General features: G+C 30.6%; 1 pseudogene; it reads right to left on the bottom strand.

The window, feature by feature from the left end:
• Positions 1–43,209: 43,209 nt before the first annotated feature.
• LOC117906688 lies at positions 43,210–45,561 on the bottom strand (annotated as a pseudogene).
• Positions 45,562–72,089: the final 26,528 nt, after the last annotated feature.

Raw genomic sequence — 72,089 nt, 5'->3', positions numbered from 1 at the left:
CCAATGAGAATCTACTTATAATTAGAAGATGACACAAAGTGGAAGGTGATTCTACTTATAAAAGGAATGAGACTCCACTAGCACAATCCCAATAGGACTCTTCCAAAAAATATAACACTAATAGAATAAAATAAAATAAAAAATAATTCTCAATAGGACACTTCCCAAAAATATAAGACTTATAGAATAAAATAAATTAAATTAAAAATAATTCCCAAAAATAAAAATAGAAATTATTTATACTCTTCCTACAATCCCCCATAGAGAATAAACATTTTTTTTTTTGAGGAAAAAAGAATCCAATGCATCAGTACTAATGCCCAAAGGCTATGAACCAGTCTTAGGACAAATAAGTATTGAATCACAAAACATGGTGAAAATAAATTTCTATGAACCAGTGTTTCTTTATGTAACTCAAGGGACTTTTATCCACATTGGTTGTCTCAACTACACTACAAGCTGTACAAAACAGGTTGGCACAAATAGGCCATGCGCCTTGCTTGGATATTCATGAAATCTCTAGAGAACCTACTTAAGTACTCATAGAAAGCGACCCCACTTCCACTCTCATATAGGTGAATCCATCAAGTATGTTCTGCATTTAAACATACCATCCATAAGGAATATAGTATTCATTAAGAGTAAACACTCAACCTTAGTCAATGCAGAATACGTTATATCTACACCATAAGGATGGACTCTCATACAATTAGAGTTGATAGAGCACCTCAAGTCAACAAGTGATTTGTTATTACCCATATGAACCTACTTCATGGAATTTTCATTCTAATAGGTTGGGTTATCACCACTCTTGACTTCTGTAATAGGCATAAACCCAATCTCCCTCGATGTTTCTTCCACTAGTTTCTTATTTAGTGGTTTGGTCAAAGGATCGGCCAAATTCAACTCTGACCTCACAAATTCTAGGGATATAACCCTTGTTTCAAGCAACTGTCACACAATATTATACCTTAGGTGTATATTCCTGTTCTTCCCATTAAATATTTTACTCTTAGCCTTAGCAATTGCAGCTTGGCTATCACAACGCATAGACACAGACGAGGCTAGTCTCATCCATAAAGGGATATCTGCTAAGAGGTTTCTAAGCCACTCAACCTTAGAACTTGCCTTTTCTAAGGCAATAAACTCAGCCTCCATAGTCAATCGAGTAATGCAAGTTTGCTTGGCAGACTTCCAAGAAACTGCACTCCCACCAAGAATGAAAACATATCCACTAGTGGATTTCATCTCATCTGAATTTGAAATTCAATTGGCATCACTAAATCCTTCAAGGAAACTTGGAATACACTAAAGCACAAACCATAGTTAATAGTGCCTCTCAAATACTTAAGGACTCTACGAACAGCAGTCCAATGGTCCTGATTAAGACTTTGGGTGTACCGACTCAATCTACCTACTGCATAAGCAATGTTAGGTCTGGTACAATTCATTAAGTACATTAGGCTCCTTATGATCTAAGCATACTCTATTTGGGAAACACTATGTTCTCTATTTTTCTTCCACTGTGAGTTGGGATCATAAGGAGTTAACACTGGTTTACAATCAAAGTGTTCAAACTTCCTTAGGATCTTTTCAACATAGTGCTCTTGAGAAAGTTTAAGCCCATTAGGTGTTCTAGTTATTTTAATTCCTAGAATCACCTCTACATCTACCTCTCCTAGGTCTTTCATATCAAACTTAGAACCTAGGAATTTCTCTGTCTCACACACAACCTCTAGGTTAGTTCCAAAGATCAACATGTCATCAACATAAAGGCAGATGACTACACATGTGTTATCCTCATACTTGTTGTAGATACACTTATCAACATCATTGATGGAATATCCATTAGTTACTAACACATTATCAAACTTGTTGTGCCACTGTTTGGGAGCTTGTTTTAACCCATATAGTGATTTAACCAACTTACACACCTTTTTCTCCTTTCCTGGAACTATACAACCTTTAGGTTGATCCATATAAATTTCCTCTTCCAAATCCCCATTCAAGAATGAGGTCTTGACATCCATTTGGTGTATCACCAAATTATGAATGGAAGCTAGAGCAACCAATACTCTAATCGATGTTATTCTAGTCACAGGGGCAAAGGTGTCAAAGTAATCTACATTTTTCCTTTGTTTAAAGCCTTTGGCAACTAAACGAGCTTTATACTTCTCTATGGACCCATCTTGTTTTAACTTTCTTTTAAAGATCCACTTAAAATCAATAGTCTTTGCACCAGGAGGTAAATCTACTAACTCCCATGTATAGTTATACATTATTGATTTGATTTCACTGTTAATGGCCTTCTTCTAGAATGGTGCATCAGGAGAAGTTATAGCTTCTTTGTAGGATCTAGGCTCCTCATCTATTAAGAAGGTGTAGAAACCATCTCCAAGGTTTGTTTGTTTCCTATCTCTTTTACTCCTTCTAGGATCAAATTCAGAAGGTTCAATAGACTTACCTCTCCTTGTTTCCTGAACTTGTTGTTCACCATTTAGTTTCATAGGAAAGATGTTTTCAAAGAAATCTACATTCTTTGTTTCTATTATAGTATTGACATCTACAAGATTGTTTTCTGACTTTGTAACAAGAAACCTATATGTCACACTATTCTCAGCATAGCCAATGAACATTGCATCAAAGGTTTTAGGACCTAGTTTTCATTTTTTAGGTTCAGGGAGAAAAACTTTAGCTAAACATTCCCACACTTTCAAGTATGCTATATTAGGTGCATAACCCTTCCACAACTCATAAGGAGTTTTACCAGTTTTCTTGTAAGGTATTCTATTTTGAATATGACATGCAAATAGGATAACTTCCCCCCACGAGTTCAAGGGTGCTCCTAAACTTACTAACATTGCATTCATTATTTCTTTTAAGGTCCTATTTTTCCTTTATGCTATTCCATTAGACTAGGGGGAATAAGGAGGAGGAGTATCATGAATGATCCCATGATCTTCACAAAAAGAATTAAAGGGGTTGGACTCATACTCTCTTCCCCTATTAGTTCTAAGCCTTTTAATTTTCTTACTTAGTTGAGTTTCCACTTCATTTTTGTACTTGATGAAAGCATCTCTTTCTTTATCTTTGTTTCTCAAAAGATATACCCTTGTATACCTTGAGTAGTCATCTATGAAAGTTATGCAAAATCGTTTACCACCTCTAGTCATTGTATTTTTTAGGTCTCCTAAGTCATTGTGTATTAAACTTAGTAGATCTGATTCTCTTTCAACTTATTTGCAAGATTTCTTTGTGGTTTTAAATTCTACACATGATTCACATTTTCTATGGTTTTCTAAGGACTGTTTAGGGATTAAACTCAATTCAACCATTTTCTTCATATATGAAAAGTTCACATGTCCTAGTCTATCATGCCAAATATCACAAGAATCAACTATGTAAGCAAAAGAAGAAGATGTATTATTATTGCTAATATCATAAACATTCAACATAAATAAACCCTGATTACAAAAGCTCTTTCCCACAAATGCATCATTCTTGGTTAAAACTATTTTATCAGAGTCAAACAAGATCCTCACTCTTGTTTTTCCAAGCAGAGATACTGACACCGAGTTCCAACGGATATCTGGCACATGAAGAACATCACAGAGAGCAAGCACTTTTCTAGAGGTTAGCTTGAGGAGAACTTTTCCTTTTCCAATCACTAGAGTAGATCTAGAATCACCCATGAACACTTATTCCTCTCCTTCCTTTACAGTGGTATAGGAAGTAAATGCACTTCTATTCCCACATATGTGCCTGGTAGCCCTAGAGTCTACCACCCAGTCCTTCATATTGGTGACCATGCTCACCTCAGAGAAGATTACTATTGTGATCACCTTTGTCTCTACCAGATTTGTCTTTGAATTAGACTTCTCAATTCTTTTCCTGTGGCAACATTGAGCTACATGGTGTCCAGACTTGCCACAAACAAAGCAATTACCCCGTTCTTTAATAGTTGAGTTATGGAACTTGTTTGATGCATTGGGCTTGGTCCTAGAGTTTTGTTTCCTGGACCTATTGTTTTTGGGTTTAGATTTTTCTTCTACTACATTAGCTTTAGAAGACAATTCCTTAGCTTTCTCAATATTGTCCCTATTTTGGTTTTGTTCCTCAATCCTAATATGGATTATGACATCCTCTAGGGACATCTGTTTCTTTTTATGTTTCATGTTATTTTTGTAGTCTTTCCAAGACTCTGGAAGAGTCTCTACTAAATAACCAGCCATAAAAGGTTCGGGTAATTTAATGTCTTCAATAGCTAAGTCATTAATCAACAAGTGGTAGTCATGGATTTGAGATGATACATCTCTATCCTCAGTCATTTGGAAATTTCTAAAATTCCCTATGGCATATTTCTGAGTTCCTGCATTTTCCAAAATATATTTTTTATTCATTGCATCCTAAATTTCTTTTGCAACTTTAAATTGATAATAAATATAAAAAATTTCATTGGAAATGGTACTCATAATAGCATGCCTAACTTGTTTATTTTCAGTTTCCCAAGTTGGTAACAGATGAAAACCATCTTCTAGTTTTGGGTCAGTCAAAATGTGTCCCAAGCTCACTACATCAATTGTAGAGAAAACCCTTTCCTGACATCTCTTAAAGAATGTCCCATTGAAGGGATCAATTTTAGAGGTGTCAGGACGGGTGTGAACTAGGGATGCTTCCATTTGGATATATTTCAAGATTGTTGGAATTAAGGGTATGGAAACAAAAGACTAGCCCAAAAGACACAAACAAAGAACATAATGAATAAAAAGAAAAACTCATCGGCTGAGGCGTGACAAACACTATCCTTGAAATAGATCCACCCTTCTCGAAGGCGAACTCGGTGCACTAGGGTACCAATGGTCTACTTCCAGGATTCAACAACCAGATCTCGCCTTGGGTGCACTCTGTAAGCGAGATGTGTACAACTCGGGTTTTTTGAATAAACTCCTCCAAATAGATGTATGAAAATACTCCCTGAAAAACTCTTTAAAAATTTGGTATTCCTCTATAGAGAGAGGGGTGACCTGCTTTTATAGGTCACTAATACAGTCCCAATGGGAATCTACTTATAATTAGAAGATAACACAAAGTGGAAGGTGATTCTACTTATAAAAGGAATGAGACTCCACTAGCACAATCCCAATAAGACTCTTCCCAAAAATATAACACTAATATAATAAAATAAAACAAAATAAAATAAAAAATAATTCTCAATAGGACACTTCCCAAAAATATAAGACTCATAGAATAAAATAAATTAAATTAAAAATAATTCCCAAAAATAAAAATAGAAATTATTTATACTCTTCCTACAAGAAGCAAGAAGGACTAGGTCAAGAAAAGCTCGTAGTATCCTAAAAGTACCCTACTTAATTATATAAAGTGAGTTCATAGGATATTGTAAAGTTTTTACACATGATTTTATGGTCCTATTACAATATTAAAGCATACTTTCTTCTTTTTTTTACTTAATACAAATGGTAGGGACTATCAACTACATAGTGCCATGTATGCACATACGTTCTATGGCTTAAGTCTCATTATTCATACCACATATAAGGTTTCATTGTATATTTATCTTATTTGTTTATATCATCATTTCTTTTTATTTACACCTATATTCAATACTTACGATAGATTTTTTCAACAGCCTAAATTCAAAGTGTAAATACTAATTCAATTTCTTAGTTTTTTCCTAAGTTCATAGCTCCTTTTAGATTTTTTTTTTTTTAAAATAATAAAAAGAATTAATTGATTAAAAGAGATTAAATGATTCCAAATTTATAAATTTAATCTCTTCTATGTTAGAACTTAAAAACTAACCTATTTTTAACATAAATGTCTTTCAATTTTTTAATTATTTGCAAGTGATTTAAAAAAAAAATTACTTTTACAAGAAAAAAAATATACAAGGTATTTTTATCAAAACTTGGTCATTTTTTTAATTGAAAAAAAAATAGATTTACAAATTTAGGATCGCTACATCCCTTTTTATCAAATAATTCAAATAAAAAATGGCGATGTAACCAAAAATTCAAAAAATATATTGACTTAATTCCACCCTAATTTAAGTCTCAGCCATTTTATCAAAATTTCATTTTTTTTTTTTAATGTTTTTTCTATGCAAGTTTCATTTTTCAAAACATTTATTCAATCCTACAAAATTAAGTGTGCATTGTTGGAAAGTATTCCAAATTCTTAATTAGTAAAGATTTTTTTTGTAAAGAATATTATATAGAATATTTTGATATATTATTGTAATATTATATTTCCTTATAAAATAAAGAAAGTTATTAGAAATATCTTTATAAATATTTGAAGTGATGAGAGGAAAAAATTATGAGATGAAAATGTGTTTGTAAAAACTAGTTTAGGATATGCATATAAGAAGGGGCTCGTAGTTTAGGAAATGGATATAAGAAGTGGAAAAACATGAGATATTTCGAGACCTAATAATTATATCTAATTTCTATCTTCTGTAATATTCTCTATGGCATGGTGGAATGATTCTTTCTCATTAATGAATATAAGCATAGTTGGTCAAAGTATAGTTTGTCAAATCATGTTAAAACTAAAACTCAATGTACCTTATGTGAATTATTTTATCTTTATGTTCTTAAACCAACATTATTTGTATTAAAACTTTCTTTATGCACCTCGATATTTTACCAACTCTACATGTCAATATTTGAAATTAAAAATTTAATTTGATATAAATATAAGATGGGGCAGCATTCACACACATTCTTTTTTATTTTCATTATTACTAGTCTTTCCTTCATTGGTTTTGTCAAGTGATCAAGGTACATACAAAATAAAAATTAATAGTTTTTCTTTCCTCTTTGAAGGTTTTATTTTGGCATCAAAAGTTGATGATAAACAATAAAATAAATAAATAAAAACTTCTTATTTTTTGTCTCTTGATTCAAGTAACATTTTTTAAATTTAATCATCATTTATTTATACTTTGATTTTTGATTTGTTATTTTTACTTTAATCTTATCTCATTTTTATACATAATTCAATCATTCAAATTTTGCAACACATAACAACAATTAATATTAAAATTTCAATATTATCCTAAATCAATACTGAAGAAGACCTTTTGTTGGATACAAAAAGGGATTTCTTGCAAGAGTAGAACCTCTTCAAAAAAAATTATATAAATTTTGATTGATTACAAAACTATGGGATGCCTCCTTTAGTTGCAGGGCTAAGGTTTTTTATAGCCAATGGGTCTGTTATTGAATCAGACTTTCCTGCAACTTTTCTGTATTTCATTAACTTTTCTTTACAGACACTAAGGTCAGTTGGTCTCTTTTTTCAGGAATTCAGGTCCATCAATTGGTTAGTCCTCGAGGTATGCCTTCTCTAAAGGTCCTCATTTGTGGATGAGATAAATTTTTGTGGCTTCTGATACACATGTTTGATCACATAAAACTAAGAGTGGGAAACACTCAAATGCATTCTTTTATTTTTATAATTACTGGTTTTTCCTTAATTGACTTTGTCCATGGAACTTACCATATTGTTCAAGCAATTTTGATCCATAATTTTAGGGCTTGATTATAATAATAATAATAAAGTGACAGATACATTTGCAGATATTCTACTAAATGATTCGTGTATTAGTGCTTTTAATTTATATTTTTTTAAATAACCATTAAAGGCAATTTCAAGTGTTTTTTTTTCTTTTTTAATAACTTCTTGATTTTGGATGGCATTATTTCATCAACTTACCATATTTGAAATTCCTATACGGATTTATATATTATACATTTATTTCTCATTCTCCTTTGTTTCAATTATTTGTCTACCTCACTAAATTCAGCTATAGGTAATTTCAAAACATGTGATAAACTTTGGAAAATAAAAAAAATAGATATTTTTACTATTATCCGTTTTGAATCTAAAAGGGTCTCATGATTTTAAAACATGTTTATAAGGTTAAAAGGAGTTCATACTTATATAGCATCAGGAAATCTATCTCTTATCTGATATGGGATATCACATTGTAGGTGATGTAATCTCATATCTAAACATGCTATATAAAAAAACATTAAATAGCAATTAGATCATAAACAGAATTATAAACTGATCGGAAAACATACCTCCCGCCATTGTCATTCTACAAGTTAAAATGGGTTTTGCTATTTTCGGGTTTCAGGTGCTTCTAAACCTTCACAATCTCCACTTAGATGGTGTTTTGAAAACTAAAAAGAGATTGCAGGCTTAGGGTCCCCTCCCGTTAGCGTTCTGCCTCGTTTTAAAAGACTCTCTCCATCACTGAGTCTACTTGGAACGTGCACAGAACATGGGGTAGTGATGCGAACATGGTTTGGAGCATGAATCCTCGTTCCTAAATTGATGGAATGATGTGGACCACATTCCGAATCACGTCTTCGATTTATTACCGAAGATACAGGAGAAATAAAATCCCAACATTCTCCCACTTGGTCCGTATATTCCATCATTCATCATAGCAAGAAACAAAACACATGAATCATAGTGATAGGTCCTCTAATATCGAGTATTATCTTCCATGTATCACAATGCATCATGTTTCTTAAACACTAGCACATATGGCTTAATGAATAAACCCTATGTTTATTCTAGGTCCAAACATTAATGATATTTCTCAATAAATGAATAAAAGTGTACACAAAGAAAATCAAATATGAGAAAACATCACAAATAGAGTTTCATTGAAAATAACATTCGTTCTTACAATGAAAATCATACAAATGAACTAAATCCCAATCTATCTACATGATCCTTAAATTTCAATGGTGGCATGCCTTTAGTCAAAGGATCAGCAATCATCAATTCAGTGCTAACGTGTTCAATAACCACTTTTTTCTCTTTAACACATTCTCTTAGGGCTAAATACTTGATGTTGATGTGCTTGTTTCGACTGCTACTTTTATTGTTCTTAGCCATAAAAATTGCAACTGAATTGTCACAATATATCTTCAATGGCCTAGAAATTGAATCCACAACTCTAAGCCCATAAATGAAACTCTTTAACCATACACCATGTGAGGTAGCCTCAAAACAAGACACGAACTCAGCCTCCATAGTGGAAGTTGCAATCAAAGTTTGCTTTGCACTTCTCCAAGAAACAGCTCCACCGGCTAGCATAAAGACATATCCTGAAGTTGATTTTCGCGAATCAATGCAGCCAGCGTAGTTCGAATCAGAGTAGCCAATCACTTCCAAATTATCAGTCCATCTATACATAAGCATGTAGTCTTTAGTCCCCTGAAGGTACCTCATCACCTTCTTAGCTTTCTAGTGGTCTATACCTGGATTACTCTGATATCTCCCTAACATCCCAACAACAAATGCAATGTCAGGTCTTGTGCAGACCTGAACATACATCAAGCTTCCAATAGCAGAAGCATAAGGAATGTTCTTCATTTGTTCCCGCTCAAGATCATTCTTCGGGCACTGGTCCAAATTGAACCTATCGCTCTTCACAATGGGAGCTATACTTGGTGAACAATCTTTCATCCGAAATCTTTCTAAAACCTTGTTGATATAGGTCTCTTGAGACAAACCTAAAAGGCCTCGAAATCTGTCTCTCTATATCTTAATGCCAATGACATAAGTCACATCACCCATATCCTTCATATCAAAGTTTTTAGATAGAAACTGTTTCACCTCATGTAGCAAACCCTTATCATTGGTTGCAAGTAAAATGTCATCCATATACAGAACAAGGAAACATATCTTACTCTCACTGACTTTCTGATATATACATTGATCCATAATGTTCTCCATGAAACCAAATGAAGAGATAACATCATGAAACTTTAAATACCACTGACGGGATGCTTGTTTCAATCCATATATGGATTTATTAAGCTTGCATACCAAATTCTCACCACCACTAAAGGAAATCCTTCTAGTTGTTTCATGTAAACCTCTTCCTCTAGATTTCCATTGAGAAATGTCATTTTCACATCCATTTGTTGCAACTCTAAGTCAAAATGTGCAACTAATGTCATAATGACACAAAGAGAATCTTTCTTAGATATAGGAGAAAAAGTCTCCTTGTAGTCAATTCCTTCATTTTGAGTGAATCCTTTAGCAACGAGTCTCGCTTTATATCTTTCAATGTTGCCCAATGAATCTTTCTTTGTCTTGAAGGCCCATTTACATCCAATGGTTTTTGCACCATTAGGAAACTCAAAAAGATTCCAGACTCCATTAGATGCCATAGAATTCATCTCATCTTTCATAGCATCATACCATAAATTAGACTCTTTGCAAGTTATGGCTTGTGAAAACATTTCAGGATCATTTTCGGCTCCAATGTCATAGTCCAATTCTTGCAGATACACAACATAATCACTAGGTATTGCTGGTTTTCTCACTCTTGTAGATCTTCTTAATATTGAATCAACATTTTCCTGAGGATCACGTTGCTCAACGGGTTGTTCAACAATTTCTAGCGAATCTTGAACAACTTGATCTACTAGATTGTCATTAGCAATTTGTGGAGCTTCAATGATTGGTTGTCTATCACCGTTTGAACTTGAGGGGCGTTTTGAATGACAATCAATCTATCACTTGAAGTGGATGGTTGAGCATTTATATGATCTTTTTCAGAAACAATGTCTTGAAATCGATCACTCCCACTAATCAAGTCATTCTCAAGAAACTTAGCATTTCTTGACTCCACAATTCTAGTACAGTGAGATGGACAATAAAATCTATACCCTTTAGACCTTTTGGCATATCCAATGAAATACTCACTAATGTTCCTTGGGTCTAGTTTCTTCTCTTGTGGGTTGTAAACTCTTACTTCAGACGGGCATCCCCAAACGCGTATATGTCGCAAACTCAGTTTCCAACCTTTCCATAATTCAAATGGCGTCTTGGGGACAACCTTTGTTGGAACTCGGTTCAATATATACACTGCCGTTTTAAGAGCTTCAGTCCACAAGGATTCAGGAAGCTTGGAGTTGCTACGCATACTCCTAACCATGTCCATTAATCTTCGGTTTCTTCTTTCAGCCACACTGTTCTGGTCTGGAGAACCAAGCATGGTGTATTGAGCAACTATCCCATGCTCTTGAAGAAACTTCGCAAAGGGACCAGGTGGTTGTTCATCCTCGGTGTATCTACCATAATATTCTCCACCTCTATCCGTTATCACAATCTTTATTTGCTTTTCGCATTATTTTTCTACTTTAGCCTTAAAAACTTTAAAGGCACCCAATGCTTCATTCTTGTTATGAAGCAAGTAGATATACATGTATCGTGAGTAATCATCTATGAAGGAGATGAAGTATTTCGGACCATACGCGTCCATGTTTGGACAACAAATATCTGAATGTATGATCTCTAATATGTCTGTGCTCCTCTTGGCACCCTTCTTAGACTTGTTGGTCTGCTTTCCCTTAATGTAGTCCACACAAGTGTGAAAATCAGTAAAATCTAAAGTACTAAGTACTCCATCATTTACTAATCTCTTAATTCTTTGTATGGAGATATGTCCCAATCTCCGATGCCACAACATAGAGGAATCTTTATTCATAACACATCGTTTTGTACCAATGTGAACATGCATAGTATTATTAGTGGTATCATTTTGCAAATTGATAGAGAAAAGACCATTAGACAATGTACCACTTTCCAATAAGATTATATTTATAAAACAAACTGAAAGATGTCTCATAAAAACTAAAGGAATAACCCAAAGGTACAATTCTTGAAACTGAAATCAAATTCCTAGAGAAACTTGGAACATAAAATGTCTTTTCTAAATTTAAAATAAAACCACTACTTAAAACTAAACTGCATGTTCCAACAGCCTCCACATGTGAACGCATCTTGTTTCCTGAATAAATGCATTGCTCACTTGGCATTGGCTTCTTTAGGTTTCGCATACCCTACAAGGTATTTGAAACATGGATTGTAGAACCAGAATCAATCCACCATGTGTTATAAATAACATCAACCATATTAGATTCATAACAAACAAATGAGATTGGTTTACCTTTCTTCTCAAGCCATTTCTGGAATTTGGTGCAATCCTTTTTCATGTGCCCCTTCTTCTTGCAGAAGAAGCACTTATTGACCTTCTTGATTCCACCTTGGGGCGGTATTTTACTTTTCCCTTTCTTTTTGGCCTGATTCTGATCCTTTCCTTCCATTGTCATTAATGCGTTCTCACCCAATTCCATTTTCAACCTTCCCTCCTCTTGAACACACATGGTCAGAAGCTCATTAATTGACCACTTATCTTTGTGTGTGTTGTAGGAGATTTTGAAGGGTCCATATTGCTGTGGAAGAGTGTTTAAAATGAAGTGCACAAGGAAGGAGTCAGACATTTCAACCTCAAGTGTTTTCAATTGTGCCGCAATATCCCTCATTTGCATTATGTGCTCTCGCACACCACTCACATTGGTGAGCCTTAAATATGAAAACTTCATTATCAGGGTGCTGGCAAGTGCCTTATCTGAAGTCACAAATTGTTCATCAATAGCCTTCAGTAATGCCTTGACATTGTCATGCTGATCCATAGAACCAAGAATACCATCAGAGATTTTGGTCTTTATGAACATCAGACTAAGGCAATTTGATTGCTCCCATTGTTCATAAAGAGCCTTTTCAGCTGTAGTGCTGGTGTCAATAATGGTTGGTTTGTCTTTCTTTATAGCATAATTAATGTCCATGCACCCCAAATGAAGGATAATTTTCTCCTTCCAAACCTTATAGTTATCACCTTTCAATTCGGGAATGTCACATTTTATATTAGAGAAATTCGCAGGTTGCATGACTGCACAAAAATTAAACATACATGCTTATAATTCAAATTTGAGACTAATAAACAAATATCATGTTTTACTGATGTAACTCATGTTAAAAAATTATGAATCTAGTGACATAAAATTTGTCTGTAAGCTAAAGTTCTAATTTAATTAGATCCATGTAAAACCTTATGATAAAACTATCAAATTGTGTTTTATTTCCTAATTCTTGTGGGTAATTAAGAAATATAATTTGATATTCCACCCTAATTAATTATACAAATATAATAAAAAATTCTTGTGGGATAAAATTTTATTATATCAAATATAATTAATTACCCATAATGTCATTTTCCAATATGTGATCCCAAAACAATTAATATATAATTTTGCATAATTAAATATGTTGTGGCTACTCCTTAATTAATTAAAATTATATGGATCACTTGATATTTAATTAATTCACAAGAAAATTTATATAAATTGCATGAAACCATAAGCAATTTTTTTTACACAAAACTCAATATCAATGTGCAAAATTTCTGAAATTGTATAAATTATAAGCACATTAATATCTAAAATTAAAACCATAAAAGCCTTTAAGAATAAATTTAATGTGCAAATTATTTAATTTAATGTTGTATGCACAATAAACCATTAAAATAAAAATATGCATTCAACTAGCAAAAATAAATAATCTATCACATAAAATATCCATAAATTAACATATTTTAAAAAACACTAAATTTTATGATTTTTATTATTATTATTATTACATTTCACTAAATCCAGATGCATGGACACGGAAATCTGTGTCATACAAGTCTTGAGGCAGAGGCTTTTTGAAGGAAAGAAATACCAGCTAAATCAACCCCTTTAAAAAAAAATAAGTTTATAAGTTGCTGCCAAGAGGACTCGAACCTGTGCAATGAATAAATGAGGACAAGGCTATGACCAACTAGGCTACTGCCCCTTTTCTGATTACTTGTTTACCTATTTAAATCTTATTGACAGTCAAAACAATCTGCAACCTGAAATGAAACCCGACGTTTTCCAGGCATTCCAGACACCAAATTGATGATTTAAAACACCGAAATGTTAGAAATCTCATCTCCTAATGATTTCTAACAATATTTTTCATCAAAACTTCTAAAATCAAAACCTCCAAAATACCAAAACTCACTTGATTGAAAAATGCAGATTGTAAAATGAACAAGGCAAAGGTATACAAGGCTCTGATACCAACTGTAATCTCATATCTAAACATGCTATATAAAAAAACATTAAATAGCAATTAGATCATAAACGGAATTATAAACTGATCGGAAAACATACCTCCCGCCATTGTCATTCTACAAGTTAAAATGGGTTTTGCTATTTTCGGGTTTCAGGTGCTTCTAAACCTTCACAATCTCCACTTAGATGGTGTTTTGAAAACTGAAAAGAGATTGCAGGCTTAGGGTCCCCTCCCGTTAGTGTTCTGCCTCGTTTTAAAATACTATCTCCATCATCTACTTGGAACATGCACAGAACATGGGGTAGTGATGCAAACATGGTTTGGAGATGAATCCTCGTTCCTAAATTGATGGAGTGATGTGGGCCACATTCTGAATCACGTCTTCGGTTTATTACCGAAAATGCAGGAGAAATAAAATCCCAACAAGTGAAACTAATTGTAAAAAACTATTAACATTTGTTTTATATGATCAAACTACCAAGATTAAGTATTTCTAAGCCCTTAAAAATTAAGCCTAGACATCTAATTTTTTCCATTTCATAATTCTTTTAGATTATATTTGGTTCTTAACAAATAATATGAAAATGAAATAATATATTAAGGAAAATAATTTTGTTTTTTTTTATATATATTTTGATGTCATGAGAAAATATGAGGAATTTTAAAAAAAAATTATTTTTTTAGATAAAAGTGAGAAAAGTTTTGAAAAATGTATATTTCTTAACAATTTAATTTTTAGACTGCATGGAAAATCAAGAGAGAGAAATTTTATAATTTTTTTTTTTACCATTTTTCTCTTTATTTTCCTTTTTTCAAATTCTCTAATAACCAAACATAATATTACTTCTCGCGTGAATGTGTGAGTCTCTAGAGTTTTGGTCTTCCAATTGTATAGCAAGTATAAAAAAAAGGTTTCGAATTACCTTCTAAAATGCCCCAAATCCATATTGGTTATTTCATCGGTGAATGCTCTACCCCTAGGTCATGAATGGAACTACAAAAATTTGAGAACCACTCCGTTTCATAATATAAATATCTTAACCCTCTTTTTAAGGGAAAAAAATGAAATTTAATAGAGAATATTTTCTTGCAAAAAGCGTGTTCTTTTGGTCTTTTTTTCAAACAGAGTAAGAGAGATCTATCTTTATATATATATATATATATATATAGGTAATTTTTAGGCAATTTCAACTCTTAATAACTGTTCATCACATCTCTCTTTTTGTTGGATCGGGTCATGTTAGCAATCATTTAGAACTTAACAATAAAAAAAAAAATGATAAGAATTAAGGGTTTACAAATGTCTTTCTCAATGTTAAACTTGCATAGGAGTATTTGCAAGTCAATTTTTGTAACTCTAATATCTTCTACATTATGGGCTCATTTAGAAAATCCTGAGATTAACCCTAAACCTTCTAAATCTAACAATTTTTAGAATTTAAGAGCAGAAATTTAAGAATATGACAAAAATTATCTTAGAATTTGTAATAAATTGATGGAATTTAAAAAAGCTATCACTCTAACCTTAAGACATCTATTCTGTCTTATAGCTTCCATTTTTTTTTTTTTTTTTTTAGAATGATAATACCATCCTCCATCTATGACTCTAGTTAGTCACTAGTCTTGGGCCTATTAAATCAAGAATCTACTAAGCCCTGAACCATCTAAATTGGCCCACAAATTATTCTCAGAAGGCCCAAAAGCTTTTAAAGGCTAACCTACCCATACTCCCCTGCCTTATAGAAGAAGAAAAAAAAAAAAAAACCAAATTCCATGGAATTTTAGAATTTTAAAATATCGATATTTTTTAAGGCTGGGGTATTCCAATCCTAGTTAAAGAGTCCATTTTGAGAAGGAATATAAATTCCATTCAAATTTGTTTTTTTAAATAATTTTCTATTTTTAAAATAGAAAACAATTTTTGAGTTAAAAATTTTTTGCCAATTTTTATAGAAAATATCTTTTTTAAGAAATTGTTTGAAGAGACTATTTTCTAGAATAAATTTGAGGTATTTTTAAATTTTTTATATAGAATTTTGAGTAACAATAAAAAAAATAGATAATATTTTATAAATGTTAAATTATACATATTGTACAGTAATTTCATGAATAATTAATCGAAAAAACTGTTTTTCATTTTTAAATTTTTAAATAAAATTTTAGCTGTGAAAATAATTGAGAATAGTTTTTAAGAATTATCCTCAAAAACTTCAAATATGCCCTAAGGGCTTATTTGGGAACTATTTTTTAAAACAGTTTTTTGTTCTCCAAAATAAAAAAAAATATAAGAAACATATTTGATAATTAAAAATTGTTTTATATTTTTTATTCTTAAGAACATAAAATATAATATTTTTAGAAAATAATTTTCAGTTGTTTTTTATTGTTTTCTGAGAGTTATTTTAAGAAATAATTATACAAACATATCTAACGATTAAAAATAAAACAATATATATAAAAATTATTTTAGAACATATTTAAAAATATTAAAAATAGACTAAAAATATTTTAAGTTTCCAAATAAACTTTTATTCTAAAAAAAATGAGAAAATTGTTTAAAAAAATAGGTTTTGAAAACCACTTTTTAAAACTATTTTCTTATGTTTTGTATAATAAAAGTCTATTTAAAAACTTGAAATATATTTAACTTGGTTATAATATTTTTAAATATGTTTTAAAAATAAATTTTATATCTCTTATTTTATTTTTAATTATTCCACATGTTTTTATAATTATTTTTTAAAACAATCCTCAAAAAATAAATAAAAATAACTAAAAAAAATATTAAATAAAAATACCTTATTTTCTATTTTTAATAACAAAAAAATAGTTTATAATTGTTTTTCCTTATTTTTTTTATTTTAGATAACATAAAACTGTTCTAAAAAAAAAATTTCAAATAAACCCTAAATGTTATCTCAAAAATCACTTCCTTTTAAAAACAATTTTAAAAAATAAAATAAATAAAATAAAAGGGGAGAAGACCATTTTTGCAGCAACCCCAACCCCTTTCAATCTCTCAATTTTAAAATATAAATTCTATAAAATAGCATATATATTATGATGTGGGGTCAGATGTGATGACCCATGCCAGTTAAGCAAAAACAAAATAGACAAGAAGCCAAATCCATGGAAGCAGTGGGGGTGTGTACGGAGGGGGTTTGTACAAGGCAATCCTGTTTAAAATTCTCTTCACCTGGTCTCTTCTTTTAACATGGGGGGAGAGAAGTACTGTTTGTTCTTTTTCAACCTCTAATCAAAGGCCAAAACATCGGAAATGGGGAAAGAAACTTTAGAAAGGATCACTGAATAGGCTTTATAATCACTTTTACATGTTGGATGTTGTTATTATTACTTCAAACTCAACATGACTGGTCTAATCTCCAACCCACCTTTGGTCCCACCCTAAAGATTGCTTCACTAACATTAGAAAAATACCATTAAAAAAATAAAAAAATCAAAAGAAAAAAAAAAGTACAATTTTTTCCAAACCATCCACATAAAGGGATTGCAAAAAACCAACATGGCTCCCTAATATTAGGGCTCATGCCTGCTCTGTTTTGGAACAAGTGGAAGAATCATAAACCTTTCTTGTTCATCATGTTGTATTTTAAACAAGGAAAAGTCATTATTTTTGGTAAACAGGGGCAAGAATGAGAATAGAAATGAATCAAGTTAAAAAGGGTGTTCTAATTTCTATGAGAATTTTATTTATTTATTTATTTCTATTATCATTTTTAATAATTGATTCAAACCTTAGTGAATCTTGATTTATACATATTGGATATTAATTTTCAATCAATTGCCATGCAAAAATTTGTTGTTAAGAAAAGAATAAGATCATTGATGAATTTTTTATGATGTAAGGCACTTTCAAAAAATGATCACTTGAAGCCAAGGAAGGATTCCTTGAAATTACTCCCTCCACAAGTAATTCCCAACCTTCAATTATTTTATTTTATTTTATTTTTAAAAACCCCTCTACAAGTAATTCCCAATTTCATTTTTTTTTTTCCAAAAAATCTATGATACCCGATTGAGTACCAACAAAATTTTGATATGGACCATTTGAAGTATATAATGAATTTCGAGCAATTAGATAAGGGTTGAATATACGAGGATCAGAATACATGTAAATAATATAAAGATACAAAGAAATAAGATAAAAGTACATAATAATGAAATCAAGATACAAAACATGTATAAAATGTAAAATAAAAAAAATTGAATACAAATAAATAAAACTCTGTTTAATGAATCAAATAATATTTTTTTATAAATAATGAAAAAATATATTTTTATTTAATAATTAGAGAAAAAAAATTTACCATATTTTCAAATATCATGTAAAAGAAAAACATAAATAAAAAAAAAAGTAAAAAAAAGAAAAAAGAAAAACCAAAAGGGTAGTTAGCAAAGAAAACATGTTGGTCCCCTAATCCAAGTGCCAATAGAACTCAAAGCATGGTTTCCCATTATTGGTCATCATGTTCTGAAATCTGCATAGAGAGTAGAGAAAAGGTCTTAATTAAAGTATTCATACTTGCATTTTGCTTCAAAATCCAAACTCAAGACACAAGAATGACTTTGGACCTTGACTATGCTTTTCTTGCTTAACAAGATCTTCTCTCCCCACCTCTTTAAATTAACTAAAAGCTTTGCTGCTTATTTACCGACACGTGTCCAGATCCACGGGAGAGTGTTATGTTTTTTATTCAAATTTAATTTACGATAACAAAAAGAGAAAACGACTTCAGTCTCTAGTCATTCCCAGCATTCTTTGCTTAAAGACGAAGAATAAAGCTTAAGGACAAGCAGCACAGTGGTTAAAAGTTAAAGAATGAGGCAGAGCAGCATTTGCTGACAACCGACAAGTGTCAGTACAGTCTGCTCTGCCCAAGGCTTTCGGTCACCGCTTATAGCCGGTTGTTCGCATATGTCTAGTTGCCGTACTGGCTTCTCTGACCAACTCAAGACAAACCCACCTCAGAAACCGAAGCTTTTCTTACTACAATTAGAATACTCTTTTACCTATTTTTGTTCTTCATAAGGAGAAAATAAGATTCAGACAAATTTTATCCATATTTTCACTTTCACAATTTTTTTTATTTATTAATTTGAAACATAGTAATTAAATGTAAACAAAAAAAAAAAAGGAAAAAGTTTTTGATTCTGTAAATTGCTGTAAAGATGGAGCTAACCACTTTTGTGGTTACGTAAGGGATGATTAAGTAAGTGTTTAGTAAATTAAATTAATAACTTAAAGTGATTTAATAATTTAATTTAAGTTATTAAATAAATTAAAAATATTTGATAAAATAATTTAATAATACAACTTAAAATAAAAAATAATTAATTTATTCTTAAATTCATATTTTTATTTTACCATTTTATCTATATTTGTCTTAATTATCTTTACGATTTTTTTTATTATTCCACAACTTTTATGTCATATTTATAATTTATAATAATAAATATATCAATTTGATGATTTAAAATAAATTTTAAGCTTATTTTATTATACTACTTTAATATTTAAAGTATAAAATAATTAATAAGTTTTAAGTCAATAATTTAAGTATAATTTAAATTAAAATGAATTTAAGTTAAGTATTAAGTTTTATCAAACACTTTTTAAATATAAAAATGTTTAGATCATATAAATTGTAAATTATATTATTATTATTGTTATCATAATAATAATAATAATTTTTTTGTGTTCACTCGTTTTTTTTTTTTTTAAGTATTATCAATACTATTATCAAATTTAGAATAGGGTGGTGTTTACTTATTTTTACTTAATTTTAAATAGAACTTAGAACTAAATAGTGTTAAGAATTAAGTTGCTTATTTTTTTAATATTTTATTTTTATTAAGTATTAAGAAGTAAAGAAAAACTAACCTATTTTTTTTAGTATTTAGAAAAAAATTTAAATATTTTATTTTTTTTTAATTCATTCAAAAAATTAAAAAAAAAATAAGTTAATAAAAAATAAAAAGATAAACAATTTAAAATGTGAAAGCAAATTACTTCCAATAAAACGTTTTAAAAACAAATACAACCTAGGTAAGTATTTTCTCTAGCACTATTCATAAAAAATAAACCGGAATTACTTTACAAATTCTAATATTCATTGTACTCATTCTAGTTTTTCTAATATCCATGTGCTTGTCACCTGAACTTCCTTGCCTATTTTTGATGAAAAATACTAGTAGAAGTAAATATTTGATAAATTAATAACTTCCGTTAAATGATAATTTTTTATTATCTGAAATTGAGTTAATGTATTAAATTAATAATGTTGGTAAATATATAAAATAATAATTTTTTAATAAATTCTGAAGGAAACAAGGAAATATAAATTAGTTGTACAAAAAAATAACAAATAAAATATCACAATATAGTATTAAGAGCAAGACAATAATTTTAAGATATGTTTTTAATCTAAAAAGTGTTTTCGAAAAAATAAAATCAGATATTTGACAAAATTTAGAAAACACTTTTAAAAATATGAAAAATCACTTTTATTATTAAAAAAAATCACTTTTAGTGTTTTTTTTTTTAAAATACTCCATAGATAATTTTCTTAAAAACATTTTTAGATAAAACATTTTCGCTAAAAACGCTTCAAATAAAAATTTTATTAAACATATTCTTAGAGTGCATTTAATAGTGATTTTAGAAAGTATTTTTAACTTTTCTAATATTAAATTTTTTTATATTTTAAGTATTAGAAAAGTTAAAGAATGTTTCCTAAAATTATTGTCAAACTCACTTTAAGTAATTTGTTTATAATTTTTATTTTTGCAATTAAACTCTTTTTCAAAATATATTGAAAGTTGTTGATCTTTTCCTTGTACTTGAACTAAACTCAATCTCAACATTTATTTTGTGCATTGTATACACTTCGATATGTTTTTTTTCAAAGTACAGTAACTATGAGAGAAATATAATACTCTCTTTAAATTAATAAATATTCTTTATCAATAAATTAATAATCTTATTAAGATAATAATTTTTAGTCTCAAAAATATTATTTTATAGATTTTTTATTGAATTTTATGGGTTAAATTGATGCATGAATATAGATATATGCAAAGTTTAAAATATTTGGATGTATCCTCCATATATCTTTGATTTATCCCATATTAATGAATTTCCATACAAAATTCGAGAATATATATCTATTTTATTTATATTTCTAGATATTTTATCAATATTTCATCGATTTTTTTTTTTTTTCATGTTTCAACTAAAATTAAAATATCGATATATTTGTGATTATCGATATTTTTATAATTAAATATATGAATGATTTTTATAATTTTTCCTAATAATAATAATAATAATAATGTAATTTGTAATATTTGTATACCATAATTTTTTAGTTGATTATCAAATATAAGCCATTGATAGAGATCAAGTACATTTATGATAAGATATATGAATAAGCACTCTTTCCAATTTAAAAGGTACGATAATCTCCTTTTAAAAAAAAAAAAAAAAAAAAATAGTACTTTGAATGAATAGGGGAGATGTTTGCATTTCCATTTTGGTCAGTGTTGTGTTGATTCCTCCATGACAGGGCAATGTACTTAGGTTGCTCACTGCTGCTATGTGATTGGACCATACAGCATCGGGGGCTCAATACCCCATGGCCTTCTCCTTTTTTTCAATTTTTTTGTGGGTGATTTTTCAGTGTCAAACACCTGTGCTCCAGGCTCGCATAACTGCTTCAAAACACCTGGAAAGTCTTATGCTTTTTGCATGTGCTTTTTCAAAATGTGTGTTGATCACTTTGATCAAAGCTTAACGTTAGTATTATTTATTATCATTTGTTGTTTTCTGGGCAGCAGCGTACAAATGGAGAGGTTCATTCCTCAATGTTCTTCTTCTTCTTCCTGCCTTTTTAAGAACAAGGGACCTTTAATAAAATGAAAAAGATTGGCTTACTTCATTGATGTAAATAAAGTGCAGCTGTAAGCTGGGCTTGGTACGTTGATTTTTTTTTTATAAAAGTACGGTCATTTGGAAATGTTTTTTTATTTATTATTTATTTATTTTTATTTTTTTATATACAATAAATTGAAAAATATCTCTAAATTTTCAATCATTTTGGTCATATTGGATTTTATCCAGAAATGTGTTTCTTGAAAATATACCTTTAATATAATTTTTTTTTTAAATGTGCGACTGATACGAAAATTGTGGAAAGTATTGTTTCAAAAAACACATTTCATATAAATTCAATTTTATGAAATTGTAAAAGGTGACTCTTAAAAAGACACCTTTAATATAAATTAAATTGTTTTTTTCAATGAATGATTGATATGAAAATTATAAAAGACATCTCTTTAAGAGACGACTTTAATAAAAATTCAATTTTATGGAATTATAAAAGGTATTTCTTGAAAAGACACTTTCAATATAAATTCAGTTTTTTCTCAATGACTGATATAAAAATTGTGAAAGATGTCTTTTTAAAAGAAAAATTTAATTTTATAGAATTATAGAAAAAACACATTTAATATAAATTTAATACATGATGTGGTAAAAATTGTCATAGATTCCTCAATAATTTCATAAGTGCCCTTTTATATGAATTATTTTTGTAATTAGCTATAAAAGTTAAAAAAAAAAAATCCTTTGATACGTAGAAACCAGATCAACCAATTTTCAAACTAATTTTCAATTTCTAGGGCCAATTTCTCTTAAAATGGAAGAGATTTTTGAACACATAGAATCATATTTCATATTCAATTTAAGAGCAAGTTTTTAATATTATATGAGTAAACTTTTTTATTTTTTTATTTTATTTTTTAGGGAGATGCATTTTAATCATAGAGTCTAATAAATTCAAAGTGGAAATGTAGCATATTATTATAAATAGTATCAAAGTCTATTTTTAACCTTTATGTGACTCTAATATTCTAAGGTAATGTACATGACTTAAGCAATCATTAGATTCCATGCCGGGTCCTCTAAATCATATGAATGACTTTTAGGTCATATTTGGTATGCGGGAAGCAGTGGAAACTCCTCTAAATTATATGAATGATTTTTAGGTCATATTTGGTATGCGGGGAAAAAGGAGTAGAATGAACATCTAATTTATTTTCTCAGTCATTTTTATAATTGAATAACTTAAATGACAATGATAATGAAATTAGAAATGATTTAAAGGAAATGAAATTTTACTTATAAGTGGAATTTCAATTTATCTCTTGGGGCTATTTTAATTCCCTAATGCATGTTATTTTTAAAAACACTTTTCAAAAATTGAAAATCCAAAAACTTTTTTGGATAAGTTATTTTTAAAAATATTTTTATTTTGATTCTGTAAAAAGCAAATTGTAAATTCAATTTATACAGTATAAATTAATTTAATTAAAATCTTATTAAAAATAAATATTATTTTGCAATTATAAATAAACTAAAAAAATAAATAGTTTTTAATAAAATATGAATAGTAATATTATAATAAAATCATAAATTATATATATTTTTTATAAATATTATAAAGATATTAACATCTTCCAAAAGTATAATTGATTTATTTTGTTAAAAATCAATAATAATAATTTAAAATTAATAATTTCTAATATTATTTTTAAAAATTATAAAATTTGTTACTTTGTTTTCAAAAAAAATGTTTCTTAGAAACAACAACTAAACAACGATATTAAAAAAAATTAACAAATTTTTTTTTTTTCATTCCCGTTGTCACTTAATATTGAAAAAAAAAATTATCATTCAAAATACAAGAATTGGAATCGCCAAATCCATTTGGAGAAATAAAATGGAAAGAAAATTTTCATTCTCATTCCTCATTTTCATATATCAAACATGATCTTAAAATGATAAGTATCAATGCCATTCTAAATAACTTTTTATTGTCATATAGTATAAATTACTTTTATAACTATTAAGTTTTTATACAAATGTTGCATGCAAAATTTATAAAAAATGAAAATCACCCAGTTTTTTGTCAAATAAAAAATTGAACATGATGTTCAAATGGATAAAATATTTTCTCAATGACTCTAAAGTGGTGTTTGTTTGTTCATTTGTTTTTTATTTTTATTTTATTTTAAATTTAATATTGAATGTAATTTGTTTTCAAATTTTAGATTATTTTTATTTAACTTTTTTTTTTCTACTTCTCGATTATTTTTAATTTTTTTATTAGATAGAAAAAATTAAAATATTTGACTTTTTGTTGAATGCTAAAAATAAAATTTTGAAATAATCAAAACACAATATCAACACAATCTTCACCCTATTAATGCTTCATATTTAATAAAAATAAAATAATAAAAAATAAATAATTTAATACTAAATATTATTAAGTTATATTTAGAGTTAAATTAAATTAAGTTCTATTTAGATTTTAATAATAATAATAATAATAATAATAATAATAATACAACACAACCTAAAACACAAGCTTTGTTCTCCCTTCCCCGTTATGATCATTATCATTATGCTCCAACCCATTATTTACCGTACCATCTCACGTGTCGCACTTGTTTTCTCTTTATATAAAATAAAGTCCTAAATGAATGTCTTAATATTCCAATAAGCTTGAAAAGTTAACTAGAATGAGAAAACCATATAATGAACTAAAATTTTCTTCTTTGAAAATTTTATCAAAAACCATGGCTATGTTTGATAAATGTTTTCTAAAACAATTCTAAAAAACGGTTTTTAAAAATTGTTTTATAATGTTTTGTAAAATAAAAGTCTATTTAGAAATCTAAAATGTTTTTAACTTATTTTTAATATTTTTAAATATATTTAAAAAATAATTTTTATACCTAATATTTTATTTTTAATCATTTTATATATTGTATAACTATTTTTAAAAATAACCCTAAAAAAATAAGTAAAAACAACAAAAAATAATAAAAAGATGTTATATGAAAATACTCTATCTTTTATTTTAAAAAATAGAAAATAGAAAATAGTTTTTGGTTATTAAACATATTTTCTTGGTTTTTAATTAAAAAAATAGAAAACTGTTTTAAAAAACAATTATCAAACAAACCTTTAATTTTTCTTCAAAATATTTTTTATACTAAAATAATTTTTAAAAAACGTTGTAAAAGGAATATATATATATATATATATCTCCAAATTTTCTTCTTACCTTATGTAAGAAAATGACAAGTAAATTATTTTTATTCCCTTTCGTCTTTTCCTTGATATTCTTCAGGTGATGTTTACAACTCAAGGTAGCCCACCTCAACAAGAACCAAACATAACATCATAAAATGGGAAACTTATGTTTTAGGGTCTTTATTTATAAAATATATGATATTCAAACCCCAAGTTTATGAAATATGGAAAGCAATCATTAATGGGCAAAATAATATGAGAATTGTGCACTCTGTGCTAAGTCATTTTTATCTGCCAAAATTGCCCCCGATGTTTGCTACCTCAACAGCCAAATAGCCTCTATGTCAGATTTAAATAAAAAAAAAAATTGCAAAACTTGTCAATTGCATAAAAAACCACTCGACCTGACAAAGAATTGGAAAAAAAAACCAATTCTTTGTTTGAACTGGAAAAAATTCCCAAATTTGGTAGTTCTCCATCCCTAATTTGCCTTTCCCAAATCTGAACATTTGGTTGTCCCATTTTCTCTCTCTCTCTCTCTCTCTCTCTCTCTCTCTCTCTCTCTCATCTTGGCCAAAAAAACCTTGAGACGAAATTGGAATCAACATCTAACTTTCTTCTCAAGAACTCCTGTAACCCTAAATTTACATTTTAGTTTGTCAGCAACCAAATCTGAGATTTTTCCTAAGCTGGAATCTTAAAAACTTGTCATTTCAAAAGGTCATTTGAAAATTGAATCAGCCAAAACCTTCACATCCAATAAACCGAATTGATACCCAGACTGAAATTTCCCTTTCTTTCGTCCTCTCAAAGTTTGGGAACATTTCTCTCATTCGTCTTCATGTTTGCAACCAGCTAGAGCGGAGACCGTGTTTAAATTTGCAAAATTTTACACATTTTAGAGAAGAAACCGTGAATCGAAAACCGTGTTTAAATTTGAAAAATTTGACACATTTTTGGGAAGAAACCTTGAATTGAAAACCTCGATTTAAATTTTTCTTTGTTGTGTAGTTTTTGAAGAAGCAAATGAAGCACTTCATGGTAACAACGTCCAGTTAAAAAGAGGGTTTGAGGAGGCAATAGTGTGATTCAAATTCTGGTTCAACTGAGTGAACCCAAACGAAAACGACAAGTGTGAAATATTGGCTTTGTGAAGAAGAAATCTCCTATTCATCTGATTGGGTTTCATTTTGGCCTAACCCTCACCAAAATCTTAAGGTAATTAATTTGTATTTAGTGTTGCTTTGTTTTTTTTTTTTTTTTTTTTAATTTTTTAATGGAGCACATCAACGATTGTGGAGTGGTTGTTGGACTTCAAAATATGTGTGCAGTGGTGAGGCAATAGCTTCACGCGCAGGTGGATTTTGGACCGCATGCTTGCAGGCTCGATCCTTGTCTTATTGAGTATTTGGACATTGGTGTATTTGGAAATGCGAATATTGCACCAAAGGTAACTTCCATGATGTGTTACAATGGTTATTGTTAGATAGAATGAAGAAAATATGATACTTTATTGTTTTTTTTGTTGGCATGAATGTCGTGAAATATGAATATGATAATGCTTGAGAAACACTATAAGGGAATGTTTGTAAAGGTAGAATAGAGAATCAGAAATGGGAAGTAATGGCATTTTCCATTCATTAATTTGTTTAGATTGTTTTATAATATGAGAATATGAATGATGTATTCATTTTGATGGGAACCTACTCTCACCCCTACTAGACTTTTGATTCATCTCTTCTATATAATATTATGATTATGCTCCATTTCCAATCCAATTCCCATATGCCAAACACATCTTACATGCTATACATGAAGTCATGAGGCTATTTATGGTCTTATACCTTAGCACACCTTAGCTTGTAACCCTTGTGAACCTTTGCAATGTGTGTGGGCATCCTGTTTTGCAATTTTGGTGAGTTTGTTCACCTTAGATGTAAGCATTGCCTAACTAAACCTTAGGTACTACCTTAGTAACCCTTAGGTACTATCGTAATAAACTTTAGGTATACCTTAATGTCCTATACATATTACCATTGTGAAACCTATAGCCTTACCCTAGCACACGTTGGGTACTTAATTTCTAAACCAATTGTAGTTACTTTGTCAATACTACGTACTACCCGTGTTCAATCATAGATTGTATCTTTTGCATTCAATTCCATCCAAGTTTGAAGATGAATCAAGAAATGAGTAGATAATACACAATTTCCTTAATTGAGCATGCCATTGTTATGTTGTAATGACATAGGTGAACATTTGACCTTAGGCAAAGGGCAGATTGCCCATGTGGCTACTTGAATGCACCTAAGATAGTATGTAAATGTACCTACGGTACTACCCTACTGCAGCATGGGGACTTCCTATGTGAACCTTTGTTATTACCTTAATGGAGCTTGGGTAGTTGGTTTGTGAACATTAGGAACTTACTTTATCAATCCTACGTAGAAGCTTCCTCGAGCATAGAACGTCTTTTTGGCATTGAATTCCATCGTAATTTGATAATTATTTGTTATATGTCGAACTTCCGAACTCAGTAGACAATTTCCTGAATTGTAGATGAGATTGTTATGTTCTAAAATGTTTCTAGAATGTTCTCCTTAGGTACTACCCTAATGCACTTTAGGTACTATCGTCATGTACTTTACCTATGTAACTTAATGCATTGTAGTTATAATCTTACTACTCCTTAGGTTGTAAGGTCTATTTGGTTGCTCCCCTTAATGCACATTGGATATATGTTCCACTTTTGTACTAAAGACACATTTTATAAAAAATTGCATGCTAGATTGGAGCATTGTTTTATTTTGTTATAAGTGGTTAGTCAATTGGTACCTTATGTAATCATAATAGTGTGAAGGTACTACTTGAATGTACATTACGTACTACCTTAACGTACCCTAGGCACAACTTTAATGTCCCTTAGGTACTACCTTAACGTACCTACTGTACTACCCTAATGTGCTTTAAGTACTACCTTAATGTCCCTTAGGTATTACCTTAATGTTCCCTAGGTACTACTTGACTGTACCACATTGTCTCCACATTTGGGAACCTTAACGATGCACTCGAGCACAACTTGGCTACTATCTTCATAAACACTCTATGGTTAGTTTGTGAATTCTAGGTACTACTATGGTCAATCATAGGATGTATCTTTGTCATTCAATTTCATCCTAGTTTGATACATAATCAAGCCATTTGGTTGAAAATGACATTTTCTTTAATTGAGCATGGCATTGTTATGCTGTAATAGGTTAGGCATCTCATTGACCTTAGGTCATACCTTATTGCACCTGATTAACTACCTTAATGTGGCTAAGGTACCACCTTAAAGTGCCTAAGGTACTACTTCAATGTGCCTAAGGTATTACTTTAATGTGCCTAAGATACTACCTTAATGTGGCTTAGGTACTACCTTAGTGAACCGTAGGAGTACTTCTTTACTACAACTTATGGACTACCCTAATGAACCTTAGGAGTACTACCTTACTGCAACTTAGGGACTACCATTGTGAACCTTAGTTATTAACTTAATGAAGCTTAGGTAGTGAGTTTGTGAACCTTGGGTTGTTCATCAATCCTAGGTAGCACTTTTCTCAACCATAGGACCTATGCTTGACATTCAATTTCATCTTAATTTGACGCTGAATGGATATATGTTCAACATCTTCCCTCAGTACACAATGTCCTGAATTGTCTATGGCATTATTTAAAAATAATTTATTTTTTAGAATGTTCCTTAGGTACTACCTTAATGCACTTCACTTACTATTGTCATGCACTTTAGAGTCAACCTTAATCATAGGTGTTATCTCACTACTCCTTATGTAGTAAGGTGCAATTGGTTATTGTCCTTAACGTTGGAGAAATGTTGCATTTTCAAATTGAAGACACATTTCTTTCATTCCATTACAGATTCGATAATGGCATTACTTTGTCTTAATTGGTTAGTCACTTTGTACGCTATCTACTCATAATAGTGTGAACGTACTATCTTAATGTACCCTAGGTACTATCTTAATGTATCATAGGTGCTACCTTAATGTCCCTTAGGTATCACCTTACTATAACACTTTCTCTCCTCATTTGGAAACTTGAATCGTGCAACCGAGCACAACTTTCCTACTAGCTTTGTTTCCCAATCTATAGTTAATTTGTGAATCCAACGTACTACCATGGTCAGCCATAGTATGTATGCTTTGGCATTCAATTTCCACCTAGTTTAAAAAAAACAAAGCAATTAGACTGAATAGACAATTTCCTTAATTGAGAATGGCATTGGTATGTTGTAATAGGTTAGCCATCTTTTTCACCTTTGGTGATACCTTATGGCATCTGAGTTACAACCTTGATGTGGCTAAGGTACTACTTGAATGTGCCTAAGGTACTACCTTAATGTGTCTAAGGTACTACCTTAGTTAACCTTACGAGTACTACCTTACTGCATCTTAGAGACTACCCTAGTTAACCTTATGACTACAACCTTACTTTTGTTGTTTATCAATCCTAGGTAGCACTTTCCTCAACCATAAGACCAACACTTGACATTCAATTCCATCCTAATTTCACGCTGAATGGATATATGTCCAAGCATTATGGACTTACCAATTTTGATGCCCTGTAGTCTCTGTATACAAAATTTCATCCACATCTCTCTATTACTATAGAGATATGTATACAATTATTTGGTACTCTAATGATGGCATAATTTTATACGATAACACATATATGTGGTATACACCACTTTGAACATTTTTTCCATATATGCAAATTTTGGTTTGAACTCCACATTTGTTGAGTTTCCTTTCTTCATTTTTTCCATATACACCAATGTTAATTGCTTTTTTATTAGGTAAGCACCAGCCAAGTTGTCTCTAAATCGTCATTACAAGCCAAAATGCAAAGACATCTTTTTCATGAACCTTGACAGTTGCTTCCAATTATTGTTGCTGCTCTATCATCTTCAACTCCTGATCTGCTTGCATTTATGCCTAATTGGCCCAATGTTAAAGCTCTATCACTAGATACTATAAACCAGTTTTTCATATTATATTGTGTTATAATAAAAAGTTTTTTTTTTTTTTTTTTTTTTATCATTCTATTTTCGTTTTCGTAATTACAATTGTATGTCCTTTGTTGTAATTTATTAATATTAAAAGTATTTGTATATTTATACAACATATTTTATAAAACATTATTAGAATCATTTTCCTGATTCTCATAAAAGTGTTATTCACATCAACACTGCCTAAGAAAACACTGTTAAAAAAAAAAACCCTTCCATTATAATCAGTGCCAACTGGGCTCTAAGTGTAATTTTAATACTAAGCGGTAAACATTTTTCTATTGAATTACCAAACTGATGCCACGTTCACACATTCAGTTTCATTTTTCAATTGTTCATCTATGTTTAACTATTTTTTGGTTTTCAACCTAGTTAATTATAATCTAACTAAAATGCCTTGGTAAGTAAGCCGTCAATTACTTGATAAATAATAACAACAAGATAGGAAGTAATGGAAGCTTTTTATAACTCAAACGTGTTATATGTGAATAAAAACAAATATTAAAGCAATTTATCTTAGTTTTGTTACTCTGGTCGTCTATGAACATCGTCCATCGTCAAGAACCTGTTTGTGTTTTATGTATAATTTGCATAGGTAAATATTCATGCATAAGAATATTTCCAATGCACCAATTGAACAACTATATAAAGATATTTATCACCATTAACAACTACATGTCCTGCCCTATTATTAAATGTATATCCATCATAATTGCATTACACATAATTTGTTATCCCTATGACATTCATAATGGTTTACAACCGTCCGAATGAAATAGGCATATATAAATTTTCAAAGAAGTTAAGATAATACAATGTAGGGAAGCACAAGCGTGTGCCCTTTCTACTATTGTTTCACAGAGCTTGTATTAGGTTTATGCCCTTTGATGGGCTTCAAATTACAAACAGTTGGAAAATTTTCAGAAGCACTTTAAATTGCTACCATGGAGACATGACTCCAATTATCCTTCTTGTTCTTCTAAGACCTTCCTGTAATTATGTTAGGTTGAACATAAGCAAAAAAAAAAATTTCATCCTTTCAATTTAAATTCTGCTTTTATGTTGTGCATAACATAGTCATCTCATTCCAATATAAATCAAAGTACCTGGGCGAAAAGCAACGATATCCTACTCAAGTGAGCATAAATTAAATTTAAGTAAATCTTATGAAAATAAAAGTTACTGATCAGACACACTATTAGCATCTATGGACAGTAATTCATCAAACATGTCCTAATATTTTCAAACAAATGGCATAGGCAGCGCCCCACATACCATTCATCAAACATAAAGGAAATGAAGATGAAACATATTCGTTTAGTACATATGGCATATACATGATCACATGCCAAAATTCATACTTTCCAATTCTATATTAACTGAATTTGTTTTGACATTTTTCTCATCGTCATTTGAGTGTAATTTATTTTCATCTGTCATCTCCTCAAATACTGCCTGCTCTGCCTTATTTTTTCAGCACTTTGAGGTTGTGTTTCTCCAGTTTCTGAATTCAATTCTCCATCTCCAGCATTTTGTGTCCCATCTCCCAAATTTTCTTCGTTCTCTACCTAGAAAAGGTTACGGAAACCAACCCATAATCGACAAAAGGACCACTGACCAAAAGCTAAAATAATTTTGAAGTAGATACCAAGTAAAGGCAGACTAAACTATAGGCCACAAAGCAATAGCAATTATGAGCATGGTCTTAAAATCCACAGCTCTCATATGAAACCAAATTACAATTTCCTGTGAAATTCAGTTTTTTGTGTCTAAAATTGAATGTATTTGAAACTTTTATTTTTGAATCACACAATAAATTGCCAAGGTTATAAAATTACACTTGAAATGCAACTCAATGTGGAATACAAATTTGTTTGTCTTTTGAAGTGTAATCCATTGTAACCAAATCTTTTTCAATTCATTTTTCACAGTTCAATTCATAATAAAAGAAAATATAAGTTGAAAAATGAGCTAAAATAAACTGAATTAACAACCAAAAAACTTAGAATTTTAAGTACATAGATTAGCTTCAGAATTTATCACTTAACAAGGGCCCTAACCTATAACAAACATTAATACTATCTTACATGCAAAAATGCCTAGAAATAGTGTCAAAGTCGAGCTCATTTAGTAAATAATTTAACTATTTCATTTTCAATGAAAATAAAGGCACAACTCTTTCGAAGGGAACTTCGTACTACAAAAAACTAAGTTTAGAGCTGTGTAATTGGTAGGTCCTCCAATGAAGGAGCAATAGGGTAATAATATGACCTATTTACCAGTAAAATAATAACATACATGACGCAATAGTTTTGCAATTAAATAGTGTTGTCAATCAGTACCTTCAATTTTGCCCAATTTGTAAATATGCAAATAATTGTCTCTTCTTGTTCGTAAACAGAATTGACCAATATTAACTTATAGTTATGAATAAATAGTTTGACATGACCCAAATTCATCAAAAGGATCAGAAGAGGAAATTAAAGGGATAACACAACTAACTTCACTACTTACAAACGAAAAACTACATGTCATTTTATGAAATACCTGATTTTGACATTTTGAGGTCTGATAACCACTCATAATCCACATGCCTGTATAATATTCTCTCTAACATTATTGACTTCATTAAGGAGCAATGTCACAACCATTTAGATAGGATATTACTTTAGGCCTTGATTTTAGGCATATACCTCCGCTGCTAGCACTTGAATTGAACTGTTGTACTTGTGAATTTTAGTTAAAACAAAATCTACAAGGGTTTCATCTTGAAAAAATAGGGAAAGCAACTAGTATTTGAGAAGCCTCAAGGGAGGTTGGTTTATAATATTTACTGCATTTTTTTTAATTTCCAAATTTTTTACATTGAAACTCAAGAGTAATACCTTAATTTCTTGCGTATCTCTTTGCGGAACTTGCATAGGCCAAACCATGCCTCACCATGCTCTCCTCTTATTATTAATTTGCAGATTACTTATGAGGCAAGCATCTGGTTCACCTTAATTTTTGTATTACTAAGGCATGACCAACACTTCACAAAGCTATCACTTCTTTTTCATCCCAAATTTGTAGTCAACATTCATTTTTTACATCTTTACTGCTATCATTTTATCATGTCTCAAATCAAATTCATAAAACAATAACAATAACAACATACATTCAATTCTATCATGCAAAGACAAAGGACAAAACAATAATAGCATACACACAATGAAATCGGCATTCAAAATTAGTAAAGCAATAACAATGACAAACGACCAAGCAAATAATCTGTTTAGTTGCTAGTAGTGACTCTCATATATACCATTAAAATTGAAAGAAAATTTCCATTGACTAGTAGTAATATAGATGAACCAATTTCCCCAAAAATCTGATGACAACAGAAATCCTGGAAAGCAAATAATAATAATAATAATAATAATAATAATAATAATAATAATCTTTTTTCTCTAAATATGAACATATCTTTAACCAAAAAAAAATTATCCTATAGTTCATTCTACCGAAAATGAAACTAAATATAAGAAACCCCAAAATAAAACACTTGAAACCCTAAGATGTTCGCACCATCCAAATAAACCCGAAAATGAAAACTCACTTGTGATTGATTAATCGGAAAACACGCACAAGAGGGAAAACTCTGGTTCCATTTCGAGAAACCTTAACAAAATTCCAACTTTTATGATGCAAAAACAAGATATGCCTCCCATTTGGTTTACTTCAAGGTATTGGGAAGATGGACATCAGCTTCGGCTACTCAGGACTTTAAGAGACAAATAGGTTTGACTAATCGGGATGTTAAAAGACAAACATAGAAGTCTAAGAATCCGAGAAGATGGGTATCAGTTTGGTTTGTTGGACGTGAAGGTTTTGGTCGATTTAGATTTCAAATGACCTTCTGAAATGGCAAGTTTTTGAGATTCCGGCTTAGGGAAAATCTCAGATTTGATTGCTGACAAACTAAATGCAGATTTAGGGCTACAAAAGTTTCTAAGAAGAAAGTTAGATGTCGATCGACTTAAGGTTTTTTTTTGCTAAAATGAGAGAGAGAAGGGGACAACTAAAGTCAGGTCGGGTGGTTTTTTCTACAATTATCAATTTTCATATATATTTTTTTAATTTAAGTATGACGTGGAGGCTATTTGGCTACTGATGCATAAGACATCGAGGACAATTTGGGCAGATAAAATTGACTTAACACAGAGTGCACAGATATAATATTATTTTGTCCATTAATGATTACTTTCCATATTTCATAAACTTGGGGTTTGAATACCATATTTTTTTTTTTATAAATAGGGGCCTTAAAACACAAGTTTCCCTGATAAAATTTGTAAACACATGATGGTTAGTCAAATCACTTGATAGGGAATGAAAATTTCTCAAAACATGGCTTTTTCTCTGTAGCTTCATATCAAGGGAATAAGAATTTGTTGTTGACAAGCTGGGTCTACATTATTTGAACCCATCACTTGTTTTTTTCACCTTTACATGAACGAAATATTAAAATGTGTTAGGTAGCTTAATTATCTTAAACAATGTACTAGATAAATTATAAAAATACAATGTTGTTTTAGCAACCTTTGATAAGAGGCTCTGTGCCTATATATGGTAACTAAAATTATAGATACATTTCCCCATCATACAAAACCTTGATCCCTCAATTATATAATTATTAGAAGTAGAATAATCTATATAAATAAAGATCCATAATTTAAATTTATTGAAATTTTCTATCAAGGATGTTGAATTTAAATGCCAAGAAAAGGTAAGGTGAAAATTAATTATTTCTTTCAAGTCTCTATAGAATTTGAAGACTTTTGAAGCAAGATTCAGAATGGATAACCCCAATATTTGTGATGAATTTTGGATATTGGTCCACACTTTGAATATATGAAACTTCTCAAAAGTTAATTTATGGAAATTTAGATAACTTAATAAAAAATATATTTTTTTAAGTGTTTTTGGAAAAGAATGCAAAATTGTGAGGTAGGGTGTAAACAACTTAAAGATAGAGATTCTGTAAGGCATTAAGATTGCACACTTGTTTAGTGTGCAATCCTAATCTTGCACATCGCTTAAGTGCGTAAACCCAACAATGCGAATCAAGTTGAACAGAACTGAATAAGAAGCGTACCTAACCAAATAAGTCAATAAAGCGTGCAACTTCAATGCACAATTTTCTTAAGTCTTTAGTGCGCAACTGCTCAAGGCATCACTGAGCAAATTGGAGAGGCTTCCCTTGGCTATCACAAGAATACCTAATGATCAATCCCCATTGTGCAACCTTTCAAAAGTTACATCAATTTCGGTGTTGTTCTCATTCTCTTTGGAAGAGAGAGCATGGAAAACCACCTAATATAAATAAAAGAAAGTTTAAAAAAGAATTTGAAATCCCAAAGGACAGCAACCAATTCCTTAGATAAATAATAATGAAAAATAATCTCATGAAAATTTATTTTTTTAAGAAAATCCAAAATTACCATTTTGAAAAATATTTCAAAATATTTTCAAATATTTCCTTGAATTTCCTAACACATGTCATATATTAAACATAAGCATAAAAGGAAATAAAAGGGAATCCCATGACTTTAGGGATCCTATTGCTAATTTGGTAACCCAATATTTGGATTATATCCAAATTCATGACAAATTAACTTGCAACAAAAATTAGGGTTAGTGAGTGATTACAAGAACCCTAATCTATTACAAAGATCTCATAAAAGCCTTTTTAGTTGTTGCCCATTTAGTGCTCAAGCGCCCTAAATTTTTCAAGGGTGTTGTTGGATGCACTTCTAGCATGTAGGACATATTGCTCAATCAATCGAGCCGCTAGATGCATTTCTTGATCAATTGGATGCAACTTTTAGTGCTTAAAGTCACCGCTCGATTGGTTGAGGTGCTTGAGTGCTAATCTTGTTGCTTGAGTGCTCCTCCAAAATTCCAAAACCTGAGAGTTGTTCTTTGCACTTTTGTTGGTTGTTATTCTCTAAAATTCTCGATTTTTTAGACAAGGATTGTGCATAATCGCCTTGTGATTGTCCGGATTGCTTCCATCCATGGTTTACAAAGAATGGTAAAAAGTAGTTTTTTTTTTATTAAAAAAAAAAAACATATACTCCAAAGATTTGGAGTTTATGAACCAATCTATGAACAAAAGTGGATTTTTATAAGAGAACAAAAATCCCATGCCTCTTATGAGGGTTACAACCCATTTAAGACAAGTAAACAACAATCTATAAATTGTTACAACCCCAATAACAAATAATCACAATTATGACGATAATATTATAAGTAAATTATAATATAAAATGCACATTATTTGTCCTTGGGGCCATAGGATAACTAGAATACCCTATAAAACCATGGTTAGCACAACCTAGAAAGGTTCTAACATGCTTTTTCTAACCTAAAGGCTCCATACTAGTTGTAGGGATACCCTGAATCTTCCATTCCCTATCTTAGGATTAGGTTAGCTACATACAAATCTTCTTATGGCTTTCTAAACCCTATGCACAATAGAAAAATTGCATTTTAAAACTTAAATAGGATTTAGATTGTGCAACAAAAAACAATACCTGAGATTTGGACATTCCTAAATTTGTTCCCCGTGGTGAAGATGAGGATCGTTGTCATAAGAAGTCTCATAGACCCAAGATCTTTTGCTGATGACTTTTCCTTTATCTAATCACACTTTCGATGGAGAGGAAAAAATGGTAGAGACTTTGACTATCTTTCTCTTTGAAGGTGGAAGACAACTATATTGAAAAGTTGTGAAAACCCTAACCTCTAAGGGGGCATTTATAAGGTTTTTCATTGGATTTAAGTGACTTGAACCCATTAAGGGTTTGGGTCATTTAATCTAACCCAAAACAAATCATAATTGATTATTTTACCCAATAGGACCTACTAACTAATTAATTAACCTAATCTAGAGACTTTGTTTACTTATCTTTGTGCAACCTTACATAGTTACCAATGTCCTTATACATAAAAGTGAACTTAAAGCCAATCCAACCCTTATAGACTATACTATCAAGATATATGAGCTCGAGTGAGGACTATTGGAACCTATAGAACAATATTGACTCCCTTAGAATCCAATTTTGAAGTTTATTTAAAATCCTATTACAAAGAATCAACTACACTCCAATATCCTATGTAAATAATAACGAGGTACTATGTGCTTAACTCCATGATTTATTATCTATAACGTTCAATCTCCTCATGAACTTATGTTCATAGTCTAATATGGTGAAAGCTATCAACTTTTCAAGCCTACCTCTACTATCCTTGAGTTACAGATCCTCCTATTGTGTGTTCAATTAACATGTTTTAACTTTCAAAATGTTTATGTCAAGTTCTACTCATGGAACTAGTATGACCATAGTTTACATAAACACACCTTCTTAGATCATTCAAGGGAACACTTTGTCTCAATTTTATGAGATACCATTATGATTCTATTGAGAAAACCTATTACTACTAGTTTCTATCAATAGTGACCCAATTCATAAGAATATATATGATTAACTTACAATCTCACTTATAGGTCAAAGTTACTGCTAACTTTAGTGCAAGTTCAATATTCTCTCAAAGTTTATCCCAGTAGGTTGCAAGAAATTTAAGGCTATAGTTCATTCTAAAGTTCAAGGGGAAAAATTAAGAAGAAAAATTAGAAAATTAGAAATAAATATTATATGAAATTGGCTTTCATATGCATGTCCTCAAAAAATTTAAGGAAAAAAAATTTAAATTCTTTAATAATTTATATTCCTTAAATTTTCATCGCTCATTTTTAGGAAAATGGGAACAAAAATATTTTAATAATTTCTCTTTTCCTTTCTTTATGCTATGTTTTGTTTAAAAATTTTTGAAGAAAAATGTGAGGAAAAAATAAAGAGAAAGAGAAAAAAAGGAAGGAAAAAGTAATAAAAATAATAATAAATTTAAAAATTTTATACTACTCCAAACCCATTTCCTATATTTTAAATCATTTGAGAAAAATTCTTTAAGATCCTTGAGTGATAGATAAAATCTTTTTAATACATTGATTAATAATGATTTTATATCCTGTAATATATAAATCCACTCATTTTCTCAATTTTTAAAAATAAAATTGAATAAAAAATTTGTTAACATCAACAATAAAATAATAAATTTTAAAAATTAAGAATACAATTAAACCCAAGATACTTAAAAATTAAATATAATTAAAACCAAAAAAACCTAGAAATTAATAAATAAAATAAAATAAAATATTGACTCCCATTATATTTTCAACTCTTTATCGAATTTATATTTTCAATTAGTGTGATTTAGCGAAGTGAAAGTTACTATTTGAATTTTATATTTTTAGCTTTAAAGTTTTGGGAGAATTGTGTTTTGAGATGAGATGAGCCTCAAAATTGACCAAAGATCCATATATCAGGCACATTTAAGCCCAAGACCCAAATAAAGTGTAAAAATTAAGTTGAAGGATGTTATATTTCATTAATCCCTAAAATACCCTTAACCCTTACATAGACACATAGTGAGTGTGAATTTCATTTTTTTTTTTTTGTGTTTTTTTTCCAATTTCTATTCCCTATTAAGTATTACTCATTTCTAACTTTTTGTTTTTTTTTTTTTCTAATCTATATTTCTATTTTATGTCAAATAAAAAGCAATAATGTTTTTTTTTTTTTCATTTTTAAAGATATTGAATCTTTTTACTTTTATTATAAGCAAAAATAAAATTTTTGGGATTTTTCACCCAAATATTTTTTTATCTTCTTGTATTTATCTTTTAGTTTAATTTTCATTTTTTTATTTTAAATTTATATTACCCTTTAATTTATATTTTTCTCTTATTTTTAATTATTTTTTATATTTTCCATATAAACCATATTTTAAAGAATTTAAAAATTCACTCTTATTATATATATATATATATATATATATATATATCCTTTTAGATTTTTAATTTTTAATGTTTTTATTTTAAAATTTTTAAAAAGATAAATTTATTGAAAAAATAACTAAAATATGAAGTTCTAATATTATATTAATAATTTTTCTTATCTAGATAAACTAAAAGTATTTTGACTCACAACAAGAAAATTTTCTATACAATTTTTTTAGTGAAAATTTAGAAATTAAATTTCAAATAAAATATGTTATATAAAATTTTATCTAAAAATGATTGAAAATGGTATTTAATTTTTTTTATTGACTTTCAAACGTATTTAATTTTTTTCTTGAAAGGTAATAGAACATGTTTGCAAAAAAAAATTAGTTTTTCATTTTTTAAATAAATGAGTATAAATATATTAAAAGAATTAAAGATAATCTTAGCAAAAAATTTGATAAATATGATTATAATTTTAAATATAGATTTATTTGGATAAATTTCACAAAAAAAATTGTGAAAAGAAAGAACATTGCTAAAACTACAAAAACAAAATATGCAATTACAAATTTTGATGATGAAATTTAAAAATAAAATTCAAAACAATTCTTGAGTGAGAGAATTTGAGTGGGGAAAAATCTTTTAGTGGAAAAAAATGGGAAAGTTTTTCAAAATCATTTGAAATCCTTAACAAAAAGTAGTCTTGTACACTCTTGTACAATTAATAAATTTGTCTTGTACAGCTAATGTAATACCCTTATACAATAACTCAAATTCCATACATCGTCTCATGAATATTTGACAATAGGTCGATTAACCATGTTTGCATTGGTTTGGTTTTAAAAAAGAAGAAAAATTGTTGTATAATTTTGTTCTATAATCATTATAAGTGAGGTACCTATTCAAATGACCATATACAAGTTAGATAAAGTGCATGAGATGAATGTATGCTTAACCAATGTGTGTAAGGAATATCATCTATCCTTAGTTAGGGGAAATAAACAAACAAGTTTTTCAGAATCACTTAAAATCCTTCACAAATGATAGTCTTGTACATCCTTATATAGTTAGTATATTTGTTATGTACACTTAGTGTAAATACCTTATAGAGTGACCTAAATTCCATGAACCCCTTACTCAATGTGTAACCATAGGTAGGTTAACCATGTTTTCATTGGTTTGGTTAAAAAAATAGTGGAAGATGGAAAAACAAAATTTTCTCTCAAACATCATTAGTGGGATAAGTATTTGAATTGTTATGTGCGAGTAAAAAAAAATACATAAGATGAGTGTGTGATAGAGCGTGTACCTTGAGAGTGTGTAATCCTTAGACGACAAGACAAAAAAAAAAAAGAGTTGTCCAAAATTTATTGAAATCTTTCACAAATGATAGCCTTGTATACCCTTTGTATAGTTAGAACATTTGTCTTGTACAATTAGAACATTTCCCTTGTCCAATTGAACATTTACCTTGTATAGTTAGTATAACACCCTTATACAATGATACAAATTTCATCCATATACATACATTATATGCCCACATATGATGTGTGAACCATATTTCCAATGGTTTGATTTAGAAAATGATATAAAACGTAAAAACAAATTTTTTTCCCAAACATCATTATTAGGGTAAGTATTTGAATTGTCATATGCGACTTAAATAAAGTACATGAAATGAAAGAATTTGTGGTAGGAGAACATATAATCCTTAGATGACAAGGAAAAAAAAGTTGTTCAAAATGTATAGTCTTGTACACCCCTTGTACAATTAGTGTAATAGTTTTGTATAATGGTATAAATTTCATACATATGCATAAATTATGTCCACATGAGTGTGTAAACTATGTTCCCAATAGTTTGACATTTAAAATAATTAAAACAAATAAAACATTATTTTATTTTATTTTCAATGCAAAATGTAATTAAAAATAAGATAAAGAAACTTCTTAAAAACTATTATTTAAGCCAAATTTATTTATTTATTTCCTTTTATTTTTGGAAATAAAGAAAAAAGAATAAAAAATTTATTTAACCATAAGAAATATAAATATAACATCGGTTAGAAAATACCAAAATATTTATTTATTTCATTTTATTTTTGAAATTAAAGAAAAAAATAATAAAAAATTTATTTAACAGTAAAAAAAATATTAATATAAGATATGTTAAAAAATAGAAATAACCCCAAATTTATTTACTTATTTCATTTTTATTTATTTAAATTATAAAGTAATTTATTTTAATAGATCAAAAATGTGCACAATTGATCTTTTACTTTGTTAATTATGGATATATTAAAATTTTCTATTAGACAAAAAATAAATAAAAAATTAAAATTAAAAAGAGTAATAAATATATATAATTTAGTTATTTAATTATTTTTCATGTAAAAGATAATCACAAAAAAATACATAATTGACTAATTCCTTTGCTTAATTGTAAACATACTATATTTCTATTATATTTTATTATTAAAATAACTAATGGAAAAAAATAAAAATGGATAATCAATGAATGGAATTTAATTATTTTATTATTTTCATATAAAAAATAGTACTAAACAAGGTTTTCAATTTTTATTTTTAAAAATAGTTTTCATTTTTTAATTAAATGTGTTTTTAAAAAAGAAAATATAAAAAATATAAATTATATTACCATTTTTTTTAGAAAGTATTTTTTAAAATAGTTTTTCAATGTAATTTTTCTTTATTTATAATTTGAAATAGAAAATAATGTTGATTTTCAATTATTTATATATATAAAAAAAAACGATGAAAAATCCAAATGGTTAAAATATAATTATTATGGTTGCATGAATATTGGTGCAATAAAGACCAAAAAAATTTATGTGAAAGGTCAATGGGTATTTTGATCCATCACTATTTTATATCCTTAAAATCAATTAGAAGTAATATATGAAAATTTGAAGGGTATATTGGTCTCTTAATATCTTATATCATTTCCATCAATTATGTAAGTTATACGGACTAAAGCTTAATTTTTTAGCCTAGTTAGACCCAAAACACAATTGTCTTTAAAAAGATTTTTTATTTTTTATTTTTAAAAGCTATAAATCCTATTGTATTCATTGAGATCTGTTGACTTTGTATACCATTCCGTTGTAAATAAACGATCTTATCATAAATCCATTGTGGTCTTGAAATTATATAATAATGGAAACAGCAACCCTAGTCGCCATCTCTATATCTGGTTTACTTGTAAGTTTTACTGGGTACGCCTTATATACCGCCTTTGGGCAGCCCTCTCAACAACTAAGAGATCCATTTGAGGAACACGGGGACTAGTTGAAGTAATGAGCCTCCCCATATTTTTTTTATTTTATTGATTTCAAATTCAATTCTTATGAAAAAAAGAAATTATTAATTGATATTATTGACTTGACAAGTAAAAAGTCATTTTATGAAATAATTATTTGACTTGTGAAAAAGTGCACATATTTTAAAATATTTTTAAAAGGATGAATATAAAATTAATTTATAAAAGTTGAGATTTCTTTTTTATATTTTTTCAAATTAATGAGTAAAAGCCTGACTTTTCCTTATTTTTAAATTAATTAATCTTCACATTTATATGAAATACTTCAAAATAAGTAAAATAAATTTAAACATATAAAAATAATTTATTAACATTAAATTTATTATTATTATTATTATTATTATTATTATTATTATTTTTGTATTTTGTCTTTTTATTTTATTTTCTTAATATTATAAAAGTTTGTCTGTGTAACAATTTGAGATTCTGAAACTTAAAGGCAAAGGCAATTACCAGTATTATGTAATAATAAATAAGTCTTAATATGAATTTTTTATCTTTTAGTAATATTTTTCATGAATTTTTTAATAAAAATTTCAAATACTAATATTTTGGGAAAAAATAATTTTCATTATTTTTGCACTCATAATCTCTGCAAATGCCGCCTCCTTTCCAGCTCAAGTGAGTCCAAGCCTTCAGTGTAAAACCCCACCTTCCAGGATGACATCATTTCCTAACCAAGATAATCAAACTTCTGCGCGTGGCATGAACCATGCCCACCACCTGTTTGACCGAATTCCCCACCCAGTCATAACCCTAAAAAATTGCAGAGATTTTCAAAGGGCAACTGATTTCAATAGAAAAATATATGTGTGACATAGAATAAACGAAGAAATTAGAGTATGTCAGACCTAATTCCCACGTTCATAATCATTCACGAAATATATACAATTCAGCAAAGAGGATGTTTAGGAACACTTTGGAAAGGCCCGCCCATAAAATAGATAGACCACTACTTACAAAGATCACAACTTACAAGGATATCAGCAAACAGTTCGTGGTCAAATAACTTTTGTTGCACAGCAGGCTACTGTTGTGAACTTCTCCCAGTTGATGAACAATACCAATACCAGGAGTCAGGACTCAAGTTCTGAAATGAAACAAATAGAAAGGAATCAATTTCCCAAAATGAGATGTAAGCGAACATTAATAACAAACACAAGCTGTTTCTGGTACAAGAGCTTGAGCATTCTCATTATTCTACAAATCTATGAATTTGTTGCCTTATTCTCGTCAAGGTTACCAGAATTGCATGCCTGATGTGTTACCAGAAACTCAAGTCCTGAAACTAGCCATCAACAAATAATGAACAGAGAGAAATAGAAATATCTTTGCTGAAACCTAACCTTTTCTGAGCCATTTGTAAGCACTACAGGAGCAATCATGCAGAAGTCTATATTCCTTCTTGCAGACAAGAAAAATAGGCTGGAAAAATTCCAATTCTCATAAGTGGGGAATAGATGCCAGTTCAGCAAAATCTCGCTAGCATTGTAAAAAATCATTGGATGATCTAACCAGTAACCGCCCCTTTCCCTTGGCTCGGCCAGAGTCCTTCAGAGCACATCTTCATTTTGCTATCCACAAACTTCTACTTTTTTCCCAGCAATAAATCTGGCAAGGGGATTAAATCTCCTAAATTCCAACATAGCATTAATTATGCAAGTATCAATCTCTTCCCGGAGGCCTATGAACTACAAACACTCATCAAGAGATCATTCAGTATGCGGCTTAGTCCCCAGATCTACCCTTGCCCTTTTGCTAACATCTCCTCCTCATATTCCGAGCCACATCCAGCATATCTTTCTGCACCCTTGTTCTTCCATCTTCTAAACTTAAAAACAGGTCGAAGTAGAAATCCCCACCCCCCAAACTTCTTCATAAGCATCACGTAAGTGTCCATCCTACCTAGGCCCCCCACACTATTGATCATCCTATCAAACATCCGAAAAATCTGTTTAGGCTTCTCAAGACACCCGAAAAAGCAATGATAAGTCATCACATTTGGGGCACAATCCTTCTCACGCATTTGATCGAGCACTCCATAGGCTTCTCTAATTCTCCCATGTTCACACAAAAGCGTGATAATTGTATCGTATGTCACAACATTGGGCTCACAACCCAACTCTTTCATCTCGCGAAACACCCGAATTGAAAAATTGACACCCTCTGAAAGACCAATGGCACGAATGACCGCGTTATATGCCACAACATCCAACCTAATTCCCTACTTCTTCATCTCCTTATACAACTTCGCAGCCCTCCATGGCCTCCCACCCTCGCATTGTATATCCATATATATCGAATAAGAACATAGACTTTTACACCCGCCTCTCCAATCCATCTCTTCCCAAAACTCCCGACACTTCTTCCACTACCCCATTTTGAACCACCCACGAAGAATCATGTCATAAAATTTCACATCATCGTTAAAAACCAAGTCTTTGCTCTCTCTTATGAACAATTCTTCAGCTTCTATCACATGCTTATACTCACAAAGCGCGTCAATCAAATTCGAATACCGAGTTTCATCCTTGAAATTAAACTCCTCAGTTCTATCATAAGCATTCATCGCTTCTTCAACTAGATGCGCCGATGCATAGTGCTTGAACACGATGCAAAAAGTGGCATGGTTGGGGTACGCAACTGGGTCTTGCTTTCATGCGTTGGATCAAAACCCATACGAGATAGAATTCGAAAAACTTGCTCAGAATGTCAATCATGCGGTTGTATGAGGTATCAGTGGGGTGATTCGAACCCAATTGAAGAACTCGAGTGCGCGTTTCCAATCATTAGCGTAGCAGGAGAGGGTTTGGCGCAATGGGGAGATTATAGGGTTTGATTGAGGCTCCGGATCAATCGGTTTGAAGGATTTTGTGGAAAAGGATTGAGTGACTGAATAAAGAAGGGTTTGAAAGCATCGAAACGAGTAGCGGTGTCGAGGAGAAATCAAAGATAATGACTTTGCAGTGTGATTCTCTTCATGTATAGTGTCTTCGACACAGCTCAGCAGCAAACAGCTCCTGATTTTTAACAAATGTACACTAATTTTTATTTAGGAAAAATGGAAGTGGATGAAAACAATGAATATTTCCATAATTTAGGACCATTGATATTTTATTAGGTTATGATGTTTTACCCAAATCCCATAGAATTTAAAATACCCAAACAACTCCTTAATTCATGATAAACTCCGAAGAAAAAAAAAAAAATCAAAATACTTATATCTTGTTATGTTGACTCGATTTTATGATATTGATAATATTGTATCATATTTAAATTTATATGATATTGAGCTTTGGTCCTCTCCCAAAGTCAATTTTGGATTTTTTTTTTCCTTTCTTAACTTTCTTAAATAGGTTTTGTTTTGGAGTCGATTTAATATTTCCCCATTTTGTTTATATATATAAAATAAAATAAAAATAATTTAATTTAAGTAATTTCCCTTTATTCGAAATAAAATATAAGTTTACTTCTCATAAAAACAAATAAAATAATTATTGATGATTTTTATGAAAAAGAAAATTGATTATTTTAAGAAGAAACTCATGTTCCATCATGTATTTTATCATTAAAAATATTTTTTCAATCTTAAGTTTTTAATTTGACTTAATATAAGTTATTAAAGGTTATTTATGCAACAATTTTTATGTTTGATCAGTGGTTGATTGAATCGATTGACCGATTGATCAATAGCTCCACTAACTAACTAGGAGGATTTTTACTTAAGTGACTAGCGGCAATGATTTAGGGTTAGCTTCAACTAATCAAAGTTTTTGGCTCTAATGGTTACCTATTATACCTTTTAAATCTCCAATGGCTCCTATACTTCATTTATTATGGAGGGAAGTTATTCTAAATCTTTATTCATTCATTTACTAAGCCTTTATAAAACTGTTTTGAATGCAAACTAATCTTAAACTTGCATATTTTTCTAGTACACCATATCAATGCTTATTTACCTTGTAATCTTGAGCTTTATCTTATAAACTAGAACTTATTTTGAAAAATCCAGTTATTGCAATCTTAAAAGAGTTTGTATCAAATGCGAGGTATTACTTGACAGGTTGTCTCCATCATGTGACTTTACTTACTTAAGGGATTATTCAAGAATGAGACATCCTGTGAGTGTATTATTGAAGATCTTTTGGAATTGAGAATAAAAATGAACGAGTTTAAGGTTTTGATTGAAATTCTTGAAAGACAGTAAAACCTCAGGCTTGAGATTGAAGTGAAAGGAAAGTGGACAAAGGCTAGGTTGTGTCAAGCAACCATACATCATGTTTGCATCTCTCTATGCTTATTTATTTATTTATTAATTACTTGCAATTATTGTTATTGTATTTGTAGTATTTTTTGTGGGCATTTGTGTTTAATCTTTATTGAAATTTCAAAAAGAAACCAACACATAATTCATTCACACACCCCCTCCCCTTCTCCCACTTGAGTGTTTACTTGATAATTGGTTCAATCTTATCTAAACCATGATGTTAGCATATGACATCATTAATATTAAATTTATATATAATTGTCAATTAAAAATATAATGCAAGACATAAAAAATAATAAAATTGATTATATATACATATATAATGCGAGACATAAATTGAATATCATTTTTATAGGTGAAAACACTTGTCTAATTATTTTCTAACTTTCAAAATATCAATAAAAATAACTAAATATATCTATAAAAGATGAGTTTTTTGATAATTTTGGTAACTTCTCCTTTATTTGTTAATTTTTTCCCAAAATTTTATTGAAACTTCCAATTTTCACATATGAAATAGATACAAAATGATATTATTTATGACCAAAATTGTTAACATAAGGTTCTCCTAATCAAGTTTGATAATTACAAAACAAAGTTAAGTTTACTACATTTTAATTCAAGTGAAAATTTCAGGGTTAAATGAAAAATTTTAAAGAAAGCTCAAACAACTATGGAAGAAAGTCAATGATAGTTGTGTTTGTTTTAGGATTGGAAGCATTCAATTCATTTCTTATTTGCTCATTATGAAGGAAAAGACTTCAAGTTGTTTGTACATTTAAAGAGATTACAAAGGTCTATTGGAACCTAGTAATCCAAGTGTAAGAAAGTTGAAGATTTTGGCTATCAAAGTCTTAGTGATAGTGGAACTTTCACTCAATTAGAAACTTAAGGATAGTGGATGTAGGGGGATGAATTGTCAAACCATTATAAAAAGGGTATGCACATTTCTTCTCACTATTGTTTGTCCTTTTGCTTTAATATAATATTTTTGCAAAGTTTTTATCACCCAATTTATCCCCTTCTTGGGTGATTTTCTTAAATTAATTAGCCATTTTTCACAAAAAAAAGAAAAAGAAATTGAAGGTAGAAATAAATAAATAAATAAGTGGACCAATTTCTAAGTAATACTATTTTAATCTATTTTTCAGTCTAAGCATCAAGTTGATCAATTCAGAGTTAGGTTAAGCTTTAATGGGGCAAAATTTGATGGAATCGAAAATGTTGACTTCTTATGATGGTTCAACTAACCAATCTAATTCAAATTTTAAAATATTGATTGGATGATTATTGAAGGTATTTCAAATATTTTAGTGAATATTATGATTGTCACTTTAAAATATTACTTTGATTATTATAACTTTAGCCACAATATATATAGTTAAGTAAAAGTATATTTTCAGTGACAATATTTACTACTACTATTTCAAATTATAATTAACACAAAATGTCAAGACCCAAATATCGGATGACCTAAGATTCTATCCATGACCCTAGGTCAAAGGTTTGACTCTTAAGGTTATTCCTAATCCAAGCTAACAGTTAACCTAAATGCTTTGTTTTTTTTTTTTTGAAATAAATCACAGTTCAAATTTAAATAAAATTTCTTTGAACTAAAAAATAATTTCACTAACTTATAAGTATCATTAAAGTCCAATTTGAGAAAAAAATCAACAAAGTCTCTACCCCAAGTCTAAAAAAAAATTTCTACAATTAAGTCACAACCATCCAAAATAAAATCAAATTATATAAACTAAAATTAATTAATCAACTGATACAAGTTCAAAAATATTAAACAAAACAAATATTAGAAATTCTAGGCAGCTCTTGAACTTTCTAGGGCATTCTGAAACCCTCTTTAGTCCACTTGTGGGTCCTCAGGTATGACATTCGCATCTAAAAACTTTTGAAGGAAGGGGTGAACATTTCCATGTTGCTCAATAGGGTGCTTTATATCCAAAAAGGTTAATAGGTAAACACTAAGGTTCAAGAATATTAAAATAAACACATAAACATTAAAATAACATTCAAACATTAAATAAACATTCAACCTTACACCAAACATGTTATTTTATCTAACTTTACAACTTGTACACATCTTAATAATCAAATAAAAATGCAAATGGAAATATGGCATAATTATACAATGCACTATCATTCTTGACCTTTCACCAAATGATATGCGTTTGTACTTAAATACACTCCAAATTCGAAGTCTTCTTGGGGTAAATTTTTGTGTTTTTCACACTAGGAATCTCAATCCCTTCTTAATTTGCCTCTCTCAAGCCTTTACTTTTCAGTTATTTATTTATTTCACATTACCTTTCTTCATTAATTTTTTTTCTTATACAATCATGATGCAAATATAATACAATCAACCCATATATTAGCAACCATTAGTTTCTAGGATATACTTTTATTTTCCAAACATAACCTAATCATTCCAACAATATAAAATAATAGTTTTTCCCCAATCTATCACCAACAATTCATAAATAATCCATAAATCATAAAAAAATAAACCTAACAATAATCATATATCAAGATGACATAATGAAAACACAAAGATAAACATATTTATCTCCCAACAACAAGATCTATTCTTCACAAAAGAATATTAAATAAAAGTTTTAGGATTCAACCACCCTATCAAAAATCGAGAAATCTAATTGCTAAAATTGAAATCGAACTCTATAGGGATGTTCCTTAAGACGAATATAATATTCTCCTAAAATTTCATGTGAAATGGAGAATGTTGGCCTTACAAAATTGACTCTTGAAGATTGGCGACATCTCCTACTTTCATAGAGTGCTCATTTTTTGTAACTCCCATTCCTCTTCCTCTTTTTTTTTTTTTTTTTTTTTTAGCTAGTGATTTTCAACCACTTTTAATCCTTTTTTTTTCTTCTTTCTTTAATTATTTCCTTTTCCTTTTATTTTATTTCATTTTATTTATTTATTTATTTAATTCATTTTACTTATTATTATTATTATTATTATTATTATTTTTACAAAGCCTCAAACATATTTCTAGTTTTCAAAAATTGAATTTTTTATTAAAGATATATTTGTACTTCTAGCTATTGCATTTTTTTTTTCTAAACTACATTTCTCATTTCTCAATGAAAATTGATTTCTAAGAATTCAAAATCATACTCATGTTTTTACCAATATAATTAATTCTTTTAAAACCAAACTTATTAATTCAAGCAATAGGTAAGACTCTCTATCTTCTCAAGGATTTCTTTATAGTAAAATCAACATGACACAAAGTCAATGCACTTATTTGACCACTAGAGTTCTTTAAATTTTACCAATCCAAATTCGACACATGTTCTTAATTTTTGCCCTTTTTACTTTTCAACCATTGCTTCGTTAGGAAAATTTCAAACCCAATTTCCACGTGGCCTAAAATACTCTGTTATTACATCCTACCCCCTAAAAGAAAATTTTATCTCAAAATTTAGATAAACTTAAAAATTTGTTGAAATGTTGTAGATGGTATTGTCTCATTTCCTCATCAAGTTCCTAAATGGATTTTTCCATCTTACCACAATACTTCTATTGCATGGATCACCTTGTTTTTGAGCCTGTGTTCCCTAACTTCCATAATTTGCAAAGGTTCCTCCAAATATAACGTATCTTTGTTAACTTAAATATTTTGCAAGTCGATTACCCAAGTTAGATCTAGAGTACATTTCCTTAACATGGATACATAGTCATCATGTATGTGGGATAACTGCTGAGGTAATATTAACTTATATGCTATTGAGCCAATTCTCTTATCAACCTGAAAGTGTCCCACAAATATAGAAGCCAACTTACCCTTCTTCCCAAATTGAAATATGCCTTTTCGAGGTGACACCTTTACAAAGATCTAATCATCTTTTTCAAATTCTAAGGGTTTTCTCCTTTGGTTTGCATAACTTTTCTATCTATCTTGACCAGTGTTAAGTTTCTCTTTGATGAGTTGTATCTTTTCTATAGTCTCTTGGATAATCTCAGCTCCAAACAAATGATTCTCACCAAACTTTGTCCAACACAGGTACAATCTATATGGTCTCCCATATAGGGCTTTATAAGGTGCCATATTGATGATCGATTTGTAGTTGTTGTTATATGCAAGCTCTGCCAAAGGGAAATAGTTTGCTCAATTCCTTCCAAAGTCCAAGACATAGGCCCTCAACATGTTTATTGGAATTGGGATCACTCTCTTTAATTGGACATTTGTTTGGGGATGAAATGCAGTGCTAAAATTCAACTAGGTGCCCATGGCCCTTTGTAAACTTTGCCAGAGTTGAGAAGTAAACTTAGGATGAAGTCTCACAATTTCTTATATATACAACTTAGCTAAAGAGTTCATGGAGTTAGTAGTCTTCAAGGCTAGAAAATGATTTGACTTAGTAAGGCGGTCTACAACAACCCACACTCCATTTTTCTTACTTCCAGTTCTTGGCAATCCTATCACAAAGTCTATAGTGATGTGATCTCACTTCCACTTAGGTATAGGTAATGGTTACAATAACTCTATAGGTTTCTGATCCTTAACTTTCACTTGTTGAAAAATTTGACAAATGTCTACATATTTAGTAATGTCTCTCTTCATTCCATTCCACAAAACTTGTCTCTTTAGGTCTTCGTACATTTTGATACTCCTATGGTAAATTGTATACTTTGTTCTATGAGCATCTACTAGAAGTTCATTTCTCACTTCTACATCCCATGGAACACACAATCTTCCTTTAAATCTCACACTCCCATTTGCATGCACAAACCAATTTTGTTTATTTGACTTTCTACCAACTGGGCTTTAACCTTCTTTAAAATCTCATTATGTACGTGAACTCCCATTACTCTTTGGATAATCTTAGGTCTAGCTAACATACTATACAAGCATGGACCTTGTCCTACCCAACCAAGACACAACTCAAAATCCTTAATAACTACAAACATCTCAAACTCCCTTAACCACAAGTTAGATAAATGTCCATAGTTCTTTCTACTCAAGGCATCTGTTACGACATTTGTCTTTCCAAGATGGTAATGAAGAGCAAAATCATAGTCTTCCAATGTCTTCAAAATCATAGTCTTCCAATGTTTTCAAAATCATAATCTTCCAATGTCTTCACCCATCTCTACTGCCTGGAGTTCAAATCCTTTTAAGTGAAAATTTATTTCAAACTCTTATGATTAGAGTACACCTTAAATTTATCTCCATACAAGTAGTGTCTCCAAGTCTTGAGTGCAAAAACCACTATTGCAAGCTCTAAATCATGTGCTGGATGGTTTCTTTCATGGGACTTTAATTGTCTTGAGGTATAAGTTATTAATTTGCCTTGTTGCATTAGCATACAACCTAGGCTAACGCAGAAGCATCACAATAAATCATAAATAACTCTCCACTAATGGGGGTAGTTAACATTGGAGTAGTGGTCAATTTTTGCTTCAAATTTTGAAAATCATTTTCACATTCCTTATTCCATTTGAATTTTACCCCTTTTTCTAGACAATTGATTCATTGGTGTTGCAATCTTAGGGAAATTCTCCACAAACCTCCTATAATATCCAACCAAACCTAAGAAACTCCTAACTTCAAATAGATTAGTAGGCCTATTCCAATCCTGCACAACCTCCACCTTGGAATGGTCTACCACTATCCCCACTTCAAAAACTACATAACCTAAAAAATTCACTTCAGTAAGCCAAAACTTACTTTTGTCTAACTTCCTATACAACTAGTGTCCTCTCAAGGTTTTAAGAGTGGTCACCAAATGTTGTTTATGCTCCTCCAAACTCTTCGAGTAAATTAAGATGTCATCCACAAAGATAATCACAAATTGATCCAAGTAAGTAGAAAATACTCTATTAATTATCCATAAAAGCAATGAGGGAATTTGTTAATCCGAAAGGCATGACTAGGAATTCATAATGCCCATATCTTGTTCTAAATGTTGTTTTAGAGATATTTTCCTCTTTAACCCTCAATTGATGATACCCAGTTCTCAAATCAATCTTACTAAAGTACTTTGATCCCTTCAACTGATCAAACAAATCATCTATTTTTGGAAGAAAATACTTATTCTTCATAGTAACTCTATTCAACTTCCTATAGTCAATATATAACCTCAAAGTGTCATCCTTCTTTTGGACAAACAACACTAGGGCTCCCCATGATGATGTACTTGGCCGAATGAAATCTTTATTAAAAAATTCCTCCAATTGAGTTTTAAATTCCTTCTACATAAAAGAGGCTATCTTATAGGGTGCCATTGAAATAGGATTTGTTCCTGAATATATCCTAATAAAAAAATCGAACTCTCTTTGTAGTGGTAAACTCAATATTTTGTCTGAAAATACATCTTGAAATTTCCTTACCACTAGAATCTTTGTAATGTTCTTAAGAGCCTTTTCCTTACTACATGGACAAGATATAAAATTTATTGATCCCTTCCTCAACACATACTGATAGCATGGATCAGACAGTATAAATAGCGAACTAACACACTTTCCCCTACCAAAACAAATCTCAAATCCATCTGACAAACAAAATATTATGCTATGACAATGACAATTAATAAGTGCTCTACATCTTGTTAACCAATCCATACCCAAGATAACATAACAAAACAAATCTCAAATCCATCTAACAAACAAAATATTATTCTATGGCGATGACAATCAATAAATGCTCTATATCTTGTCAACCAATACATACCTAAAATAACATCATATCCAATCATATCCAAAGCCCTTAAATCAACCAAAGTGCTTTATTCACCAAGGTAATAACACACCCTTTGCATGTTCTATCAACTATAGAATTCATACCTATAAGGGACTTAATATACAACAAATTTTCTACTCTATATTTTCAACCCCAATACATAAGCATAAGATGTAAAGATAAAAGAATGTGTTGCACTAGTTTCAAACAAAACACACACCCAAGTACTACAAACCAAAATGATACCTTTCACCAAAATGAGATTATCCACTTGTTCTACTAGGGTTAGTACAAAAACTCTAGTTGTTGCCTGTCTTACTTTGCCTCTAACACTTGATCCTTGAGATGATCTAGTTTGGCTACTAGTACTAGTTTGTTAGGATAGAGCCCTTAAAAGTATGGCATGATGTAATAAACTCTTGGATATTATTATTTATTTAATAAATTTCTAGTACACTTTTATTTTTATCTATCCTATTTCCATACATTATACCTTGTAAGCATTTTAGTTTGCATCTTTTGCATTGTACATGATTTGGGTGTATTAGGAGTTGCATGGAAAATCCAAATCACGGGTGTCTTGCAAATAGATGACTTGTTCACAGTCGATTCATGGGTCTAGGCAACCCATTAGAGGTTATAGTGCACCACCTCCTAATTGAAGGGATGTCTATTCTTAGTTATTGGGATGAGTTTCCTCTGGTGAGTGTACTAGTCTGTATGGTTACACATTGGATAAGACTTATGACGAGTGATGACTTAAGGATACCAAGTAGTCATGACTTCAAAAGTTGCTTTATTGTGTTGTCTTTCAACCTAGAGAGAATATTGAACTTGTGTTAAAGTTAGCAATAAATTTGACTTATGAGTGAGATCATAAGCCGATCATATATTCTCTATGGATTGGGTCACTATTAATGGAATTTGGTAGTAATAGGTATTCTTAATAGAGGCATCATGATATCTCTTGGGATTGAGACGATGTATCTCATTAGGTGATTCTAAGGAGGTGTGATCATGGAAACTATGACCATAACATAGGCTCTTTGAGAGCTAAGACTTGTCGATTTAACACATGATAAGAGGATCTGTAACTCAAGGATAGTAAAAGTAGTCTTAAAAGGTTGATAGCTTTCACCTTATTAGACTATGGATACTAGTTCATAGGGAGACTAAATGCAATGGATAGCAGGTCACAGACCCGAACACTTGGTGTCTCGTTGTTATTTACATAGGATACTGGAGTTTAGTTGATTCTTTGTAGTGAGATGTTGAATCAACTTCAAAATTGGATTATGAGGGAGCTAATATTCCTATGGGTCCCATTGGTCCCTGATCTGAGCTCATATACCTTGTTGGCACAAGTTATGAGAGTTGGATTGACTCTAGGTTCACTTTTGTACATAAGGGCTTTTGGTAATTACGCAAGGTTGCACAAGGATAAGTGAACAAGGTCTTTGGATTGGGCTAATTGATTAATTATCATACCTTATTGGGTTAACTAATAAATTAGGACCCATTTTGAATTAGATTAAGTGACCCAAGCCCTTAGTGAGTTTAAGTCACTTAAGCCTAATAGGGAACCCTATAAATACCCCATTGGGATTAAGGTTTTCATAACTTTTTCTAGAGAGTCGTCTTCTATTTCTAAAGAGATAGAGTCATAGCCTCTATTCTCATTTTCATCCCCACCGGAAGTGTGTTAAGATCAAACTTCGAGTCATCGAGAGTAAGACTTTGGGTTTATGAGACTTCTACGATTTTGTTCTTCATTTTTACCATGTAGATTTGATTCGAGAAGATCTAAATATGAGGTATGACTTTCATTAGCACTTTATGAATCCTTTTAAAGTTTAAAAATGCTATTTTTCCGTTATTCATAGGATTTAGAAAAGCTTAGGATGATTATGCATGTTCTTAACCTGATCCGGCCTTGGGAAACAGAAAGATCCGAGATTTTCCCATCATAGTTATCCTAGTTCCTTGCATTGTTGGGGGTGATTAGGGTGCGTGATAGTAAGGCAAATAAACATGGGGAGGCTAAAATGGTAAAACTAGTTGTTGTTAAGGGTCTTCTTATGATTGAAACTAGGTTTGAGATGTAACCCTCAATGGGCAATCTCTCCATAAATGGTCTTCTACTCTACAACCATAACATGCTCTACTAGTTGTTTTCCTCTAAACACTTTATTCACTTCCAACATGAAATGATGAAAACCCATCATACTATTGGCCTCCTTGCCTCTGTTGCTAATTCTAGGACCTCATTTGGGAACTTTCTCCTCCATTTTGCTTTCTCTTCCTATCTCTCATTTGCTCCTTAATTTTGTTGTATCGTCTATATCTTGTTTGACTGGCAAGACTTTTTTAACTAGTTCATAGTAGTCCTTTATAGCTAATGGAACCACCTTACTTCTAATAGCAAACCTCAATCCTTGTTGGAACCTTATTGTCTTCTCTTTTTTCTCATCGATCATGCCCAAAGAAAATTCGGACAATAAAAAAATAAGACTCATACTCTAACACTATCATAGTCATTTGGATGAGATGCTCAAACTTCATCTTTTTGGTATGCTTAGATACTTCCCTAAAATATTTATCTGAAAAGATCCTCTCAAATTGTTCCCAAGTCATCACATTTATGTTATAAACTCTTTTCATTGTCTTCTACCAAAAATTTGCTTTATTTACTAACATATATGTTGCTAAGTTGACCTTTCTCTCTTTTGGAATATCTAATCCCTTCGATATTCTTTTTGTGTGCCTCAACCAATTTTCTGTCACCTCCGCATTTGGTTTCCCAACAATGATGGGGGTTGCATCATCATAAATCTCTTCATAGCCTCCATTTGACTCATAACTGCTCTAATTAGGTGAGCTCTTATGAGAATCATTAGAATCCCCTAGATCTTGGTACCCCTTGATCTCCTTGAACCCTAGCTTCTTAGTAGTTGTGTAGTTTCTTGTAGTTCCCTTCTTACCTCCCTTAACTCTCCTCTAACTAAGTGAATTTCCTTATCCCTTTCAATTCTCTCTCTTTTTTACCTTCCCACCATTTTAGATACTAGACAAAACCTAATTCAATCACACTTCAAGGTGAGTAAAATAGATTCACATAAAATAATCTAACAATTTTAATATCTATGAAAATTTTCATATAACCATAAGACATTCATTCCATCACAATAATTATGATATCGCATCTTAATACCTCCAACAAACACTATTACAACCAAGTTATTAAACACAAGTTATGAACAATTAGATAAATAAACAACATATACACAACTAATTAGATAATTAAATACATCAATAAAAGCATAAACAAAACAACACATAAAACACCATCCCTAAGGTATTATCACAACCTTGGCTCTAATAACATGTTACTTCTAATCCAAGCTGGTAGTAAACCTGAACACTAATTTTTTATTTTATTTTTGAAATAAATCATAGTTTAAATTTAAATAAATTTCTCTAAACTAAGAATTCATTTCACTGACTTATAAATGTCATTAAAGTCCAATTTGAGAAAAAAAAAATCAACAAAGTCTCTACCCAAAGTCTAGAACAAAAGTTCCTACAATTAGTTCATAACCATCCAAAATAAAATCAAATTACATAAATCATAAATTAATTAACCAACTGCTATAAGTTAAAAAAATATTAAACAAATCGAATACTAGAATTTCTTGGTAGCTCTTGAGCTTCTTGGGGCATTCTGAAACCCTCCTTGGTCCACATATGGGTCCTTAAGCATGACATCTATATCTAAAAAGTTTTGAAAAAGAAGTGAGCATTTTCATGTTGCTTAATAGGGTGCCTTAATAGGTTATATAGGTAAAACTAAGATTCAAGAACATTAAAATAAACACACATACATTAAAATAACATCCAAATATTAAATAAACTTTCAACCTTAAACCAAACATTTTATTTTATCTAACTTTACAACTTACACACATCTTAATAATCAAATAAAAATGCAAATGGAAATATGACATACAACCATACAATGCACTATTGTTATTGGGCTTTCACGAAAGGATGCACATCCACATCCAAATACACTCCCTATTCGGAGTCTTCCCAAGGTAAATTTTGTGTCTTTCACAATAGGGAATTTGATCTCTTCTTAATTTGCCTTTCTCGGGCCTTTACTTTTCATTTTTTTTTTTTCCTATTTCATACAACCTTTTATCTATATTTTTTTCTCATGCAACCATGATGCAAATGTAGTACAATTAACCCATATATTAGCAGTCATTAATTTCCAAGATATACTTTTATTTTCCAAACATAACCCAATCATTCCAATAATATACAACAATATTTTTTTCCTAATTTATCACCAACAATTCATAAATAATCCATAAATCATTAAAACTAACCCTAATAATAATCATATATATCCAAATGATATGAAGAAAACACAAAGATAAATATATTTATCTCCCAACAACATGATCCATAATTTTTTTTTCTTCACAAAAAAATATTAAATAAAATTTTTAAGGTTAAACCATCCTACCACAAATTGAGAAATCCAATTGCTAAAATTGAAATCAAACTTCATAGGATGTTCATAAGGATGGATAAAATATTCTCCTAACATCTCATGTAAAATGGAGCATGTTTGGCTTACAAAATCAACTCCTAAAGATTGGTGATGTCTTGCACTTTCAAATAATGCCCCTTTTCTGTAACTCTTGTTTCTCCTCATTTTTTACTTTTTTTTAAACCCTACCCTCTAGTGGCTTTCATGCTACTTTAAGCCCCCTTTTGTTTTGTTTTGTTTTTTGTTTTTATTACTTTATTTTATTTTTATTTCTTTTTAGGTTCCAACCACTTTTAATCTTTTTTTTTTCTTTCTTCAATTATTTTATTTTCCTTTTATTTTATTTCATTTTATTTATTTATTTATTTATTTCATATTTTTTTTTGCAAAGCCTAAAAAATATTTCCATTTTTCAAAATTTGATTTTTGTTTTTTCAAAAACATATTTGTATTTCTAACTATTGTGATTTTTTTTTTCTAAACTATATTTCACCTTTTTTTTAATAAAAATTCATTTCTATGAATTCAAAATTCTACTCATATTTTTACCATTATAATTAATTCTTTTAAAACCAAAATTAGTAATTCAAATAATGGATAAGACTCTCTATCTTCTTAAGAATTTTTCTATAGTAAAGCTAACATGACACAATTTTAATGCACTTATTTGACAATTAGAGTTCTTTAAATTTTATCAATTCAAATTCTACACATATTCTTAATTTTTGCCTTTTTTTTTACTTTTCAACCATTGCTTCACTAGGAAATTTTCAAACTCCCAATTTCCACGTGGCCTAAAATACATAGTTATTACACCAAAAGTATGAAGTTGCCACTAAATGATAAAATTTAATGACAATTATTTACTTTCGTTTATGTGAGTTTTTAGCCACAATAATATATTGTCACTAAAGTGATATTGACATGTTTATGTTGTGACTAAAAAAAATGTTTTGGTGACAATTATTTATCACGATATATATATATATATATATATATATACACACTTTTTACTTTCGTTTATGCGAGTTTTTAGCCACAATAATATATTGTCACTAAAGTGATATTGACATGTTTATGTTGTGACTAAAAGAAATGTCTTGGTGACAATTATTTATCACGATATATATACTTTGATAACCCAAAAATACTCTTAGATATTCTATAAATTGATATATCTCTTAAAAAGAAGAGCTATTACATAGTTTATAAGACATATCTCCAAAAGAATTTGGGAAAATGTGAAAAACCTATCCATGATCTCACTATGTCCCGCTAAGTTTGGTGTCTTTTTTCCACTTCTCCACTTTGCAATAGAGACCCTAGTTCACATAATTGGGAAATAATCCTATGATCCAATAAAAAGAATCAAACTTACTAGACATGTCACCTTGATTTAATCGAAGTGACTTAGTATGTATACCTAATAGGTTATCTGATCTTGCCTTAAATTAAATGAATGTATCCAAGGCATTGGATTTCCTATGTACATATCCAAACTTAGAGTAATCATCACTAAAAGTGATGAAATACCCATGTCCTCCCCATGTATGGACATTAAGTACATGTTAGTATGCACTAACTCTAAACATCCCTTGGCTCTAGTCCTCTTGGTCATTTTACCATTTATATAGGATTCATAGATTGGAAGATCTTTTGGAATCAAATTGCCCAAACTTTACTAATTTTTGGACCTTATTTAGATTAATATGACTTAGGTTTAGATACCAAATGTTTAATTAGTGCTAGGTTAATTCCTGAGATTTAACTATTGTCATTACTTAGAAAAGTGATAATGGAATACATATAAAAGAAGAAAATAATATCTCCTACTAACCTATGAAACTAACCTTGCATTTGAAGGTAAGATAAGTATAATCCTATCATTTAACCTTCTCACTTGTTGAATATCCTATAAGGACTTATAGACAGTGGGCCTAGAATTTATTCATCATAAAGGGTGAAATCCATCACTAAATATTCAACAATGAGAAAATGATTTATGCTTTCATTTTCCTTTAGGTAAACTAGGGATTCCTTTTTTAGTGTCCTAAAAGGTCATAACAGAATCACTTGCCCTTGAGTTTGCTCACTTATTCCTTCTCTTGAACTTTTCTTATTTGGTTTTATTATTCTTTTTAACAGAAGAACGTGAAGAACCTTTGACTTCCATATGAACACCCTATAATCTTTGAGAATTCCCTTAGCCATCTTGAAGGAAAACAACAAGGTCTATAAGATTGTATGAATATTGGTGTTCATAATAGTCCCAAGAGTAGCTTGTCAAAGCTGACCTACCCTTATCACTAAATAACCATTGTAAACTAGAAAGAGAATATCAAAGTCTCTAGTAATAGACATGTGTTGCTATTGCAACATATTATCCAAAGTTCCAAGTATTAGACACCTGTTCTTCTAATCTATCTAATACCACCTTGATACACCACTCTTTCCTTTTGCTAGGTTGGTTCATAAGGAATAGCTAGTGTTAGGACATTAAGTTTTATTTATATGTTGGTAAATTTATTCTAATTTATGTTTGGTTATAAAAGTCTTTTTAGATAGTGACTTGCTTTCCATTGAAGATGAAGGGTTGCTGTTCGCCCAACCGGGAAGTCATAGGTGCATTTAAAAAGGTTTTGCTTATGGCATATAAGGCTTATTTGAAGTATAAAATGTTTGGTATCATTTTTGGGCTTAAAATATTTTAAAATTATTTTTCAAAAGAAGTAGGGGTCACTTGAGCTGTTAATCCCGCTCAAGTGCTCTGCCGCTCTAGCGGAGCACTTAAACGATCTAAGTCCACTCAAGAGGTCATGATAGTCCTACCGAGTTTAGAAACATATTTTGAATGAATTTCACTCAAACTCTAATTTGGAAACTTAAGATAGTTGAAATCCTTATGGATTGTGCCTATAGATACCTCACTTGTAACCCTTTGAGGGTTAGAGATCTTAAAGATTATAGAGTTTTTAGGGAGATTAAAAATATATCATTTGAGATACCTCTCATTCTTTAAAGAAAAACCCTTTGAGAGAAAGTTTTATTGTCACACCATTCACAATCTTTCATTTAAGGATTCGATTCTTCGAATTGTTAGTTGAAGACCTTAATCCCTTTGGATGGACCAAAGGATCTACTAAGGAGCAATAAGAAGTTATTGCGTTGTAGATGTAGATCAAGTTGTAGGTGCTAGAGAGTAAGTCCTTAGGGTAAAACGATTAGGTAAATCTATGTAACTTGATTTTGAATAGTGGATTTAGATTGGCAGGTCTTAGACCTTGTGGTTTTAATTTTTTTTTATTTTTTTAATCTCCATAAGTTTGTGAGGGTTTTCCACATAAAAATCTTGTATCTCATTGTCTACATATTTTATATTTAATATTTTGTTTGAATTGCCTAGAATAGGTCAAATTGATTAATCTTAATATATTGTAGGGATTTTTTAAAAAAGTGCATATATATTTATTCCTACTTATATTTTGGTTGATAACATTGATCATCTTGAATTGATTGGTTAAATGATTATTAAGATTGTTGGATTGGTTATCTTGGTGGTTGTGGTTACCTATAACCAAATTATTGATTTATTGGGGATTATTGTTGAGTTTGTTAGGTTGGTTATTTTGGTGGTTATTGTTATCCCTAACATATCTCAACATATAATTCAGATGTTAAGAATTATTTATCTTTATTCTTAACCAACTGTAAGGTATACTGAAAAGTTAAAAATCATATTTTTATATACCTAAAGATTCTAGGTATAATCATTTATTTATTTGGAACATCCTTGATATCTATTGGAGTAATAAAAGTTTGTTATAATTTATAAATATTGTTTTAAAATTTTTAAATCATCCATTCATCCTCCCATTTGGGTGTTCCCTAAACTAGCTCTACCTAAACTTGCTTTTATGCAATTTGTTACTATATCCAAAATAAAATTAGTCCAATTGATAAGTTGGGCTTGGTCTATTGTGAGAAAGAGAGTGATAATAAAACCAACATGAAATCTATAACAAAGAATTTAACCAAGCATATGACATAATTAAACATTCAGGGCAATTGGTAATTAATTTAGCAAAAATGTAGTGCTTTGAAACTACATGTTCTTTTGCAAGGCATCCTAGTATCATGAGAATCAAGCCTATGTGGGGTAGGTCATGACCTTCTTACTAATTAGAGACCTTCTCAGATTGATCTCCCTGCCTTAACCATAAAGGTATTTAAAGGCAAGATCATCATACCTTTTATTTGGCCCATGATCTATGCAAGTGGGACCCCATGGGGTGATTTTACCACTTCATATCCCATATTAGGCATATAACCATTATCCTTGAATTATCAATGTCACTAAGTAAAAAACCCCATCGTGGGGGTGGTCGCTCCCACCACAGACATATTTAGTTTTGTCCATGTGGAAAGTCCATATCTCCTAACTTAGGGTTAACCCATCGTGGGGGTGGTGATAAACCCAAATCAAGATGGGCTCAACAATGGAGGTTGTGGGCTTGCCTAAGGCCCTCTCCTACTTAATCTTTTGAGATAAATAAGAACATTTTAAAACTATTAGTAATCTCCCTGATGAATAAATTATCTACTTTTGGAATTTCAAAAAATATTTATTTCCTAATTGGAAACCTAGTGTAATAAGAGTATAAATATGAAAAATTTTAAAATTTCCAGGAGAAAAATTTTAAAATTTCCAGGAGAGTAATTTTCAAAAAGAATTTTAATAAATATCCTCTCTCAAAATTTTAAAATCTATTTTCATAAAATTCTATTTCTATACACAATTCAATTAATAAATATTTTATCTAGAAAATGTTTCAAATAAATTTATTTCCATCAAATTACTAAGACTTTTGGTAATGTTCTTTTAATGATAAATTATCTCTAATAAAAATTTTCAAAATATTTATTTTCCAAATTGGAAACCCTAGTGTAATAGGGAAATTACCAATTTATGAGATTTTGATAATCTTGAGAGTACCTTACCCAAGAAACAAACTTTAGCTCTCATATCAAAATTCCTTACAAATTTAATTTCTTTATCCTTGCACCTTTCCAATCTAATAAATATTTTCATGAAATCTTCATAATAATTTATTCCATTAAATACTACAAAAAATGTAACTTTTTAGTAATTGCTTAATGAATGAAATGTTCTCTATGGAAAACTTCCAAAAATATTTATTTCCATAAAGGAATTAAACAAACCATTTTGGAAAGTATTTTAAAAATATTTTAAATCTACATTTAATTACTAAAAGTTTCCAAAAATATTTTGGCAACCTTTTTTATCTTGAATTCTCTATAATGAGATTTTCCAAATATGTTATTTATCTTTTAAATCGAGACTCCTGTGCTAAAAGAATTGCTTTCTTATTCATTACCATTAAACTATTCATATCCAAATAGAACGATTTCCTCCTCTTAGGGGAGGAGAGCTTGGAGAACCATCTATCCTAAAACCAAGTGGATAGTCCAAAAGGAATAATATTCTTATTATCAACAACCAATTTAAATAAATAATCTTAGAAAATTCTTCTCATAAAAATTTAATAAGGATAGAAAAATACTTTTCTTTAGGTTTTAACACTTATTTTGGTAACTTTCTTAATTATAAATTATCTATTATGAAATTCTAGAAATAAGTTATTTTCTTTAAATTAGAATCTTGTGCAAAATAGGAAAAATATTAGTTTATAGAGATTTGGAAAAACAAAAGCTTTTCCTTAAAAAAAATGATTTCAGCTAAGATTCAAAAATACTATCCGTCTAAAGTATTAGATTCTTGTCTTCCTAAGATTCAAAATCATATGTGGCTTGCCCCAAGAAACTCATTGGAAATAGTCCCAATTTTGAGTTAAAGTTCACATCACTGTGTTGCCATGCATTTTGCGTAACTTGCTATAATCGTCTATATCTCCCTCGTTTGAACTCCAAATTGCGATCCATTTGAAGCGTTGGATTCTTGAATTCCTAAGCTTCAAAACAATATATGTATTGAATCAAGAAACTAAAAATGGCCCCGATTTTGACTCAAAATTGATATGTCTGTGTTGTCTTGGGTCTTGGAATTTGAACTTCCAAGATTTTTTTTTTTTCTTTAACCACCAAAGAATCTCAAAATGAAACTTCAAGATTCTTTCTTTTCTCTTGAGTCATCATAGATGTATAAAAATAATAATAATAATAATAAAAATAAAAAACCTATGCTTATATAATGGAGCTTACAATCTATCTATCGAAAATAATTTTTTTTTACAACTGAATAAAAATCTTATACCACTTATGGGGTCTACTATCTAATATGAAGAATCAAAAGGCATAGATCATATCCATTCATATTTATTTCTTCAATTGAATCAATAACAATCAATTAAATTTATTCAGAAATTTAATTTTATCTATAGGGGCCATGGGATAAAAATAATACCTTGCAAAACAGAGTTAGCACAACCTACAAGGGATCTTGCATACTAGAACCTACCCTAGGATTCTGATACTAGTTGTTGGGAACTTCAGATTACTTTGTTTCATGTCCTTGGATCTCGTATGCATTTATCTATAGGCATCTTTGAATCTATTATAGCGAAATAAAATGGCAATAAAAACTATTATTAACTATAGATCTAGAGATATGAACTCCATACCTAGATCTGGATGTTCCTAGATTAATCCTTTTAGTGCAGAACATGTTGAATAGTATGAAGGTCATGTACACTCAAGATCTTCTACTCGATGACTCAAAAAATGATCTTGACACTTGTAAGTGTAGGCTTTGGAAGGGTGAAAACTTTGGATTTCTCCATCTCTTTCTTTGGAGGTGGAAGATGACTAACTAAAGTCATTAGGAAACCCTAACTAGATTTACATGGCTGCTTTACCCTAAAGACTTACTCTTTAGTATTTACAACTTGATCCACATCCACGACGCAACAACTACCTGTTGCTCTTTAGTAGATCCTTCTGTCATTCCAAAGGGATTATAGTGTTCAACCAACAATTCAAAGATCCATATCCTTGAATGAGAGAACAAAAATGGTGTGGCAATAAGGCTTTCCTCCTGAAAGAGTACCTGTAGAGAATAAGAAGTCTCCAACAAACTTTAAGATCTCTACGATCTTTCTAATCTCTGATCTCTAACCCACAAAGGGTTACAAGGGATGTATTTATAGGAAAAAACATTAGGATTTTGGTATCTTAAGTTTCCAAATTAGACTTTGATTGAAATTCATTCACACTACGTTTTTGAACTTGGCAAGACTGTCATAACCGCTTGAGGAGACTTAGACCGCTTGAGTGGACTTAGACCGCCTGAGTGGACTTAAATCACTCGATCGATCTCTACTTTCTGAAACATTTTAAGCTAAAAAATGATACTAAATCTTTGATACCTCAAATAAGTCTTTATATGCCATGAGCCAAACCTTTTTAGATGTACCTGTGACTTCCCAGTTGGATGAACAACAACCCTTGATCTTCAATGAATAAGAAATCACTATCTAAAAAGACTTTTATGGCCAAACATAAATTGGAACAAAATTGCCAACATATAAACGAGACTCAATGTCATAACAATCTTTTTATTTGGAAATTTTGTGATAAAACAACATTACATAAACCTACCCGAACTCTCATAATGAAGTTTACATAACACACATTAACACTTAAAAATAAACTAAGGGAATACTTTGCAACACTTTGTAGTATTTATCTTCTAACCTTGTAACCTGCACACATACAAAAAACTATACCAAAAGTAAAGCAGTGTGAGAGATAAAATAGCATCGTGAATGATTCATCCCCAATTAGTGTCTTATGATTCAGTCCTCAGACGGGAGTTATCAACAAAATTTATAAACCTAATTCACCATATATTAGGGTAGCATAGCTAGCATAGCATAGTGGTTCTAGGATCGTCCACAGGGATGGGTTTTCATTTCACACATGATATTAGTTTAAAGAATTGGATTAGTGCTTTTTCTTTTATAAGTTAGCTTTAAAAGAAAACATAATCTTTGGTTGAAAAGGGTTGGTTTTAAGCTAACCAAAAATAGTAACTGATTTTAATTACAAAGAAAAGGTTTCTTGGATTTTCAGGTCACTAGGTTCAGGCTCCTTATACAAAAGGGAAGATTCCGGATCTTTTCCTCGCATTGGGGATTTAACCTATAGTTATCCTCCCAACCAATGTGTTACAGTTGCTTCCCATTAATGGTTTCAACGCTAAATCCCTCTCACTGATGCATCTTGTAATTGCTCGTACCTCTCACCTAGTATTTGTCACTCAAGGTGATCCTTAACCTTGGATTACCCTTCAAAAGCTCGTAGGAGATAACTAATGGATGTCTCCAGGGAGTCTAAAAGCTTACCAAGTGTTGGCTATTCTAAGTAATCCTACCTTTAAACTACCTCCTAGAGGCTCACAAGAGATAACTAATGGATCTCTATGGATTGAGTCCAAAAAACTTGCCAAGTGTTGGCCCAAGTGATTATAGGGGATTTCAAGTTAACTAAAAAGATAAAAACCATTAATGAGTCACAACTTCCTCTTCATTAAAAACTGAAACAAGGAAAAATTCCACTTTTGTAGCCGGGTCCCTTACCTAGCTTCCTTCCATCCAAGAAACAAAAGGTCTAGCCACTCATCCTCTGAGAAAACATCCTCAGAAGTTGTTTGGATAGCAAGAAAAATACAATCAAAGTGAGTAGGTAAGGCAGAGCAAGGCTCTGTATATTTCTTACTAAAAAATGTACAAGTGATCCCCAAGAATGTTTTCCGAGATTTTGAGATAGATATTACAAAGAGATATCTTAAGATATATAAAGAGAGATATTTTCAATCCCTCAAATAGATATCCTAAATATCTTAAAAGATCTTCAGCTGATTATAAGGAGAGAATAGATAATTACACAAAATGTATTAAGGTAAAAATCTAATGGAGTCGGTGCAAAATATCTGAAGAGTACATGAAGATTTTGCAAGTCAGATATGGAGTTGCGAAAATTTTGCAAGAGGAAAAGGAGATGTGAAATTTTCGCAATGCTATAAAGGAGATGCGAAATTTTCGCAAGTGGTGAAAGGTGATGCGAAATTTTCACTAGTGAAAAAGGAGATGCAAAAATTTCGCAATTGGTGAAAAGTGACTGCGAAATTTTCTTTTGTCTTGCAAAAATTTTGCAAGTGGTTGCGAAATTCTTTAGTGTTAGATTCCTCCTATAATTCTCTTCCTTGCACACTTGATTGATTTGGCAAAGGCTTTGAAGCTCTCCAAAACTTGGATTCTTCATGTAATTTAGCTTCAATCTTGCTTTGCCATGGATTATACCAGGTTCTCCCTCATTCTTGGTTTGTTTTAATGATAAAAAAGCTATCAAAAACATCAAAACTTGCCAAAAACTGATGTTCTCTTTGAGAAATTTGAGAACAACTCTGTGATCATTTCGCTTGCACGGGATTGCTTCAACTCATTTAAAAACATAATCCACTCCCACCAAGATGTAGGAATAGCCAAAGGACATAAAAAAAGGTCCCATGAAGTCAATGCCCCATACATAAAAAAGATCAACTATTAATATGAGATTCAAAGGCATCATGTTCTTACGTGTTAATTTGCCAAGCCTCTGGCATCTGTCACAGCTCCTACACATGGTGAGGGCATCCTTGAAAAGTGATGGCCAACAAAAACCCGATTGCAACACCTTCACAGTTGTATTTGAGAAGCAAAGTGGCCTCCACATGCACTTTCATGGCAATGACTGAGGATCCCATGTTGCTCTTGCTTAGGGATGCACTTTCGTATGATTTGATCCGCACAATATTTAAATAGGAATGACTCTTCCCAATAGTAAGCATGAATTTTTGCAAAGAAGTGCTTCTTATCTTGTGCCTTCCACTCATTTGGAACTTCTTCGGTAACTAGATAGTTAGCAATATGAGCATACCAAGGAGCGGCTTCTATCAGCATGAGTGACTTTTCTGGAAAATCATCATTAATTGGGAAACTGTGGGAATTATGTGCAATGGCTAGCCTCGACAGATGGTCGACTACCACATTCTCCATTCATTTCTTGTCTTTGATCTGAAGATTGAATTCTTGAAGTAAAAGAATCCATCTAATCAGCCTCGCTTTTGCATCTTGTTTAGTTAACAAATATTTCAAGGCCGAGTGGTCAGCAAAAACCACAATGAAATACCCTACTAAGTAAACACGGAATTTGTCTAAGGCAAAAACTACAACCAACAATTCTTTCTCTGTGGTTGTGTAGTTTCTTTGTGCTTCATTTAACGTTTTGCTTGCATAGTAGATCACATAGGGCTTTCCATATTTTCTTTGCCCAAGAACAGCTCCTATAGCAAAGTCATTGGCATCGCACATCACTTCAAAGGGCAATTGCCAGTTGGGAGCTCTTACTATTGGAGCGGTTGTCAGCAATAACTTCAATTCTTCAAATCTCTGTTGACATCGATCATCCCATAGAAATTTAGCATCCTTTACCAATAGCTCACAAAGAGGTCTTGCAAGTTTAGAGAAATCTTTAATAAACCTCATATAGAACCCAGTGTGGCCAAGGAGTTGCCTTACTCCTTTGACAGTTGTTGGCAATGGCAACTTGACAATCAGTTCAACTTTTGCTTTGTCCACCTCAATGCCTTGGCTGGAGATAATATGCCCCAGGACGATCCCTTGGGGTACCATGAAATGACATTTTTCCCAGTTAAGCACCAAGTCTTTCTCAATGCATCGGTTTAGCACAGCTTCCAAGTTGACTAAGCATTCGTCAAACGCACTTCCATATACGGTGATATCGTCTATAAAGACTTCCATAATACGCTCCACCATATCACTGAAAATGCTTAACATGCATCTTTAGAATGTTGCCGGTGCGTTGCATAAGCCGAAAGACATTCTTCTGTATGCATAAGTTCCGAATGGACAAGTGAAAGTGGTTTTCTCTTAGTCTTCAACAACAATTTCAATTTGAAAATACCCGGAGTAGCCATCCAAGAAACAGTAGAATGGATGGCCTGAGACCCTCTCAAGCACTTGATCAATAATCGACAACGAGAAGTGGTCCTTCCTTGTTACAACATTCAACTTTCTATAATCAATACACACCTTCCATCCTGAAGTGAGGCGTGTAGAAACTTCCTCTCCCTTATCATTTTGCACCATTGTGATCCCTGATTTCTTTGGCAAGACTTGCGTAGGACTCACCCATGGGCTATTTGATATGAGGTAGATAATACCGACCTAAAGTAGCTTAAGCACTTCAGCTCGCACCACCTCTTGCATGTGAGGATTCAACCTTCTCTGGGGTTGACGAACTGGCTTATCTTCTTCTTCCATATATATATGATGAGTATAGACTAAAGGGTTGATCCCTTTTAGATCAGAAATTTTCCACCCTATCGCCTTCTTGCATCTCCTGAGGATTTCAAGTAGACAATCCTCCTGAGTAGTGGTAAGAGATGAAGAAATAACAACAGGGCTCTGCTTATTCTCTTCCAGGTATGCATCTTCAACTCCGTGGGGAATGACTTCAGATTGTCTAAAGGGAGAATTTCTTATGTCTTACTGATGCATCTTGCAATGGCTCATACCTCTTACCTAGTATTTGCCATTCAAGGTGGTCCTTAACCTTGGATTACCCTTCAAAAGCTCACATGAGATAACTAATGGATGTCTCCAGGGAGTCTAAAAGCTTACCAAGTGTTGGCTATTCTAAGTAATCCTACCTTCAAACCACCTCCTAGAGGCTCACAAGAGATAACTAATGGATCTCTATGGATTGAGTCCGAAAAACTTGCCAAGTGTTGGCCCAGGTGATTATAAGGGATTTTAAGTTAACCAAAAAGATAAAAACCATTGACGGGTCACAACTTCCTCTTCATTAAAAGCAGAAATAAGGAAAACTTCCACTTTTGTAGCCGAGTCCCTTGCCTAGCTTCCTTCCGTTCAAGAAACAAAAAGTCTAGCCACTCATCCTCTGAGAAAACATCCTCAGAAGTTGTTTGGCTAGCAAGAAAAATACAATCAAAGTGAGTAGGTAAGGCAGAGCAAAGCTCTGTATATTTCTTACTAAAAAATGTACAAGTGATCCCCAAGAATGTCTTTAGAGATTTTGAGATAGATATTACAAAGAGATATCTTAAGATATATAAAGAGAAATATTTTCAACCCCTCAAATAGATATCCTAAATATCTTAAAAGATCTTCAACTGAGTACAAGGAGAGAATAGATAATTACACAAAATATCTTAAGGTAAAAATCTAATGGAGTCGGTGCAAAATATCTGAAGATTACATGAAGATTTCGCAAGTCAGATATGGAGTTGCGAAAATTTTGCAAGAGGGAAAGGAGATGTGAAATTTTCGCAATGCTGTAAAGGAGATGCGAAATTTTCGCAAGTGAAAAAGATGGTTGCAAAATTTCGCAAGTGGTGAAAGGTGATGCGAAATTTTTGCAAGTGAAAAAGGAGATGCGAAAATTTTGCAATTGGTGAAAAGTGGCTGCGAAATTTTCTTCTGTCTTGCAAAAATTTCGCAAGTGGTTGCGAAATTCTTCAATGTTAGATTCCTCATTTGATTCTCTTCCTTGCAAACTTGATTGATTTGGCAAAGGCTTTGAAGCTCTCCAAAACTTGGATTCTTCATGTAATTTAGCTTCAATCTTGCTTTGCCATGGATTATACCAAGTTCTCTCTCATTCTTGGCTTGTTTTAATGATCAAAAAGCTATCAAAAACATCAAAACTTGCCAAAAACTGATTAGTAACACTTGCAAGGGTCCTTAATGTGTTAATTGAGTTAAAAAGTAATAAATACTACTCAAAAGTGTTTAAAAGAGTTTATAAGAAGCTATGAAAGAGCACTTTTTGAGTAGTAATCAGTGAAAGAAAAACAAGATAGTTGGAAACTTTGCTTAATGCATTGTATAAGCATGAAAAATGAATAGATTCCTTTAATGACACCATGGTACAAAGTAAAGTTCCAGAGGAACTTGAATGTATGCTAATCAACCAAACATAGTAGAAACTAAATAAGACATAATAGATCAATTATGATGCCTAAGGATTTATCTCCAACTAGAAAATAGGCAATGATAACCATGGGAAGAAGCTTCTACAACTAGGATTAATTTTAGAAAGATAGACTATTCAAATAGTAATAATTTGCAGGAAACATCCGTGTTAGCTATCTCTCTAAACTATCTAATTCATGCTTCCTAAGGTTGATTTGGTTTACTCCAATATCTCATGTTAAATTTTGTCTAATATTTCAATTAAATTCCTTTTATTAATGAATCAAATAATTAAAAAAATAACTAACTCCCCCTAAATTAACAAGTTTCTATTTAAACCCTTTTTAAACCCCATTTTTAGGTGAATTAAATATTCTATATTCTCCTATTTTTATCTTAATTAAAAGAGTTAAATATGTAATTATCTCCCATTTTTTGTCATAAAAATGACAAAGCAATAGAAATATAAACATGTGAAAGCACACAAAAGATAAGGATATATATATATATATATGATTCTGGATATATAAGATAAGTAATAAATACAATCCATATCAACTAATGCACATAAAGAGAAACAGAATAACTAAACATCAGAAATAGGTGGAGAAGGAAAAACACTCAAACTACTTTGAGCATGGATCCACAAAATGATGTAGGTTAACCTCTGAAGCACTATAGACATGGGATCCATCTCCTGAGAAGTCAGGAGTGCGCAAGACGATGCTCCATGAGAAACTCTAGATGATTTGGCATGTCCTTGATTGAAGCGAGTCCTTAGAGCAACCTCAGGAATGGGTGCATCTTGCTACATAGCTCGAATCTCATCCTCCTCAACAAGTGCCTCCTAAGTAGCTTGTTGATCGGTTGTCGCATCATGTGGGCCATCGGGAACTGAATGAATCATGGGACCATACATGTGATTATACTATTTGACCCAAGAACTCTCATTCAAGAAAGCATGAGTAGCCTTGACTCTTTGTGCAGTAGCAATCTCAAAGCTAATATGCTCTAATAGTTTAGAGACGAGGAGTCTAAAAGGGAGTGCACCACGATGAAAAGAGAAGTCTCAATAAAAGGTGAAAGTATCAA

This window comes from Vitis riparia, chromosome 2 (genome assembly GCF_004353265.1).
Source record: "Vitis riparia cultivar Riparia Gloire de Montpellier isolate 1030 chromosome 2, EGFV_Vit.rip_1.0, whole genome shotgun sequence".
NCBI lineage: Eukaryota > Viridiplantae > Streptophyta > Magnoliopsida > Vitales > Vitaceae > Vitis > Vitis riparia.
The sequence above is the reverse complement of the archived record's forward strand: the minus strand, read 5'-3'. Positions and strand labels throughout refer to the sequence as shown.